The sequence below is a fragment of the Hermetia illucens genome, chromosome 4 (genome assembly GCF_905115235.1).
Source record: "Hermetia illucens chromosome 4, iHerIll2.2.curated.20191125, whole genome shotgun sequence".
NCBI classification, from domain to species: domain Eukaryota; kingdom Metazoa; phylum Arthropoda; class Insecta; order Diptera; family Stratiomyidae; genus Hermetia; species Hermetia illucens.
This window is the reverse complement of record NC_051852.1, coordinates 82,938,453-83,001,235: the sequence shown is the minus strand read 5'-3', so window position 1 is coordinate 83,001,235 and position 62,783 is coordinate 82,938,453. Positions and strand designations below refer to the sequence as shown.

Sequence of the window (62,783 nt, the reverse complement as noted above, 5' to 3'; positions counted from 1 at the left end):
GACAAGGCATCAATCTTAGAAGGACCTCCAGGAATGCCATTGCGCATGTTCCTAACGCCTCAGTGTTGCACACACTTGTCAGTCGTTGAAGTTCTTATAAGTCCCTGACTGTTACGCCAAATTTAATTCTGTCCGCCCAGATTACTGCTCCATAGGTAGTCAGTGGCTTTACTATCGCAGTATACATTCAGCATTATATGTGTGCATTGCATCCTTCTTTCTTCCCTGCTATGGACTTGCAATTCTTTCTTTAACTTCTCTCCATATTTCACATATTTCCAACGTTACCTATTTCAAAATAGCTTTTGGTCTACTGTAATTCTGTAATACTTGACTTCTGTTTCGTGTTTAACTTCTATGCCGTGCAGTCTAGCCGTTCTTAAGTGATCAAGCTTAGGCTTCCTAGTGAGCAGTAATATGGTGCACTTGGCTGGATTGGTGCTCAGCCCTGCTGCACCAGTTCGTGCAACCAATTGGAATTGGCACATCCAGGAAGCAAGGGTGTTTGTGATTCCTTTGTGCTAAGGAAAGTCTATATTATATTCCTGAATGCGGTGCGCATGTCATAAGCACCTTCGATCTCCAAAGAAAACAAACGGAGCTATTTTTGTGGTATCTGCTACGTCACGTCATAAATCCGTGTTGGAAAGCCCGAATATCTAGTGTAGTTGTCCAGGACCTTCGCCACTTTTCTCAGTACGAATAATGTCAGTGAATGGGGTAGGTAAGTAGGTAGGTATTAGTGGCCGCTCCGAGGAGCCCAATTAGCGCTTTGGTGCGCCGTTTTGATGCCACAAACTCCTAAGACCGTGACTGTTGTTATGGGCAGAGGGAGGCAGAGTCCAGCCGGCTCAGATCTTCAGAGCCAGCCCATAGCCTTCACGAAGGAAAGCAGCTCTTCTACCCTGCAGCTAGAACTCTCTCTGAGGTCCCCAAAGAATGGTTTACCCAATGTCCGCAGCCTGACTCTAGCCAGAGCTGGGCAATCGCAGAGAAAGTGCATGAGGGTTTCCCTCCGTTCTCCGCAGCTTCGGCAATGCGAGTTGTAGGGTATACCGACCCTAGGGGCATGGTCCCCTATGGGCCAGTACCCCATGCAGACTGCCGTAATCTTGAATGCATTTGCATGCATCTGACACGGGAGCTCTCGTAATCGGGCTATGTTATAAGCGGACCAAATTCTTCTTGACTTGGCACAACTTGTAAGCCTTCGCCATCTCAGGCCCGCGCCTGCAAGGTAGGGCGAGTAGGCTCGCCCCGGACAGCCGCCAGCGGAACCGGAATTCCAATATCGCCAGTACTTCCGCCTGGAATACACTGGCGAAACCTGGGAGACCATACGACTTGGATACACCGTGTGTATTCGAGAAAACCCCCGCGCCAACTCCACAGGCCATCTTTGATCCGTCCGTAAAGAATACTGTATCATAGTCTTGCAACACGCCGCCGGTCTTCCACTTTGCCCTGTTTGGAAGGTCCACAGCAAAGTTTCTCGTAAAGTTCAGCTTGTGTGTGGCATAGTCCGTGGGGAATGCCCAGATTTCCCGAAGTATTTCATCTAGGATGTTGCTGTGGCCGTAGGACTTCGCTGCCCAGCATCCGGACTCACGTAGTCTGACGGCACTGCACGCTGCAATATATATAATGTGGAGGTCTAGGGGGAGGAAATGCAGGAGTACATTGAGAGCATCTGCCGGGCAGAACTGCAGAGCCCCAGTAGCACCTGCACACGCGATTCTTTGAATCCTATTAAGCTTCGTTCTATTGTATTTTTCCTTCAAAGCCCGCCACCATACAATAGAGTCGTACGTTAGGATCGGACGCACTACAGCGGTGTACATCCAGATAACCATCCTCGGCAGAATACCCCATTTCTTTGCAAAGGTTCTCTTACAGGCATAGAAGGCTATACAGGCCTTAACCCTCAGTTCTGTGTTCAATCTCCAATTTAGCTTAGGATCCAGGATTACACCCAGATACTTTACATTAGAGGAAAGAACCAATCTTTGTTCATTCAGCCGTGGTAGATGGAATTCCGGTATCCTTGTCTTGGTGGTGAATAGCATCAGTTGCGTTTTGGTTGGGTTTATGCTGAGTCCGCATCTTGCGGCCCACAGGCACATCTTTCGCAATGCTCCTTCCATGATGTCGCTCATAATGGACAGAAACATCCCTGATACTAATATCACCAAGTCGTCGGCATACGCCACCACCTTCACCCCGCTGCTGTCCAATGTAAGTAAAATTTTGTCCATTACTATTAGCCAGAGCACCGGTGGCGCCATCCTGGGGCGTGCCTCTGTTTACAGCTCTGGTCAAGTGGTGGCCTCCCAGATCCGACTGGTTTATCCTGGTACTTAGCATGGATATAATCCAATGCGTGAGATATCCCCCCAATCCAATACCGGTCAAGGCTTCCTTGATGGTGTTGGTACTGACGTTGTTAAAAGCTCCTTTTGTATCCAAGAAGGCAGCAAGGGTATACTGCTTGTACTGCAGCGACCGCTCAACCGTGCCAATTACCTCGTGGAGGGCGGTTTCTGTGGATTTTCCTTTGAGGTAGGCATGCTGGGACTTAGAGAAAGGCGTTCTCTTCATAATCGTCCTTCAAGCGCATTCTTAATTTTCATTTGCTGCCTTGAATGACTAGGGACTACTATTCGCAATAGGTCAAATTTACCTCAATTATTTACTGAGACGCCTAGATGTTATACGGCAATTCAGACTATATCAACTCTTCCTTCCTGTTTTCTCAAATCGACTTGAAATCGCTTTGAGCGGGGTGCAGTATTTCTAACCCTAGTTCTGTTGAATAGGTTCCTTCCAGTTATCAATGTCGAACAGAAACATTGTAACTTCTTTCGATCAAATGATCGGTAGGTCGTTGCGGCATGCTTCGATAAAGCGCATATATTTGTGGCTATCCAAGTCTTGTCAAACCCCTGAAGTTTCACTTTCAACGTTCGATGGAAAGATCAAAACCTCCCAAGGAATCATATTCACAAACCTTCGTAATACAATACCAGACCATACATTCGACTCCCATATTTTTAAAGCCCGCTCATGAGCCAGTGAGTTTTTACAACGATGGAGACTCATAGCCGAATAAACTTATTGTGTTACACGCTGACAGTTCCCATAACCTTGTACCGGACTGCTGTTAGCCGATGTGTAAGGCTTCAGTGCATTCGCCTACTGCATCTGAAACCTGGAAGGTGTCCATAACTGTTATTCGGAAGCTCGAAGCGTTCATAAATTCATGTCTGCCTCTTCATCGGCTTACGGGGCGGATACCCTTGTACATGTAGATGTGGGTTAACCTGGGGCCGGCAGCGTGGGAGTGGCTAACGCGCTATGCCCTATAGAGGTTTATGGCAACCATTATAGGGTCTATGAAAAATATACAGTGAACGGCATGATTGTGTGTTTGTGTTCCCGTATATGTATGCGAAAAAGAATTTCAATATAGTGTTAAGAATAAGGGGCAAACGGGATCGAACGGAAGTATATTTTTCGCTGTTTGTATGTCTCCTTATCCCTCTTTTTCATTCACTGTTAACACACCATTAGGAGGTTTTCAGAACCGACTTTTTTATTACGTAGATCTTTAGCTTATCTATCCTAGAATACGCTGCAGAAATTTCAAGTCGAAATTCGTATTGCTTTACGTCGAGTCCACATGTTTCCCAAGCCTTCAGAAAAAATCGTAAGCGCAAACGTGTGGATAATGTGTTTGGCTTGGTAGCTAGTGCTTGCGGGAATTCTAACTCATAAAGTAATAAACCGATCATTATGAAATTGAGAAGTATAATTCCTTGCAAAATTATAGAGAATATCAACCAACATTTGGGATATCATATTTTTATGAGTACCTTTTTTGAGGTTTTGTATGAAACAAGATATTACTAAAATTGGTTCAATGGCTGTCTGTCCGTCTGTCCGATTTTTTTTGTTCTTTTTATACGTTGAAAGGTGGAACGATTCAAAACCTATCGCTGGCTCCTGCCATACGGTTATGTGAGACTTTTACTCACTAAAACCACCTCCTTCTCGCTTCGCTTACCCCGCGGGAATGCCATTTCGGTGTTACGTCACGGGGCAGAAGCAATTATGAATTGCGGCTCCTGTTGTTATTTGTAACTCTCCTCCGAAGTTCCTCCCTCCTCAGCAGATTGTGGATCGCCTTCATTAATTTTTCCACCGCCCTCCAAGATGTTTCAGAGGCTAACAACACGATATTCTCGGGTGTGAACCGTGTCCCAGCGTCAATTTCCGCCTCCGCTTTGTGTGCGGCGAACCGCGGCCAGTTAAAAACAACATGTTCCGCATTCTCCGAAATCATCACGCATGTCGGGCAGTCGGGGAGTCATCACGCCCGAAGCGATAAAGGTATACACGGCACCCTCCGTGACGGCTTAGGAATTGAGTTAGGTGTTAACTAACCTCACCGTGCCTTCGTTTGATCCATTTAAAGACATCTAGAATAATCCTGTGTATCCAGTGTCCTTTAGGTGAATCATCCCATCTTTTTTGCCATTCCAAAGTAGATTCACTTCGTGGCAATTGCCGACGATAGGTATAGGACTCGCCGATTGCATATGATGGGTCATAGAGAGATCATGCCTGCTATCACACAAGCTGCTTCGTCTGATGTTGTATGGTAAGAGCACGACGTTCGCAATGCACTCAATCGGTATGGGGCTGCGATTTTTCTTCTATTTGCTTCCAACCTCAAAGACGGTTCCCAGACTAGAGCTGCATAAACCAAGATCGAGCTGATAACTCTCGAGATCAGGAGCCGACGGCTTTGACTAGGACCACCTATATTTGGTAACATTCTTGCCAACAATCTAGACAAATTTGTTTGGTCACCCATGACTCCTAGGTATTTAAGCGTTGGCTACGACTGTATGATGTGTTCACCAATCCTGATCTTTATCGACGTTTGCTTCCTTCGCTTGGTGACGAAAAGTACCTCGGTTTTATGCTCCTCGAGCGCCAGACCAGCGTCCTCTAACCAAGACCTGATTTCAAAAATTGCCCCGTTTGCGAGTATTTCGATCTCATCAATATATTGTGCCACAATAGTCACTCCGATATCATCTGCGAAGGCAATGATTTTCAATTCTTTGGGCAGTTGCAACTTTAAAATTCCGTCATACATTATTATCCACAGGAGAGGACCGAGGACTGATCCTTGTGGAACCACGCAGGTTGTTGTATACGTCTTAGGTCCATCGTCCGAAAAATCCTGAAAAATTCCATGATTATGTGCACCAGGTATTTAGGACCGCCCAATTTGGCTAAAGCCGTAATTATTTTGCTCCATTTTGCGGTATTAAAGAGTAACTACCGCGCAAGATTTATTGGCCTCCATTGCTTTTTCCGCAATTTCCGTCACCGTCCTGATGGAATCGACAGTGGATCTTGCCTTTCGGAATCCGATCTGCCTGTCTGGAAGACCACCCTACTTCTATCTGCACAGTGTTTAGGGTTCGATTCACTTGAAACTTGTGGGAAAAGAGTTCTAGTCATATCCCGCAGCACATTAGGGTTGGTAATCGGCGGTGAGCGCTTTCCCTTGATTGACGTCATAAAAGTCCGTTTCCTTGCATAACCTCTTGAAGTGTTCAGTTATACTTCTAGAGATGGCTGCTTGCAATTCTTTCTTCGCCTTCTTATATCGGTTGTGCAACTTTTCAGACTGAAGCCGATTTCTGCTACGTTGCCTGTGTCTTCCAAACTTTACGAAGTTCTTCGATTTCGACATTCCACCAGAAGTTGGGCGTTAAAATCGCCAGCTGTTATTATGGTGGCTTGCTTTGGAAGCTAATTTTTCTACCATCAGTACGAATTCCAAGACACCACTGTGGAAGTTCTTGAAATATTCACATATAATGGCAACGCCAATTTCATTTTCCAGCACGCTTTGAGGGAGCAGCTCCTGAGCTGCCTGGCAATGGTTTAAATTCAGCTGTAGATACTTCATTTACAAAAAGCTGAAGTCGCCTTTTTAAACGCCGGACATCTGTAACTGCTATCATATGATCGACGTTACCTTCCTGTGTTTCTCTATTTTGCCAACAGTAATATCCTTTTTTGCTGCTTCGAATGGTAAAACTATTGTGGCCGTCTGAGTTCGACCACATGCTTCACGGAGCCTTATCACATTGGACTCAAGGATCGAATCTAGCCCGAGTTGAGTCTTTAAGGTCTGGCAGATTTCCGCTCTTGTGGTGATCTCATCTAGGTGCTTGCATTCAATCAGTATTGAGTCTTGGCTCATCTTTACTTTCGCTACTTTGCCCAGTGACGACTCGATCTTCTTATGTAGATCGTGGGACTTACTCTCCGCCGGCTTAAGCTTAAGGAGCAAATCGCCTTTCTGTATGCGTCTTATACAGTTCACGTGTTCTCCCAGGTCCAAGAAGGAATTGTCTGTTTTGACTTTCCGCAAGATTTCCCCATATGTCAGGTCGCTTGTTGATTTTATAATCAGCGCATCGGGCCGTCACCTCTTTTATGGCCTACCTTTTCGCTCTACTTTAGTCCAAGTAAAATCACTGACACCTATCTCCTGATAGTAGACTTTCACCGGGAAAGTTTGTTGATTGCACATGTTGTGTTTTACGCTTCTTGCGCTTTGGTGTCCGCTCTGGAGATTCGCCGTCCGTGTGTCCATCTCTCCGTCTGTCACACCCGATTTACTCGGAAACTACTCAACCGATTGTCACGAAATTTGGTGGGAACATGTGGTCTGTGTGTCCCTTTACATGTAGCGATTGGCGCCTTTTTATGTTGAGTTTGAAGGGGGGCTCCCCATACTTGCAAAAAGGGGGTGTACACTTTTTTTTCACAGAATGTGGGGAATCAAACGAAAGGGCTCGGTTGGTACTTTTGAAACTGATCTTATTTCTGATATTGGGTGAAATATAAGGGAGATAGAGCTCAAAATATGTGCCCCAAAAGTGAAACAGGTCTCGTTCTCAGAACCTACCCAACCGAAAAATCTGAAAAAAAAATCACAGAGTTGCAACTATACGGAATCTAGGCCCCAAAATACATCCCATTCGGATGTCTACAAATGTGTCGGAATATTTTGTATTCTTAGCTATGCATGAATGGAAAGTCGTGCATAGAGAGTTGCTCACATAAGATGAACACAAAACCTTTATATCCGAAGCGCCCAGCTTCCGGCATCCCCACTTGTTTTAACTTAAACAACGAAAAACGAACTTAATGTCAACGAAGCTCGGAAATTCCGGTTCCTCAAAAAAACGAAGAGAAATTTTGAAAATCGTGTTTTCGAAATGCAAATCTTGTTAAGTTTAAAGGCAACTCTAAAGAATAAAACAAAAAACTAAACAAGCAAAACGAATAATAAATGGCCCAGCAATATTAAAAATTATCTGGAAAAACGTGATTTCACAAATACAATTTATATGAAAAATGTGTTGTTTTGTATCTTCTTGTTAATGGTGACTTTTAGGAAATTTGAAAGAAAAATATTGGGAGTTTCGACTTGTAATTTTGAGAGATGGTTGTGATTTTAGCAACATGAACTTTCTTAAAGTGTGGGCTCTGACTAACACTTTTGCAAACACATCATTTGATCCAATACAATTTTATTTGAACGAATTATTGCTTATCTCCAGCTGGTGGTCCGTAAGCTAATCAATGCGACCTTCCTTATCAATAAAGGCCTCGCTTGCGAAAAGCAACCTTTACAGACAATATTTTCAATTTCCCGGATCAGAGAGTAATTGATCAAGTTAATTCAGTAGAACAGAATATTGTAAGAAGTTCTATTCAACGTAACATTGTGCATCCATCGTTCAGGGTAGTGTTTGAAATGGAAAGTGTTTGCTAATATGTTTTGCTGTGAGTTCTGTGAATGAATTGGAAAAAAGTGTTTGGAATCTCTCTATCTCTCAAAATACGCATTCGGAGATATTCTTCATTTGTTATTTGCAATTTTTCATTAGTTGCTTTGTTGTGATCTTAGAAATGTTTTTTTGCTGCGACTCTTAAGATTCCTCACTGAAATGGAATAATCTTTGAAGCTTTGAATCTGGTTTTTCATCCTATGTGCTGTGGTTATCTCCATACTCCAACTTACAATAGACACGCTTTGTACAAAAATTGCTTTTTAAAGCCTTAGCGCTTACTGTTTACGCTTATGACCACAATTAAAAAAAAAGTCTTCCTTTATATTTTCTGCCTCTAACCTTTCGGAAGGGCTTCAATTTCTTTCCTGTAAAACTGCTCGTTTTTACCCATGAAAAACTTTCCAAGTCCGCTTCAAAACTCGCCTTTAGTATTACAACATCGTATTTGGTCCGCAGTGAATTATACACATCTATGGTTTCCTTGATTTTCCCTAATAATTTTGCTGCATTTTCGTATTTCCCCGATGAACTTTACATTATGAAGTTTATATCTTTGCTTAAATTCATCAAACCAACCGTAACTTGCATCAAAAGTATCGCTGCTGTACTTTCTTTCATTCATTTACTTCACTTTTGTCGTAATAGTTATCATCATCATCAGCGGCGCAACAACCAGTATCCGGTCTAGGCCTCCCTTAATAAGGAACTCCAGACATCCCGGTTTTCCGCCAATTCGATATCCCTAAAAGCTGTCTGGCGTCCTGGCCTAGGCCATCGCTCCATCTTAGGCAGGGTCTGCTTCGTCTTCTTTTTCTACCATAGATATTGCCCTTATAGACTTTCCGGGCTGGATCATCCTCATCCATACGGATTAAGTGACCCGCCCACCGTAACCTATTGAGCCGGATTTTATCCACAATCGGACGGTCATGATATCTCATAGATTTCGTCGTTATGTAGGCTACGTAATCGTCCGTCCTCATGTAGGGGGCCAAGAATTCTTCGGAGGATTCTTCTCTCGAACGCGGCCAAGAGTTCGCAATCTTTCTTGCTAAGAACCCAAATTTTCGAGGAATACATGAGATCATAGTCTTGTACATTAAGAGCTTCGACTCTATGGTGAGACGTTTCGAGCGGAACAGTTTTTGTAAGCTGAAATAAGTTCTGTTGGCTGCCAACAACCGTGCGTGGATTTTATCATCGTAGCTGTTATCGGTTCTGATTTTCAACCCTAGATAGGAGAAATTATCAACGGTCTCAAAGTTGCATTCTCCTATCCTTATTCTTCGTGTTTGACCAGTGCGGTTTGATGTTGTTGATGGTGTTGACGTTGCCACCATATATTTTGTCTTGCCTTCATTGATGTGCAGTCCAAGATCTCGCGCCGCCTGCTTGATCTGGATGAAGGCAGTTTGTACGTCTCGGGTGGTTCCTCCCATGATGTCGATATCGTCAGCATAGGCCAGTAGTTGGGTGGACTTAAAGAGGATCGTACCTCTTGCATTTACCTCAGCATCACGGAGCACTGTTTCGACAGCCAGGTTAAAGAGGACTCATGACAGGGCATCCCTTTGTCTTAGACCGTTGTTGATGTCGAATAGTCTTGAGAGTGATTCTGCTGCTTTTATCTGGCCTCGCATTGGTCAGGGTCAGCCTAGTCAGTCTTATCAATTTCTTCGGGATACCGAATTCTCTCATGGCCGTGTGCAGTTTTACCCTGGCTATGCTATCATAAGCGGCTTTAAAGTTGATGAAAAGATCATGCAACTGATGTTCATATTCCAACAGTTTTCCATCGCTTTCCGAAGAGAGAAAATCGAATCTGTTGTTGATTTGCCTGGAGTGAAGCCTCTTTGGTATGGGCCGATGATGTTCTCGGCGTATGGGGCTATACGATCTAGCAAGAAAGCGGAGAATATCTTATAGATGGTACTCAGCAACGTGATACCTCTATAATTGTTGCACTGTGTGATATCTCCCTTTTTATATATGAGACAGATAATGCCTCGTTGTCAATCGTCAGGCATTGATTCGCTGTCCCACACCTTGAGCACAAGTTGATGAACCACTTGGTGTAACTGGTCGCCTCCATATTTAATCAATTCGGCTGTAATTCCAGCGGCTCCTGGCGACTTATAATTTTTTAACCGATAAATTGTACGGACTGTTTCTCCTATACTTGGTGATGGCAGTATTTGTCCGTCGTCTTCAGTTGGCGGGACCTCCAACCCGCCAATGTTCTGGCTTTTCAGTAGCTCATCAAAGTACTCAATGCATCGCTCCAATATGCCAATTCTATCGAAATTAGATTTCCCTCTTTGTCTCGACAGGATGAACTTCGTGGTGTATAAGGTTTCATCCTGCTGACTTATTTGTAAACTTCCGCGCCTGGTGCGGTTGCTCCCTGTTCTTTTCTAGCTCACAGACTTGTTGGTTCTCGCAGGCTTTCTTTTTCCGTCTGTAAAGTCGCTTCTCCGCTCGACGGAATTCGTGATAAGTCTCTGCGCGTGCCCCCGTTCTTTAAGAACGCGACATTACTCGGTATGCAGCATTCTTCCGTTCCGTAGCTAGCTTACATTCATCGTCAAACCAGCTGTTCTGGCTCCTTTTGCGGCTGTATGTTTATGACCGTATCAATGATAACGTTCTTCAGGTGGTTGTGAAGATCATTTGTTGATGCTTCATCTCCAGGTCCTACAGGTCTCTTATAGGTGTCGCGTAGGGCTGTGTTGTGGATGGCTTTAGTGTTAACTCTCACCTGATTGTCAGAGGGGATTCTGGGTGGAGTTGTTATTCGAGCTCGGAGCACCATGCCAACGAGATAGTGATCCGAATCTATATTGGCCCCCTATATGTTCTGACATCCATTAAGGCTGAGAGGTGGCGGCGTTCGATCAACACGCGGTCAATTTGGTTGAAAGTGGTCCCGTCTGGAGAGGTCCACATATGTTTGTGGACCGCTTTCCGCGCAAACCAGGTACTTCCAACAACCATTTCGTGTGACCCTGCTAATTGAATGCTCCGCAGTCCGTTATCATTTGTATTTTCGTGTAAGCTATGGGAGCCAACGTATCGCCTGAATACGGGCTCCGTCCCTACTTGGCTGTTAAAATCCCCAAGTATGATTTTGATATTATATCTGGGACAGGCTTCGAGGGTTCGTTCTACTGCCTCGTAGAAGGTATCCTTCTCCGACTCTGCAGTTTCCTCTGTAGGGGCGTGAACGTTAATGAGGCTTATATTTCCAAACTTGCCTCGCAAGCGCAGAGTGCATAGCCGTTCGCTTATGTTTTCAAAGCCGATAACAGCAGGTTTCATTTTTTGGCTGACTAAGAAACCTACTCCGAACACATGGTTTACTGGATGGCCACTATAATATATGGTGTAACGGCTCTTCTCCAGGAAACCGGTCCCTGTCCAACGCATCTCCTGTAACGCTGTTACATCACCCCTATATTGGGACAGGGTATCGACTAGCTGCTCAGCAACTTTATCTTTGTACAGAGAGCGCACGTTCCATGAGAAAATGCACAAATCGTTATTCCTTTGTCGTTGCCGCGTTCGTCATTGTATAATCCGTCCAATCCGAGGCTCCTGTTGTGGCTTCGTAACAAGCTGTTTTCCGTGAAGCCCTACCCAACTGCCAACCTGGAGGAGCAGTTGGTACAATTTGTCCCGTTTTTAGGCGCGGGAGACTCGCCTTCATCCTTCTCCGTGTGATCTGGAGCTTCTTTTTGACGAGATTTAAACAATTTTCCGTGATTTTTTCAATTTTGGATTCGTATCTCACCATGAGCACCCTGGACTGTTCCGTTCCCGGTAAGTTCTCTCGATCGTTCCTTTTCGTTTTTTAGCGTAGAAGCCATGGAACCATTTCCGACTCCACAGAATGGCTCTGGCCCGTATAGCAGGGTCGCTGCTCCTTTCTGGGCCAGCTCGTCCGCCACCCCATTGCCTTCGAACACAATGTGGCCTGGAATCCAGGTTCAGATCTTATTGAGCGAGTCGAGCGTGTTTAGTCTGTTAAGAAATTCCCATACCAGTTTGAAGTTTACCTGGTATGAGCTAAGTGCTTTGGTAGCCGCTCGGCTCTAACCGATAGCAATGTTCGGCCCTCTATAATTCTTTTTGAGTTTGAAGTAGACACATATATCTCTGGCGTATATTTCCGCCTGCAATATGCTGGTATGCTTACCCATTGGTTCAAGGTTCAAGGGCACTAATGATCCTAGTGCCTGCTCCCTCTGCCGTAAAGAATCCGTCAGTATACCAGATAATCAGTTGCTGGTTCAAGTCGTATGTGAATGCTCGAACGTGTTTCAAACTTCTTATCGAAGTGAAACCTCATTGTCAGGTTGTCCCTTCGTATCAGTAATTCGAGATACCGCTGTTGCGTCGAGTTGCGATCTGTCTGCCCAGAATACCGCCCCATAAATAATCATTGGCCCTACTATTGCATTTTTCATTTTTCCCTGCTATGAAACTGCAGGTTATCAGAGCCCCTGTGGCTTTTCGTACTATGTTTTCGCTCTAGTGTAATTCCCAAATATTTGACCTCTTTTACTCGTTTCATGTCCATGTCATCTAATGGCTCTCAGATTATTAAACTTGCGCTTGCTACTAATGGTGCTATTATACATGGGCCTTAGCTGGATTTATGCGCAGCCCCGCCCCACCCCATCTTGTGTACAACCTTGAGTAGTGTTTGTGATAATAGAATTTGAACCTGTCGCTACTTTTATTTGTCTACTCTCTAACATTCTGCCCATCCAGGAGGCCAGAACATTTCCCACTCCCTTGCGGATTAGGGTGATGTGCCCTCCTGCGATGTTCAAAACGCCTGCGACGTTCAAAACGCGGTAAGGGTGTTAGCACATTAGAATGTTAGCTCTAATATGGTTTTCTACAGTGGCGTGGTGTGGGTTGAGAACAAGAGAAACAACCGTAAAATCTAGATACGAATAAATATATCGTAAATAAATAAATAAAATAGTTTGAGTATGGTAGTTAGTCTGTATTTTTAAATGTTTTATAAGTGATAATCTGCAATGAGTACCCCATCCCACCAGTAGTTTGGTCTCCTACTGGGAAATGAGCACCTCCTAGGCATGGACGCGTCTCATGCTTTGGCGATACATTGGGCCACATAGACGGCTCTTTCCGTAGTGGCGCCTGCTTTATCAAGTTGATCTAACCACACCTCTATGAAGGTCTGCTACTCCAAAGCTTTTGCAGATCAGCCTGAAATCTTTCTCGGTTTCGGGCATGATGGGTCTTTGCCCTGTGGGTCGAGACTTGTCTCAAAGAAGATTGCCTGTTAATCCCTGTGGGTGTAGCGTTCGCTGACGCACCAGGATATAATCCGCGCCAGCGTAGGGTTGAAAAAGGTCAAGTTTACAGCCGAACCTGACTCCCTTTTCTGAAAAGTGTTGTAGCACCTTCGTTAGCCAAAACTATGTCCATCCGCGCAAAAGCTTCAAATAAACATTATATGCCCAGGTGGCCAAGTTTTCCACCACCGAGGCATTGTGGTTGAGGGATATCAACGACCAGGAGCCCCCTTGCTCACTCCCAAAAGCCGCCGGTATTGAGGTTCCGAGTCCCTGCACCGTAAGTTTCCTCCTTCTCTCGTCTTCCGTGGTGTTTTTATATTCTGGGTATCCTTCCCATAGCCATTTTCGTCTACGCAGCAGAGATAAGCAAACACTAGGCCATGCACAGTTAGAAAAGAAAGTGCATGAACACATATTTACACATCAATAAGTATACCGTATCCGCCAACTGGGGTCGCGCCTGATGGGAGATTTGGCAACTCCTCACAGGTCCGTTTGGCTGAGGCAGCCGATTAACTCGGAAACGGCTGAACCGATGGTCATGAAATTTGAGAACATGTGTTTTGTGTTAAGTTTGAAAGGGGGGGTTGCCTATACATGCGAAAGGGACCAAGGGACATTTGTCTAATCCAAATTCCATCCCAATATGGCTGAACATGTCTACTAATCGCAATAGACTTCTAAGGTGGTCATAAGTACCAGCATACAGCTTGATGTCTCATCTAAATACATCAAGTGTTAGTCAGCTTACACTTAGCATGTAGGCCATATTTGATTGCAAAACCATGTCCTCAAGCATCATTCAGTAGCCATGAAAGGGGTTCAGTGCCATGCAAAACCAGACGGGACTCAACGAATTCCCCCGGAAGATACCTGGGGGTGCCAATACCTCCCTCAGATGAACGCACTGACAAGGTGGTCCATGACTGTCGCCAAAAACTTTATTAGTTTCGGATCAATGCGGTACAGAGGTAGGACATCGATTAGCCAGATATGGGGGACACTTCTACTCTTGGACAGAATGTTGTTGGTCTCAAGGTGCGCGTACTCAACGAATTCCCCCGGAAGATACCTGGGGGTGCCAATACCTCCCTCAGATGAACGCACTGAAAAGGTGATCCATGACTGTCGCCAAAAACTTTATTAGTTTCGGATCAATGCGGTACAGAGGTAGGACATCGATTAGCCAGGTATGCGGGACACTTCTACTCCTTGGACAGAATGTTGTTGGTTTCGAGGTGCGCGTATTGGTATGGTGGGTGCCTTCGGCGGTGATCCACTCAGCATGCTGGGCGGGTAGCCCTCAAAGTCCACTCCAATATTCTTCCTCTTCCGTCATCGAAAACTGTACTGTCTGGACGCTCTCTTGGGATTCGTTGAGTGATCTGAAAAAAATTCTGCTGGTTCGTCGCGTACGTTGCCTTGTCAGCGCTCAGCGCACTATGGAGCTCAGAAAAGAGTATGTCATCAAAATGTCGAGAAAATGCCAGGTAATACGAAAGCAGATGATCTTAATTGACGAGTGTCGTTGTAACGACTTAATAGTCTTAAAGTCAGGCTCGGTAGTGTGGGGGGTGGGGTCCTTTAAGCACTTAAATCGCTCACGTGTCATTATACCGAAAATCTACGTATCTTTTCCGATGCATGGGTTTGCACTGGATCCTGAAATTTCTATAAAAAAAGGAATCCGCGCGAGCCTACCGAAATAACATCACGCGAGCTAAACCTGAAATGAAAATAAGAAGAAAATAACGGTTCGACTGCGCGCGTAGAACTGTAAAAGGTTGGACCTAAATGCCGAGAAAAGGAAGATCCACGACGGTTCACATCCTCGATCACTGTTCATCCTGTCTCAGATGTATTGTGAGGCGCGGCTTTAGAGGTTCTCACCTTACTTTGGAATCCTTAGGCTTTTCTATTGAAGGATTCACCAATGTAAGGAGAGTTTCGTGGGGTTCAAAGAGAGAGACCCTTTAATTAAAAAAAAAGAATTAAAAAATAAAGGACCAAGGAAGATGAAAATTATATAATATAAAATAAAAATAATATCAAATGAAATGAAATTAAAATGAAAGAACAGAAATAATATGAAATAAGAACAAATCGGGAAACTGGGAGCTGGATGCTTCAGGTATGGAAGGTTTTATGAATTTCTTTTATAAAAACATTTCAGTGAGCATTTGTCCCATTAGTACCTAGCACGTAATATATGCATATATACTGTATACTACTGTGATACTGACATTCAAAGCCTTGAATTTGCACAGAAGCGACGAATTTGACCTATTATAATTTTGTTAGTAATAGTGCGATTTCCACCAAACCTGGTAGGATAGTCAATATGTAGCAATGTAGACTGCTGCAAAATTTCGTGATTTTAGGATGAAAAAAATGCATGTACGGGGACCTCCCCTTAAATTCGAAGTAGAATGATATAGCTCACCGAATGCGTGAGCGTTCCCATTTCCCATCTTTTCACAAAATTTGGTGTCAATCGTTATAACTGTTTGCGAGAAGAATGCGTGCGACCGACAAACAGACGGACAGACGAACGGATAGCCCAACAAACAATGAACCGATTTTCATAAGGTTTAATTTTACACAAAAAAAAATTGACCGACAGGGAAATGGTAAATGAAGAAGTTAGGACCACAATGAAGATAGTAACATATTTTGTCGATGCATTTTATTGGAAAGAGCAAATATACAATATTTTTTTTAGGAGCTCAACTGAATCTATCGACAGCGAATCAGCTGAGAACCAAATTTTCTAAGTCGCATATAAATGAATGATTTAAATATTTACGTTTAACATCCTTTTCTAATTATTACGAAATTAAATGATCTGGCTCTTAAATTTGGACTAAATGACTAAGTTTCCCGGTGCCTTGAGCGTCGCTTCTTTCGGTTTCGACTGTAGTATTAATATATAAAATCTTCATATCTTAAAAAAGTAACCCCTTTCTTTAAATACAAATAACATTTTTGTTCACTTTATCGTAGATCTTTTATGCATATTTAGTTATTACTTACAGTCTTCGATTTTAAGTACCTTTTTTAAGTGTGTACTTCAGATATTTGAAAATATGAAAAAATAACAAAAAAGCAAACGCAAATACCTTTTTAGATTTAATCAGGCTCTGAACTTAACAAAACTGAATCTTCCGCTGAGAGCAATGAAATATAAAACAAATCGAAATACGGAAGCTCGACGTTTCGAGTATAAAAGTTTTCTGTAGAAAATTTATATATTCCTCGATATGTCTCCAAACTCTACCTCCGCCGTTCATATGAGTTTACTTTATACGATAATCGAGTGCGATAAATTCACATGAAATACATAACTTTGACCTTCTATAACTTTGTTATAGAATATAGTTGGATAGTGTATATTGTATAGTTAGTAGTATAGTTGTAGTAGTAGTAGTATAGTTGGATTTCTTCCAAAGTTGTGTATTATATTATCGCTTATAACGATACTAAATTTCATACTTCTTGAATGAACTTAAGGGAGACTTCATGGTAAATTTCTAAAATATGGTAATATGCTATTATTAACTTTATTTAAGCATAGGAATGGAATGTATTTTGAGGCCTAGGTTACATATGGGTGCACCATTGTGATTTTTGTCAGACTTTTCGGTTAAATTGGTTCTGAGAACGTGATCTTTTACACATTTTGAGCCCTCACTCCCCTATATTTCACCCAAAATCAAAAGTAGAATCAGCCTTAAAAAGTACTAATCGAGCCCTTTCATTTAATACCATATTCTATGAAAAAAATGTACACCCCTGTTCGTATGTTCGGGGAGCCCCCTTAAAAACAGGTTCAAAATGATGCACCCATTTTACGTAAAGAGATTTATATGATTTCATTAAGGGGGTCATACCGGGTGAGGGCCGTTTTTTTGGTTAGTACGTAAACGGCATTTTAACGTACAGACTTAACTACATTCCGCAAACTAGGATTATTAAAAAATATTAAAAGCTAAATTTTTGGTGCCCTCTTAAACTTTATATATGTTCTGAATAAGTCGTGAATATTTCAAAGAATTTCGTTTAGTAGATTTTGGGCTATAGTGGCAGCTGGCATTTAAAAAGTAGAATGTAATTTTTAGCCATAAAACCCTAACTGACCATTTATCTGTTATACCTAATCCATAAACCTTAGGTTTCTTGAAGAAACACATATAAAGCCTTGGCTTCAATTCTTGCCCTTTTAGCGAAGTCATTCGAACGTCATTCGGACCGATAAACACGAGCTTTATTACGGTGATCGACATAAATCTGGCTTGTGACTTATCACGTGTTTAACACTATAATTTCCGAACGACTCCGAATATCAATAAATCACTTTGCCCATATATTCTACACTATATCTAGATACAATTGATGCAACAAATTCGATTCCGCGAATCCGACACACGGGATGACCCCCTTAAATTTCGTGACAATTGGTTCACAACATAATAACATTTCGAACACATTACCCTCTTTACTAAATGACTTTTACAAATATATTTGCAATATTTTGCACATTGTTGAGACCGTTTTTGGTCCTCTTTTCAGTCGCATAGATAGTAATGCCCTCTTTTGTGTTCTGATTTTTCCATACCGCCCACACTTGGATTTTCACTTCTGTAGAGGCTTCGACATGTTTCGTGTGCTCCAAAAAGTTTTCTATTCTTTTTTTGAAGTCAGTAAAAAATTACAGTGGATCAAATCTATTTTTCATAAACAAACAGTGTCAGTAAATCTATTTATATTAATATTAATGTATTGATTTTTGTCAATTACAAACTTTTTACGAAACTAACCACTTGCATCGATTCTTGCTTCAAAAATACCCTGTTGTGTGTTGTGTTGTGTCGCTTTTCCCCAGAGCTAATTGTAAAAGCTATTCACGTAGATAATTACGCCGTCTTCCGGGCAACTAGCATTCTCCATTTCTTCTCTATCACTAATAACTTCATTGTCACATAATCTCCTTCTACCGAGGACTTTACCGCTCTCGAAATTAAATTTATCAAACAATAACACCGTCTGCGTGGCCATTTAAATTTTGAGGAGGTGGAAATCTTCAAAAGACACTGGTCTGGACACACCAGCGTGTGGGATTTTTACCCACTAAAACCACCCCCGACTCCCTCCCTGCCCCGCGGAACCACCATAAGGTATTACATCACGGGGCGGAGTCAGCTCACTCTAGCTTAATCCCATTTCTTCTAAACGCGGCGCACGTGACCGCGCTTTTCTCCATTCCTCTGCCTTTCGCAATTTATCTTGAATAGATGCGATCATGGAGTTGACCGCATCGCAATTCTCTTGATGTGCTACCATTTTCGGCACCAGATTTTTTGCTACCAGCACCTCTCCTAGAGTCTCCTCTAGATTCCTCCTTTCTTCCACAAATCTCGGACAGTGGAAGAATACATGTTCCGGGTCCTCTGGGACTCCCTCACAATTTGGACAGTCGGGTGAGGTCTCCAATTTAAACCTGTAGAGCGTTATAATTAATCTCACCGTGTCGTCTCTCCAACCACTCCTTGATGGCAGGAATGAGCCTGTGAGTCCACCGACCCTTTCCCGAGCGTTCCCACCGCTCTTGCCATCTATTTATGGATCTCTCCCTCTCAGCGTTCTTCGTCTGCGATAAGGGAGAGATTGGCTTCGCATGGTATATATATCAGTCTGTCTGTCTGTCTGTCTGTCGGTCTGTCTGTCTGTCTGTCACACCCGATTTATTCGAAAACGGCTGGAACGATTGTCACGAAAATTGGTGAGAGTTTGTAATCTGGTGTTCCCTTTACATGTAGTAAGTGACGCCACCTTGTGTTAAGTTTAAGGGGGGGCTCTCCATACATGTGAATAATAATAATAATCGTTGGCGCAACAATCCATATTGGATCAGGGCCTTGAAGTGTGTTAGAGCACTTCATTCAAGACCGTAACGGTACACTAGGAGGCAATGTGGTCAGCATTGCGCTCGCCCGAGATTATTACCCTGATTTGACTCAGGTACTCATTCACAGCTGAGTCGACTGGTATCCGACGTCAAATCACGATGCAAATTCCACTGTCACCAGTGAGATTTGAACCGCGACCTTCCGTATGACAGCCTAGTGCTCTAACCACTGAGCTATCCGGCCACGTGGGGTATCAAATGAAAGGTCTCAATTAGAACTTGTCGAAACTGGTTCAATATTTGATATTGGGCGAAACATAGGGGCGTGAGGGCTCAAAATATGACCCCCAAAAAGTGTAACAGGTCTCGTTCGCAGAACCTATCCAACCGAAAAATCTGAAAAGAATCACAGTGGTGCATCTCTACGAAATCTAGGCCTCAAAATATATCCGGTTCCGATATCTGCACAAATAAAGTTAATAATAGTATATTTCCACATTTTAGAAATTTACCCCAGAAATATAAAATTTTGCACGCGTGTAATGAAGAACATAATGCACAGTTTGATCAAGTTTTTTTTTAGTTTTAGACATGTGTGTATGTAGGTATATAATATATGCGTGCTAATGAACTTTGCGGGTAGTGTCTAATTCAAATGGATATAAGAAGTAAATGGGAAATATGGGTACGATCAATTTATATACGTGCATATATGTGTACAGTATTTGGAAATAGGCAGTTTGTTTGTTTAGGGTGAGCCTAATATCTATGGCTGTAATATGTACGTATGTCTCGTAGTTTGAAAAAATATGAAGGATTATGTTGGATCTTACATAAGGTGAACACAAAACCTTTATACCCGAAGCGCGAGCTACCGGTATTCCGACTTGTTTTATATGGATATGATAAGCTTCATTAACATTTGTTTAACATTTCTTAAAAATACAAGGAAGGAATAACATTTTTGAATTCGGAATTTTATTTTCATTTGTTAAAGAGGTAATCTCATTCGTTAAATAGTTAGTTTCTTTTATTAAAGTGTTAATTTTATTTGCAAGAGAGTTAATCTTATATATTTAAACTTTAATTTAATTTGGAGAAAATAAATTTGTCTTGTATATTCATCACCATATGCATGGAAATGATAGTGATTAGCATTAACAACACATAACATTTTTTCACCTACTATTCTACCCGATACGCTTAGGTATTTCTCAACTATTCAGATTATAGTAGTATTATAGTATTATATTATATTAGAGTAGCCTTTTTTTTGATCGGGCTTGAGACAAAACCCCCCTTACTCATAAAGTTATAATAGGTCAAAGTTGTCCCTTCCGTACAAATTCTAAAATTTTGAATGATAATAGGACACAAAAACGGATATTCTGACACAATGTATTCATATACATTAAGTGCTAAGTACTAATGGGATAAATGTACACTCAAATGACTTTAGAAAAGAAATGTACAAAACCTTTCGTACTTGAAGCGTCCAGCTTCTTGAATGAAGTGCCCTAACTCACTTCAAGGCCCTGATCTAATATGGATTGTTGCGCCAACGATTTTTATTATTAATTCATGAGTTTAATTTGATAATGTAGGGTTGTAGGAAGAAAATTCCGGCACGAAGCGGAAATTAAGCGCTCTCCCCAGGGAATTACACAATCAATCCAGGATCCGGAGGAGTCACCCTGTTTCCTTCGCCCTTTCCACAGGCCAGAGGGCATCCTTTAACAAAAGTCAAGTAACCTAGTCCGAGTAAATCGTAATTTAACATATTACCTGACGCAACTATGTATATATATTCATGATTTTTTTCCAGATATTCAAGCAACAAAAAAAGTCATAGTTATTCAACGTTTTTGATCTTGCAACCTTTTGAAATGCACTTCGAAATCTATTCCATTACATTATATAATATTTTTGAAAATTTTATCATCATATTCATTTCGTTTTTGATTTACACAATATTTATGTACCCCAACATGTGTTTATTCCTGCATGTTATACTAAATATTTACTGGAGCAAAGTAAAATATTCTATTTGAAGAATTGTTTTATGGCAGTTGTAGTGCTTTCGTGATTAGATAAGAAGAGAAACCTCGAAAATATAATACATTTTTGAAGGAGATTTAACTGTTTTCTGTTATTGTGACGATATCATTTTGCGGATTAATTCTTGTCAATATACGAGTACTTACCAATTCCCATTAAGAGAGCCAACTATATTTATGTAGAATAAGTAAAACACTACAAATCCTTGCTTAACTTTAAGTTAAAAATATTCTTCTGTTTGCTTGTTGAATGTGTAAATTGTAAAACTTGTGATGAAAGTGGTAAAACAACTACGGCAACGGCTGTTGATATAGAAGCAACTGGAATGTCACTGTGAAGTTTCCAATGGTTTAATTTAAAAATTCAGCTGTGTTTGTGTAACATTTCAAAAATGTGCAAATATTCTGGGAACTTATACCTATGCCAATGACGTATTCTAATAATACTCAATATTATAACGAAATAAAAAAAATAATAAAATAATAATATTAATGTAGTAGTGCAGTGTATCGCCTGAAATTTCAACGTTATAATACACCAATAATAGGATTTTAATGGAATCTTAAACTATACAACAAAAAAATAATTAATTTTGAATTAATTTATTATGTTATCTATGGCCAAAGTAAACGCCTTGAAAAAACATGACGTCGCTCGCGGAAACACGCAGCCTTCTGTGATGATCTGAATTAAAAAAAAACGAATATGTAAATGATTTTCAAAGATATCAAAATGATGAATTATTGAATTTTTTCAAAATCGTTGTTTTTAAGATTTTGTTTGCTGGGGAAATTTGTCTGCTACGGCCGATAAAGTCCACGAGGTGTACACACGCCTCGCGGAAGTCTCTAGAAACACAAATCGGGAAATTGAAGACCTGAAAGCAATTGTAACGTCACTTGCGGACACAGTCTTGAAGCTTGCGGCGACCGTAGGTACTTTGCGTTTGGGAGGTAGATCTTGATGGCAGTCACGATCGAAAAGGGCGTTCGGGTAGTCGCACGCGAGGATTTTCATCAACTTCGACGATCTGCTGGTACCACCGTAAATTCGGAGCTAAGACAACTAAATGTACCACCGGATGTCCGTTTAACGCAACAAAAAACTAGGCTCGCTCGGCGACGGCTAGCCAAAGCGCAGTGCCACGTCGCCTTACAATATTCGACCCTCTGAGTAGGCGTTGCTTTCTGGTCGACACGCGCGTGTTCTTTCCGTACCCCGTCCAAACACGTTGATACCAGAAAACTTGCGACTGGCGGCCCCGAACTCCTCTCCCATCCGCATTTACGGTTACAGGCAGATGGACGTTTGTCTCGGACTGCGCCGAACATTTTCGTGGCGATTCGTTTTGGCGGACATTAGCACCCCCTTTTTAGGCGCAGACTTCCTGTGTCACTATGGGCTGTTGGTGGAATTGCAGAACAAAGCAAGCAAAGTCGTCAGGAACAGTTCTACCTGTGCAAATAACACTCTATCCATTGTTCTCGAGGATGTTACCGGCCATCGTATCCACGTACTCCCCCGAAAATACCGCAACTTCACTACTGAAAGTAAGTAGTTTCTCCCAGCCGGTTAAGCACGATGTGCAACACAACAACAAAATCTTCTCAAAGGTACATCCTCTATCACCCCGGAAGCTAGCTGTTGCAAGGAAAGAATTTGATGATCTAATGAAACAAGGTATTTGCAGACCTTCCAATAGCTGTTGGTCATCTCCACTTCATTTGGTCCCTAAGCCAAACGCGAATGTAGGCCTTGCGGAATTACAGGCTCCCGACCGGTATCCTATTTCACTCATCCATGATTTCGTGCATTCGCTGACAAACTGCCGTATTTTCACACCAAGGCGTATCACAAAATCCCTGCTGCTCCCTGCTGCACACCTTTCGGACTCTTCGAGTTCAGCAGGATGACAGGTTGAAGCGATTAAAAACTTTTCCCTGGCATTTCTTTGCTAAGGCTGCTCATCACCAAGCGATCCTCAATGCTTACTTATCTGGGCCCAAAACAAAAGACTCCCCAGGGGTTGCAAGGTTTAGTGAGGCCGTCCAGGTATTTTAAAACGCTCAAATAAGAGTTTGTTGATGCTACTGCTGGCATTTTCTCGGTCAGATGCACCTCTAGCTGTGTTCGTCGATGTCTCAGACACAGGGTAGAATCTGCGACTCTTCGCCAACCCTGTACTGGATATCAGAGCCGGTTTAAGCAACTCCAGCATGTTCCGCCTACTCAGGGATGTAGTTTCGAAACTCCGGCCGACTCCACACCCCCAGGGATATCGAGACATGTTCGCAGCTCCTCATTAGGGTGGACGCTCCTCGAGGGCCGCTGCACTCACCATACGAGGCACCCTTTAAAGTCCTAGAGGGACGGGAACACTCTTTCAAGCTTGACGTTCAAGGCGAACCCAAGTGAGCCTCCTTGTCGATGCTGCTGGCTTGCACCGAACCGGGGATACTTTAAAAAAGTACCCACGAATGTCAGGTTCGCCCAGTAACTCCATTGGCGAGATCATGTCCCGGGTTCCTCCACTGAACCCGTGCGGTTTTAACTGAGGGCGGAGTGATGTGGCGCGCAAACTTTCCTTCCTCTAGATCGGACTGCCGGCGCGCGTGGATGGCTGTTTAAATTAAGTTTACAATATAGTGGATTATACAATTATATACAAGGTTATTATACAATACAATTCAATACAATAAAGTGTATTAGGCTTTGATGAACGAAGACGCTGTTTCTGCACTTTATTCGAAGAGTTATCCAAAAGGTCATCCTAACTTCCAAGATATAACTGTTCAAACTTTAAAAAAATTTCAAAATCGATTTTTCATCTAAATTACAATATGCATGTTGTAATGGTACTTTAAACTTAAAAATCTGCAAAGTTGATAAAAGTTACCACATTATGTTAGCTTAGCATTACAATTTTCCTCAAACAAGTAAAATTTCTACCGTCGTGAACAGGACACCCTGTATAGAAGGGACGATTGAAACAGCTGCTCCCACAATATAGAAAAAAATAATTTTTTCGAACCGTCATACTGTACTTCTACCTTAATGAAGCGCCGCGAAACCCTAGGGGACGCTAATGTGAAAAAGTATCTAATTGAAATTATCTTTGAAGTTACGTAGATTGTTGGCGTGTGAGTGCGATAAGGCATTAAGAGGGTTTTCCTATATGTCATTTTCCAGAAATGCATTTTGCCTTTTATATATAATTTGAAAGCAGAATATATTGGGAGTGTACTGCACACATTTTAGGCCGAAATTCTGAATATTTACTTTGTTACCGCAAATAGAAGACTCAAACTATGTTTACGTGCATACAAAACGAAAACTTCAGACCACATTTTTAAACTGGTGGGAAGCGTAATTGATTCTGGTGATCCTATCGGGCTGACATTTTTGAACATTATTGCACACATTAGTAGTTCTGACCCGAACCGCGATTATACATTTTCATCAAAAATTTCTTATTTTTATTGTGGATATTCAGTGGAATGCAGACGCAAACGCAAACGGTTATCATTGTCGATTAAAAATTTTATACTATTACTCAAGACCCCAATAATAATATACAGAATGATTGAACAGATTACACTTTTTTTATTGCCCAAAAAGAAATCTAAAATAAAATATCGAGCTCCACTTAGAAAAACCCCCTTCAACTTAAGGGGGTCATCCCGTGTATCGGATCCGAGGAATCGAATTATTTTTTGGCATCAATTGTATCTAGATACAGTGTAGAATATGTGAGCAAAGTGATTTTTTGATATTCGGAATCGTTCGGAAATTATTGTATTAAACACGTCATAAGTCACATGTCAGATTTATGTCGATCGCCGTAATAAAGCTCGTATTTACCGGTCCGAATGACGTTCGAATGACTTCGTTAAAAGGACAGGAATTGAAGCCAAGGCCGTACATGTGTTTCTTGCAGAAACCTAAGGTTTATGGACTAGGTATAACAGATTAATGGTTAGTTAAGGTTTTATGGCTAAAAATCACATTCTACTCTTTAAATGCGTTTTTCTCGAAACTGCATGTTGAAAATTGGCTGTCACCATAGCGCAAAATCTATCCAACGAAATTCTTTGAAATATTCACGACTTATTCAGAACATATTTCTACGTTCCGCAAACTAGGATAATTGCGATGCATTCAGTAGTTTTTTTTTATTCATTGAAGAAGGCGTAAAAAAATACCAAAATTCAAAAAAAAAGTTTGACACGGCACCGAAAATTTGGTTTTTAATATTTTTTAATAATCCTAGTTTACGGACTGTAGTTAAGTCTGTACGTTAAAATGCCGTTCACTTTTTTTCTTTAAGATGCCATCTAGCGTGGCAGCAGAAAAACACCTTTTTTTGGAGATGGGTGTATAAATTGCTCTATATTTCAATAGCAAGCTTTCCGATCGGGCTGGAAAAATTATTATGCACGCTCAAGATATTAATAAATTCATGGTGAAAAATTCGTATTTGTATCTTTCTCCAGTTCTTCAGAAAAAATTTTTAAAAAAAACCAAAAAAAAACGGCCTTCACACGGGATGCCCCCCTTAATGTGTTCATTTTGCAGGTATCGTTTTAAATGTGACAATATTTGCTGGCGGTCGTTCGGAAGGTCGCGGTTCAAATTTCGCTGATGGCAGAGGGATTTGTATCGTGATTTGACGTCGGATACCAGTCGACCCAGCTGTGAATGAGTATCTGAGTCAAATCAGGGTAATAATCTCGGGCGAGCGCAATGCTGACCACATTGTCTCCTACAGTCTACTGTAGTGTACCGTTGCGGTCTTGAATGAAGTGCTCCAACACACTTCAAGGCCCTGATCCAATATGGATTGTTGTGCCAACGATTATTATTATTATTATTAATATTTGCTAATATTTTGAGATTCCGTCAGAACCATTCCTTTTATAGTAGAATTGATGATTGATTACAATCTCTTGCGAAATTTGAAGCTCAAATTCTCCTTAAATGTTATGTAATGACTTATGAAATTGAGCGATAGCCACAAAAACTATATTTAATCTGCCAGATTAAATCAGAAAGAAATCGTGGTTTTCAAGCTGAGTATTTCCTGAAGTGCACTTCATGCATGCTCTTCTCAAAGAGACTTAAGAGTGCTTCTCCAAATTTTCCCAATCCTAGACTAAGTAGCCAAAAAGTAGAGAAGTTGCCTCTGTATTCAGTCCACGACGTAATAACTCTTCCAATATTTCACCCAGTATGAAAGTTTCTAATTGATAGACTATCAAGTCTATCATGGTACTCGCGTTTCTAAATTGCTGGCCTAGAGCCTCACGAAAAGAGGTCCGCTCGATTCGTCCGACAAACTGGTGGTAATCCCAATACCAATTTACTTGTCTACCTCTGCAGAGAGTTTTTGCATCTGTTCATCTACAAATTTGAGTTGGTCAAAGCTTTCGCGCAAAAGGAACTGGTTGATGGGCAAATATGTTGATTTTCCATCATAAACTAGGCCCCACGACGCAATGATAGTGTAGGCATGATCGACAAAGATGGAATTAAACGATCGCCAGTTGAGTCCTAGCGGGAAGTAATTATCGTTCAGTTCGTCATATAAGTGCATGAATCCGTACATACGTACGTACGTCGAGTCAGTAAAAGTTAATGGTACCTGGACTTTTCGTCCGTAGAAGTAATAGGCGTTGCTTATTTACATATTCAAAAGGTCAAGCACAGTCCAAATAATGTGACAGAAACCGAAAAGAAATGAAGAAATAGGCAAAATGCCATCTCAATATAATTCGCCTCCATGGGGTCTTTGCGAATAAATATTAGTAAGCAAACAACACCCTCGAACCACTTTGGCTAGGCTGTTCCAAAGGAATAGGTGAGGCAGCGTCTGTTGAGTCGCATATGCCCTAGATGAAATCGTAGTCGTCTGTGTTTTTAACGAGGTTTTTAAGAATATGAACCTCAATCATCATCATCATCAACGGCACAACAATCCGGTCTATGCCTGCCTTAATAAGGAACTCTAGACATCCCGGGTTTGCGTCGAGGTCCACAAATTCCATATCCCTAAAAGCTGTCTGGCGTCCTGACCTTCGCCGTCGCTCCATCTCAGGCAGGGTCTGCCTCGTCTCCTTTTTCTACCATAGTTATTGCCCTTATAGACTTTCCGGGTGGGAGCATCCTAATCCATACGAATTAAGTGACCCGGCCACCGTAACCTATTGAGCCGGGTTTTATCCACAACCGGACGGTCATGGTATCGCTCATAGATTTCGTCATTGTGTAGGCTACGGAATCGTCCATCCTCATGTAGGGGGCCGAACATTTTTCGGAGGATTCTTCTCTCGAACGCGGCCAAGAGTTCGCAATTTGCCCTGCTAAGAACCCAGGTTTCCGAGGAATACATAAGGACTGGCAAAATCATGTGCAGTAAGAGCTTTAACCCTATGGTGAGACGTTTCGAGCGAAACAGTTTTTGTAAGCTGAAATAGGCTCTTTTGACTGCCAACAACCGTTCGCGGAGTTGTAGCTATTATCGGTTGTGATTTTCGACCCTAGATAGGAGAAATTATCAACGGTCTCAAAGTTGTAGTTTCCTATCTTTATTTTTGAACCCCAATGCAGGTGAAAATGATCGGAATGAAAAATTTCGCAAACGCCTTCGTTACCTTTCAGGTAGTAAAAACGTAAAATGTGACGAATTTCTTGCTTGGTGGACTCCATCTTTGACGCGCTATAACTTGAGACTGAAACGTACGATCACAACACTGTCAAAGAGACACAGACTGTCGCCTTCAAGTACAACACAAAATATGTTTAAGTGTCGTCATCTATTGACAAAAAATAACATTTCTTTTTCCCCAACCCTATATATATAATCCAGATGGATGGACTACTTTATTTGGGAATCGAATGTTCATTCTTCGGAACTCTAACCGCCGTAATTACGCAGTTGGACAACGGCCAGTAAATTTAACCGCGTATCGCGGCTATCCACGGCACTCAACCCCGTCAGGCGGTTAGCTGCGGCGGTCAACCACCTAGGCGCTCTCGAAGTAGACATCACTTCAGGAATTATAATAGAATGTGTACACTTAAATAAAAGATCCATTCTCTAAAACATCCCAGAATGCAGAAAAGCTGAAAAAAATCAAGATAATGCCTCTTCATGGCATCCAGACCTAAAAGAAACACGTCTCTACTACACCTTAAAATTTCAATTATAATATTTTGCGAGTGCTCATTCCATACGAATCCGTACTCTAAATCTCTAAACCTTTTCTTACGTTATTTTACTAAAGATTCAGCACTTATTTTATAATTCCCGCAGATCCCACGATGGAAGACTTGGACAATAAACCGCCGGAATCATATAAATTGATTGAAGTACCAACGACCACAAAGCGGGTAATATGGGTTCAGATACATAAGGTCAAATGCGTTAATTATAAAAATTGTCTGTCTTCGCAGCACAAGCAGGCTCCAGCTCGTGATAAGTGGGGAAAGGGTATTGAGTTCTTATTATCCTGTATATCATTATCCGTCGGTTTGGGAAACGTCTGGCGTTTCCCATTTGTTGCATTAGAAAATGGAGGTGGAGCTTTTCTCATACCTTACGTGGTTGTACTGGTCTTAGTTGGGGGACCAGTATACTATCTGGAAGTATTAATTGGACAATTTTGTAGTCGTGGGTGCGTTCAAGCCTATGAATTCTCTCCTATAATGCGAGGTAAAGTTACCTATTTAAAACAATATACATCCTGCTTTAGTTTACTACTTTTTATTGAAATTTAGATTAACGAAAGAAAATGCGTTTGAATGCATACTATTTTATGGGTTTATGAAAATTCTAATTTATCAGCATTTTCTCCAAATATTATATAGGTATTTAGGATATATATAAAATATGATTTAGTTTAAGCAATGGCTAATCTAAAGTTTATGAAAAAAGTCTCACTCAACCTACGCCTGTTTCAGGGGTTGGATACGGACAGGCTTTCGCTACGATCCTAGGAATTTCATACTACGCATCGATTTTGGGGTTAACTATTCGCTACCTGTTGCTATCCTTTAGTACTGAACTTCCATGGGCATTTTGCGAGAAAGAATGGGGATCGACTTGTATTAATTCATCAGGAGTTCATCAACATCCTAACATATCGGGAATCTCAACTCGAAGCTCAGCAGAGCTGTTTTATTTGTAAGTATCTTAATATTATATTATTATTATGTTTTTATCAAAATCCCAGGCTCAATATTGTATAGACAATAAAACTAAATTTAAGAATGGAAGAAGGGAATGGTTTTAAAAATCGCGAAGATGGAATCTGTATTGAGTGAGGAATGGTAGTTAGTATCTGCCTTCGTAAAAATAATAATAATAATCGATGGCGCCACAATCCAATTTAAATCAAGTCCATGTGTTGTGTCCACTTCATTTGAAGATCATAACTTTCGGGATTATTACACTGATTTGTTTCAGGTGCTGATGCACGGCTGATTCAGGTTAATCTAGGTCAATGAGCATCACAATTGTACAATGCACCAGCGGAGATTTCCGATATAGTGGACAATGATGCTTTCTACGAACCATTACACGCCGTTCAGGGAGACTTCCTGAAGGTGACATTGTGTCGTAATGGATGATCTGAATCACGAGATCTGACAACACCTTGCTCCGACATGTGATGGGAACACACGGCGTGACCGTAACGACAATGGTACCAAGTTTGTGGATTTTTGCAGCTTCCATCGTCTCTTCATTGGTGGCACATTGTTCGAGCGCAGAGCCTGCCATAAGTTCAGTTGGGTTTCAGGCAAGGCTCAGTAATTAAAGGGATGAGCTATCGTAGCGGGCGGTTGCAGAGGGATTTGCATCATTACTGGATGTCAAATGCCAGTTGACTCAGCTGCAAATGAGTCCCAGAGTCATATCGGAGTAGTGATATAGGGCGAGCGCAATAGCGACCAGGTTGCATCTTACAGTGTATAGTAGTGTACCCTTACCGTCTTGAATGAAGTGCCCTAATATGCCTCAAGTCGCTGATCCAATTGAATTTTGTCGATAACGATTATTTATGGAACAAACCTGATCTAAAAATGTGCGATACAGAGCTCTCCTTTGATCCTCTATGGCCAAAGAAATTCTTAACCACCTAGGGACCTGAGCTTTGTTGCCTAGAAATTTATTGGGACTCCGTTTAATTCATTTTCATAGGCTTCTGTCTTTGTTCCACAGTCTGTTTGACTGCGGTAGTCAGACTCAATTCTACGTAACATGGTGATCTCTAACAACTTAGAAACGCAGATTGTTAGGTCAATTACTTCACTTCTTCTTGACCAATGTCGCGGTCATGAGACCAGCTAAACTGATGAAACCAAATAGCTTCCCTTCCTAGAATAGCCTCTTTACCAACAAATATGTTGAGCGTTCGCATAAAAACCTAGTAAGAATTCAAGACCACTTGATTCTCCATACGAAATCCCTTAGTTCTTTTGTCGCCGAATTACACAAAGAATCATAGGGTAAGCAGATTTTTCACCTCTTGCCATAAATCTGGTATTCTGAGATTACCGCAACTAGGTCCTGGGAACTGAATTGTCTTAGCATGGTTGCCTCTAACAACTTTAACATCAGGACAGGTTCTCGGTGTCGAGAATCTCTGAATTCCTAGCCCCCTCGTCGATCCTGTGCTACAAATTTGGTTAAACCAAACCCATAGCTCTTGTACCAGAAATATTACATATAAGGGCAGTCCTGCACCTTTTCTAACCTTACTACCAGCAGGTACGAGAGGGCTTTGACATATTTTCAGACATAAGTGTAGTGTAACTATGCTGGTAACCTTATTAACCACTACTGCTGAAATCCAATAATGGTTGGTAGAACGATGAGCATATTCTGGATTCTTTGGTTTATGTACGCTGATTACAATGATTCAAAGGAAAGCGATTTCGACGTAAGCAGCAAAGACGGAGAAAAGAAAATGAAGAATTCGTAATCACCGAGTTGTGAACTTCGCTGGTACAACACAATGAATAAAGAAAAAATGAAGGCACACCAATTGAAGGATTGAGACCTGGAAAAACGAAAAGTTACGTGCAACATCTTTTTAGAAACACAAAGGAAGTGCTTTTTCTATCGAATTGTACTCAAATGCGCCAGGTTTTCCTAGGACGACCCATTCATCCACCATTTTAGGATTTCATTGCATTGTGTGTTGGCTCTTCTTAATATATAACTATCCACTGACATTCTTGTATCCTGAACTACAAACTGAAAACTTGTGTTGCAATTATTGCAAGTAGGGAGAGCTGAGAATCTTGGTTTTATTAGTATTTATCTTCAGTCCTACACTCCTTGCCTCCTTCTGCAGAGTCAGAGCCATTTGGGCAAAGTCCATAACTCGCTAAGAGCACGAGTGCTTGACTTTTACCTGCTAAAAACATTGCCAACCCCACAACACGTGCGTATTGATTAGATTTAAATTTCTTATTTTGATGAAAGGGAACATGACAATATTCAATTCCAACCAATTCTGTTTCCAGCAACAATGTTTTGCACGAGGTAGACAGCATTGAGGATGGTGTTGGTCTCCCAGACAAATATCTCGTCGGGTGTTTAGGATTAGCTTGGATTGGAATTGGTGGTGCTTTAATAAAAGGAATTAAAAGCTCCGGTAAGGCACTCTACTTTTTGGCAGTATTTCCATATGTCGTGTTGATAACACTCCTTGTTCGAGCTGTTTCATTGGAAGGTGCGTTAGATGGGGTATTGTATTTCTTGGCGCCGCAATGGAATGAAATTTTGAATGTTAAGGTACATAGGTATACAATTTCTTTTTCTCTGAAATTTTTCGGTTTGAGGAAATTAAACATCTTTTTTCATTGAATATTTTTTATTTCAGGTGTGGTACGCAGCTATAAGCCAAGCTTTCTTTTCGATGGCAATTTGTTTCGGGACTCTTATGATGTTTGGTTCATACAACGAATTTACCCGAAATGTGCAAAGGTATTATTACGTAGAGTAACTGATGATTATGATAGTAAACAGCGTTTCGCATCAATTTGTTTAAGGGGTTAGGCTACTGTAGGAATTTCAAAAGTCGATCTTTTGTTTCATCCCCAAATGGCCTAACACCTTAAGAATGACATACTTGAAAGATTAAGGTGGAGAACTAATTTCAAAATTTGCTTCTACTTTGAATTTTGGTGCAGCCCCTCTCTGATAGTCCCATGCGAACATACCGAAAATTTGAAACATGTTTTTTTTTAAACTAGATTTTTCAAGTTGGCTGAGTTATAACTCGAACAAATCTTGATTGATTGACTTGAAACTTTAACTGGGTATGCATTATTACATTAGTAGTACATACGATTTTTTTGATACATTACACAGTTGTTTTTTTACTTTAATTAATTAAATTAATTATTTTAGGACGATTATTCTCAAATATTTTGACCCTTTTTGTAAATAACAAACTGTTAGATTGACATTAAAAAAAAAATTTGACGTATTTCTTTAGCTTTATGCATAGATGTATAATCAAAAAAAATTCTTTGTATACAATAAATAAACAAATCGGGAAACCGGAAACTAGGCAATTCAGGTATGACAGAGAATCAACAAACCCTTGTCATCTAAGGATATTTGGCTGGACGATGGTTTCACTTCCCATATTCAATTCGATGTGATACTTCGTGAGGAGTAGCAATTTGGCGCGAAAAGGGAAAATTTGACCTATTATAACTTTGTTAATAATAGTTGGATTTCCACCAAATTACTTGTGGATCTAAGATGAATTTAAGGGGATTGGCGGTAAATTTTCAGATATCGTAACGGGGCCTAGATGCTATAAGCGTGTACATAACTAGATACTATAAGCGTGTATATAACCCCATATCGATCGCGGATATCTTCTTTTCGGATGGGATCAAGGGGTATTATGCCATTGGCCCAACGCAATACCTTCGTCTCCACTACCGCCAGGCGCCGTGCATTGTCTTTTATAGTAGGCCAACACTCAGAATCATAGTGGACAACAAAGTGGGCAACGCTAAATTTGAGACGTTCGTTGATAAGTCGATCACAAAGAACGTCAGTTGTTGAACGCCACTTTATCCAAGTTCCGCTAATGGGTGAAGCAATTTCATACCGCAGGTCACCAATGGCTGATAGAATTGATCCGATATATTTAAATCACTTAGTTCTGAGCAGGTACTGTTTCATGGGGATTTGTTGTCAACAATTCTGTTTTATTTAAATTCAGTCTGAGTCCTTATTGCATGAGGCAATCATTCCATTTTTGAACAAGTTGTTTGAAATCGGCTTGGATATAAGACACTAGCAAAATATCATTTCCATAAGGAAGGTATATGGGTCGTTAAACGTTGAATGTGAGCGCTGTGTGACAGTGTCCACAACAAGAACGAAGAGGAGTGGTGAGAGGGTGTTTCCTTGATGAACACCAACAGAGAAACGAAGTAGTGATTAACTCGCCACACTTTGAACTTTAGTTTTCGGATCGTGGTAGAGCATTTTAAGCCAGTGTATGAGTTTTTCTGACACTAGGTATTGCCGTAGAGCATACCAGGTGAGTTGACATACGGTGAAATGCTTTATCTTTATCCAGAAATGCAATTGTAGAGAGGACGATACTTCTCACGGTGTTTCTCCATGAGTAGCCGCGTACGGTATATGGCGAATACGGTTGTCGAGAATGCAATAAAAAACTTCATGGTATGAGGCAACAATCATATTGGACGGTAATTACTTTTGCTGGAGTACCTTTCTTTTTCCATATTGGAACGGTTTGCCAGTCAGATGGTGTGCTGCATTAATCAATAACGCGATTAAAGAACTCACTGAGCCAATGTGTTGGATACCAGCTCGTCGTTTTTCAGAGCTACGATGCAATGTCGTCAAGTCCTCTTGATTTCATTCGTCTTAGTGCTTTCTCGACTTACGTGAGTACCTATCGCCTAAACTTAGCAATACGATCTTCCTAAGACACTGTTTGATTTTCCAGTATTTGGGTCGACTTAAAGAGGATCGTACCCCTCGCATTTACCAGGTAAAAGAGGACGCATGATAGGCCATCTCCTTGTCGTAGACCGTTGTTGATGTTGAATGATCTGTAGAGTGATCCTGCTGTTTTTATCTGGCCTCGCACATTGGTCAGGGTCAGCCTAGTCCGTCTTATCAATTCGTCGGGATGCAGAATTCTCTCATGGCCGTGTACAGTTTTACCCTGGCTATGCTATCATAGGCGGCTTTAAAGTCGATGAAAAGATCGTGCAACTAATGTTCATATTCAAACAGATTTTCCATCGCTTTCCGAAGAGAGATAATCTGATCTGTTGCTGATTTGCCTGGAGTGATGATGTTCTGGGCGTATGGGGCTATACGATCTAGCAAGAAAGCGAAGAATACCTTGAGCATAAGCTGATGAACCGCTTGGTGTAATTGGTCACCTCCATATTTAAAAGTCGGCTGTAACCAATCGGCTCCTGGCGACTTATTATTTTTTAAGTCGATGACTAGACTGTTTCTTCTATACTTGGCGGTAGCAGTATTTGTCTATCGTCTTCAGTTTAGATCAGATCAAATTTCCCTCTTTGTCTCGGCAGGATGAGCATCGAGGTGTATAAAACTTCATCCTGCTGATTTGTTGGTAAAACTTGTGCGCCTGGTGCGGTTGTTCACTGTACTTTTCGAGTTCGCAGACCTGTTGGTTCTCCCAGGCTTCCTTTTTCCTTCTGTGAAGTCATTTCTCCGCTCGACCGAGTTCGTGATAGATCTCTGAGCGTGCTCGTGTTCTTTGAGAATGCATCATTACGCGATATGCGGCATTCTTCTATTTCATTGCTAGTTTACAGTCATCGACAAACCAGCCGTTCCGACTTCTTTTGCGGCTCTGGCCAAGTATGTTTGTGGCCGTATTTATGATAACGTTCTTCAGATGTTTGTGAAAATCATTTGTTGATGCGTGATCTCCAGGTTATTGCGGCACCCATTTCCCTCTTATAGGTGTCGCGGAGAGTTGCGTTGTGGACGGCTTCAGTGTTAACTCTCACCTGATTGTCAGAGGGGATTCTAGGTGGTATTGTTATTCGAGCTCGAAGCACCATGCCAACGAGATAGTGATCCGAGTCTATATTGGCCCCCCTATATGTTCTGACTTTCATCAAGGCTGAGAGGTGGCGGCGTTTCATCAACACGTGGTCAATTTCGTTAAAAGTGGTCCCGTCTGGAGAGGCCCATGAATGTTTGTGGACCGCTTTCCGCGTAAACCAGGTACTTCCAACAACCATATCGTGTGACACTGCTAATTGAATAATCCGCAGTCCGTTATCATTTGTATTTTGGTGTAAGCTATGGGAACCAACGTATTGCCTGAATACTGGCTCCGCCTCTACTTGACTGTTAAAACCCCCAGATATGATTTTGATATCATACCTGTTGCAGGCTTCGAGGGTTTGTTCTACTGCCACGTAGAAGATATCTTTCTCCGACTCTGCAGTCTCCTTTGTAGGGGCGTGAACGTTAATGAGGCTTCTTTTTGTAAATTTTCCTCGCAAGCGCAGAGTGCATAACCGTTCGCTTATCTTTTCAAAGCCGATAACAGCACGTTTCATTTTTTGACTGGCTAAGAAACCTACTCCGAGCACATGGTTTACTGGAAGGCCACTGTAATACATGGTGTAGTGACTGTGGTCCAGGAAACCGATCCCTGTCCAACGCATGTTTTACTGATTTCACAAAAAGAAAAAAAAATTTTAGAGGACACGAAATCTTAACACAAAGGAGGACCTTATTATTTATCTGACCGAAATAGAACCAAAAACAAATCACGACGAAGGAAACTGTGCAACGACCCTGGTAAAAAAGCTATGCCGCAGGTAATAAAAATAAAAAGATGTGGGAAATATGGGTAGGATTAGTAAATTAATCATAACTTAATTAGTAGAGCTAAAAAGTTTCGATATAAATAGGGGTAGCTTAAGATAGGTTAACTAATTAGGTACTAGCACTGAGGAAGGAGGCACGTGGTATCCGAAACGATTGTATGCGGGAAAAAATAAAACAAAAAAATATTTATGGGATAAGGAAAAAAACTTAGTTTTTTTTTCAACTTATATACCAACTGAGAAAAGAAAACATAGACATTAATTTCAACTCAATAATTTGACTTACTTTAAACTTCCCGAAGTTATGCCTCATGTTTATGTCACAACTTTATATTTCTAGTATGAACCTAGGGGGGTTTCCGACTAAATTTCTAAAATATTTTAATATACTATGAACTTAAGGGGGTTTTCGGGGAAAATTTTTAAAATATGTTTATATATTATTATTAACTTTATTGGTGTAGATTTCGGAAAAGAATATATTTTGATCCCTAGATTTCGTTTACCACTACGATTTTTTTCGGTTGAATAGGGTCTGAGAACGAAACCTGTTACATTTTTTGGTGGTCATATTGTGTGCCTTCACTCCCCTATATTTCACCCGATATCAAATATGGGCCAAGTTTCGAAAAGTACTAATTGGACCCTTTCATATGATACCCTACATGACCATATTCTGTGAAAAAAAATGTTTTTCTATAATATACTTATAAAATATAATATTTCCACTTACCCAACGAAGTTTATATTTAAAACAATGGACAGTTGCAATTAAAACTTTTATTCGTTTTACTGCGCTTGAAGCTCATGCGCGAAAATAGAAACAAAAGAATGACAAGTCGGGAAACCGGAAGCCAGACGCTTAAGTTATGAAAGGTTTTGTGAGTTTCTTTTATAAAATAATTTGAGTGTAGGTTTTTACCAGTAGTACCTAGCACGTAATGTGTATGCATATATTACGTTAGAATATCCACTTTTGAGTGCTACAAACATTCAAAATCTTAGAAGTTATTAGTGAAATACGATTTCTAGGAAACTTGGTAGGATCATACTCTACATTATATTGCTTCAAAATTTTAGGTCAATTACTAAAAATTACAGTAATATACTATTATTAACTTTATTTGAATAGACATCGGCATGGGGAGTAGTTTGGAACCTAGACAGCATATAATGGTAGCTTCCTGATTTTTTTCAGATTTTTGGGTTGGGTAAGTTTTGAGAATGGGTCCATAGTTCCCATATGTCCTCCAAATTTTGCTTGGATCGGTTCAAAAGTTATAGAGAAAAGTGCGTGTAACAGATAGACAGGCAGACAGATGGATTTTAATAAGGTTTTGTTTTACATAAAACCTTAAAAATGTATATGCGCATGTTCAGTCGTATGGAAACCTTCATCCGCAGTTCCTAGGAGAGCAAACATGGATCAATTGCCGGGAATATTGCACGTGGTTGTTTCCACCAAGCTTCCTACAGATGAATTTTGAAACATCATGCACTCACTGATTTCATTAATATCAATTGCCATTAATCCTAAATGAATCTTTAAGGAAACCGTTCCTTTGGTTCCTGTTGGCTGTTGGTTAAATCGAGATTGCACGTCTGTAGAATGACTGCGGTTGGACGATCAGGTTGCGGCAACCGCAACTTGCCCATAGGCGTGCAATCTCGCGCCAACCAACAACTTGGTTGTATGTCAGTGGCTAGTGTAACGCACTTGCACTTGATGATGATGTTGATACGCAAAATCAAGGTAAATATTTGTGAAGGTTTGGAGTTTGGGGCCGTGACAAAAGCGAGTTTAGCATCGTGCTGATCAGGAAAGCCAAAATAATAATGAAGAGGTGGAAGGAGCATTTTACCCCGATTCTTAGTCGTGTAACATCAGGTGAAGTCCCACCCAAGTCTGGGAAGCCAAGTGGCAGCAGGCGTGAATACGGTGAGGGGATGTTTCTGACTTAAACTGCAAGAACTTGGAAGCCAGTTTGTGATAGGATTCTGACTGCAAGATTAAAGTCCAGGTTAAGGAGCATCACACTTGTACAGTACTACACCAACCGATACTTCTAATATAGTGGAGAAGGATACTCTCTACGAGTAATTATACACAGATAAGCAGAGGCTTCCTAAAGGTGACGTTATGATTGTGATAGGTGACCTGAATGCCAAGATGAGTTCTGCCGACAGCTTGCCCAGACATGTGATGGAGAAGCACAGTATTGACGGCGGTAACGATGATGTTGGGAGGTTTGCGAATTTCTCCAACATCCACCGCCTCGTCATTGGTGGCACATTGTATGAGCACACAACTTGCCAGAAGATCGATTGGGTTTCAAGTGAGCACCACACCGTAAGAGCAATCCAATTGACCACTTTTCGATCAGCAGTAGATTTAGGAGTGGACTTGGAGTTAGGAGTGAACATGCGGATAGAGGCCATTCCTACAAGCTGAAGAGAAATCATTTTGGCCATCAATGCACTTGTGGCGCGGCAGGATCTGCAGCATTCGAAATTTATTTCGAATGTTGCGGATGCGGACGGGTAGATGGCGCGGAACTCTCCACTCACTCATTTTCTGAACGCACCAGGGGAGTGGAGAATTAGCGGTGGAAAAATGCCGTTGTTTGGGACAGTAAGGACCGCATGGAAATAAGTCGGTCTCTTCTGTTTCCAACCGCGGCGGCGTAAACACCTAAATGAAAAAGTGATTTTTGCGATTGTTTATAATACTTTGCCTACTTAGTGATAGATTTTAATCAATCATTTTAGCTGATATAAGTGTTACTATCAATTCGATTATAACAATTGACTTTTGTGACATTTGAATCTCGACCTTTTGCTTTAACCATTGAGCCATCCGCCCTTCAACTTGAGACAGTTACTCTCCTAAGCAAAACGTTTTTGTGTGGCATAGTAAACATAAATGTATGTCAAGATATCGTAACGAGAAGTAATTTTGGAGTCGAGATACAACAGTGGTGACCCCGACACTAGAGTCCGCATAAGCGCCGCCGCCACAGACATCGACAACGCAGCAACGGCGGAAAATTTTGTGAATACGGAAGCATACAAAATCCCATCGAGGTGCTACAATATCAGCCTCAAGCTCAACAACATCATAATCCACCGCCAGCACAACAACAACAATATCAACAGCAGCAACAACAGCAGCAATCAACTCGCAGGTTTAGTTTGAGTTTGGTGCCATCGTATCGTTCCCTGCAATTGAGTGCTCGTGCCAAATGAACTAGACGCCGCATCGCAACCCATCAGCGCTACGATCCGACGACGTTATCATTAGTTATCACAGTCTCAGAGAATGCATTTTACAAACATTTCGCATAATTTAGTTTTTAAGGTTTTGTGTAAACACAAAACCTTATTAAAATCGGTTTACTGTCTGTCTGTCTGTCTGCCTGTCTGTCTGTCTGTCTGTCCGTCTGTCTGTCTGTCTGTCTGTCTGTCTGTCTGTCCGTCACACGCAGTTTTCTCGGAGACGGTTACAGTGATTGACACCAAATTTGGTGGAAAGCTGGGAACTGTGAACGCTCACGCATACAGTGAGTTACGTCCTTTAATGATGAATTTAAGGGGGGGTCCCCATACATGCAAAGGGGGGGTGTAAATTTTTTTTTCATCAAATATAGTCATGTGGGGTATCAAATAAAAGGTCTCGGTTAGTACTTTTCGAAGATGGTCTTAGTTTTGACATTTGTTGAAAAGGTGGAGAGAGCGGGGGGTTGAAAGTGACCATTCCTTTACGGGGGCCATTCTCAGAAACTACCAAACCGAAAAATCTGAAAAAAATCAAGAGGCTGCCACTATATGGTGCCTGGGCTCCGAAATACCTTCCACACTGATATCTGCACAAATAAAGTTAATAATAGTATATTACTATAATTTTTAGTAATTCGCTGCAAGACCCCCCTTAAGTTCATGCTAGGACTACGAAATTTCGCAACAATATAGGATATAATATAGAACATGATCTTACCAAGTTTGGTGGAAATCGCATTATTACTAACAAAGTTATAATACGTCAAAGTTGTCGCTTCTTTGCAAATTCAAGACTATGAATGTCAATATCATCCGAAAGTGGATATTCTCACATAATATATGCATATATTACGTACTACATACTAAGAAATACACAAAACCTTTCGTACCTGAAGCGTCCAGCTTCCGGTTTCCCGACTTGTTATTTTCTAGCTTCGATCTACTGTTTGCTGAAATATTATTATCATTATAATTAGTTTTGAAATATTATTTAAAAAGTGATAATAAAAATTGAAAATCGCTGCAAGAGACGGCGTTAGGTGTTTCGCATCGTGGGTTCTCCATTTCCTTGGTGGTGTTTTTGGTCTGCGCTGGAGAGCGTCCGCTTCGGTCGTAATTTTCTCTGTCCGTGCGTGCGTTTGTGGGTGCGGCCTGCCGTGTCGGAGTAAAATTCACTGCGTTTAGTTATAAATTCACCGCGTCTGCATTACAACTCGTACTTTTCGTGAAACAAGATGTCGTTTGATAGCAAAGACGCGGCAGACCCATCGGACCCGCAAGTGACCGCCCTCGCTGTACGCGTTCCTCCGTTTTGGAGGCGGAACCCGGAGCTGTGGTTCGTGCATTTGGAAGCGCAGTTCCAAATGTCCGGCATCACATCGGACGCGACCCGCTTCAACTACGCGGTGGTCGGCCTGGACGAAGAGTCCATTCTTATGGTGTCGGACGTAGTGAAGTCCGCATCATACACTCAGCTCAAGAGTGAGTTGATCAGGCGCCTTTTGGCAAGCGAGTCGGCAAAATTAGATCACTTGCTGGCGGGTTTAACATTGGGTGATCGAACTCCCAGCCAATTGCTTCGCGAAATGAGGCAATTGGGTGGGAGTAAGATTGGCGATGACCTGATCAGGTCGCTCTGGCTGCGTCGGCTTCCGGAGGGCACCCAGGCGATTCTTGCTTGCGTTTCCGGTTCCTTGGAGGAACTGGCAGCGACGGCCGACCAGGTACAGGAGGTATACGTTCGCCCAACCATAGCGGCCGTTCAACCACAGTCGGATGAGGTGAGCGACTTAAGGCGCGAGATAGCGGCTTTAACAACCAGCGTGGCCGAGATGCGGGCGACATTGGACGCTCAGCGTCCGAGTGCCAGATCGCGAGCTCGCTCACGGTCTGCCACACGAAAAGGGCGTTCGGGTAGCAGGTCGTCAAGACAGCCTGCGGACACAAGTATTTGCTGGTACCATCGTAACTTCGGAGATAAAGCGACAAGATGTACGCTGCCTTGTAAATTCGCGCCTACCGCAAAAAACTAGGTCCGCGGGGGGTCTTGGCGACGGCCACCCAGAGCGCAGCGCCACGTCGCCTAACTATTTTCGACCCCCTCAGCAGGCGCAACTACCTTGTCGACACGGGTGCGGAGGTTTCGGTTCTTCCCGTACCCCGGCATCATCGACTTTATCCACAACCCCTCAAACTGGCGGCAGCAAATTCCTCCCGCATCAATACTTACGGGTACAGGCAAGTGGATGTGAGTCTTGGCTTGCGTAGGACGTTTTCGTGGCATTTCATCCTGGCGGATGTCAGCTTCCCCATATTAGGCGCAGACTTCTTGTGTCACTATGGGTTGCTGGTGGACTTGCAAAATAAGTCCCTTATAGACCCCACAACCAACCTTAATTCGTCGGGCCAAATGGTATCTCACGCTGACAATAACCTTTCCGTTCTTTTGGAAGACATCACCGACTCTCGTGTTCGGACACTCCTCCAAAAGTTCAGCCAGATTACTACCGAGTGTAGTCTCTCCAAACCAGTGAAGCACAATGTGCAGCACCACATAAATACTACTGGTTCCCCGATTTTCTCGAAGGTGCGTCCTCTACCACCCCAGAAACTGGCTATTGCGCGGAAAGAATTCGAACAACTTGTTCAACAGGGTATCTGCAGGCCCTCAAACAGCTGTTGGTCTTCCCCATTGCATATGGTCCCTAAGCCAAATGGCGAATGGCGTCCCTGTGGGGATTACAGAAGGCTAAACGCACAGACTGTTCCTGACCGATATCCGATTCCACTCATCCACGACTTTGCGCATCACCTCGCGAATTGCCGCATCTTTTCGACCTTGGACTTAGCCAAGGCATACCACCAAATCCCAGTAGCTCCTGAAGACATTCCAAAGACGGCAATATGCACACCCTTTGGACTCTTCGAGTTCACCCGAATGACTTTCGGATTGTGCAATGCGGCGCAAACCTTTCAAAGGTTCATTCACTCAGTCCTGCGAAACCTCGATTTCTGTTTCGTATATTTGGATGATGTTTTGGTCGCTTCTTCCACTGAGTCTGAGCACTTAGCCCATCTCGAGTGCATTTTTCAACGTCTCCTTGAGGCCGGTTTAGTCCTAAACGTTGAGAAATGCAAATTCCTTCAACAACAGGTGAGATTCCTCGGCCACTCCATTTCTCTGAAGGAATACAGCCCGACCCAGACAAGGTGCAAGCAATCACAAGCTTCCCGCGTCCAAAAACAGTGAGGGAGTTGAGGAGGTTCTTGGGCATGCTAAACTTTTACCGTCGTTTCCTGCCCAAGGCCGCCCATCACCAGTCCGTTTGGAACGCGTACTTGTCTGGCCCCAAAACAAAAGACACACGAGAGATTCTGTGGTCTGAAGAGGCTGTCCGCGCGTTCAACAAATCCCGACAGCAACTGGCCGATGCTACACTTTTGGCATTTCCTCAGCAAGATGCACCCCTAGACGTTTTTGTTGATGCCTCTGACATCGCAGTAGGTGCCCTTCACCAAAAGGTGGATCAAGTTTGGCAGCCGTTGAGCTTCTTCTCGAAACAGTTGAATCCCGCTCAACGGAACTACAGTACCTACGATCGCGAACTGCTCGCCACGTACTTGTCCATCAAATACTTCCGTTTCTCCCTAGAAGGCAGGCCGTTCACAGTGTTCACGGACCATAAGCCTCTCACTTATGCTTTGAAACAAAAGCCCGACAAAGCGTCCCCTCGTCAGCTTCGACACCTGAGCTTCATCAGCCAGTTTACGTCAGACATCCAGCACGTGTCCAGCAAGGACAACATAGTTGCTGACGCTTTGTCTCGTGTCTCCGAGGTTAACATCCCCGCCTCACTCGATTTCTCGGCTATTGCCAAGGCGCAGGAGGATGACGCAGCACTTCAGAGCCTCAGGTCCAACCCCAAATACAAATTTCGGGAGTTGCCCATCTTCGGCTCAAACCTCTCGCTCTGCTGCGAAGACTCGGAAAAGGGACCTCGGCCATACATTCCGGCCACATTTCGCAAGGAAGTGTTCCAAGCAGTTCACGACTTGGCGCACCCCGGCATCAGGACAACAAACCGGTTAGTCACCGGAAAATACTTCTGGCCCTCCATGAACAAGGATATCAATTCCTGGGCCAGAGAGTGCATCGCATGCCAAAAGTGTAAAGTCTCCAGGCATGTAAGGAAAGAAGTGGGCTCATTCCCCCGCACTACCAAGCGTTTCCACACCATACACCTCGACATAATAGGGCCTTTGCGAGACTCGCACGGTTACAAGTATTGCCTCACAATCATCGACAGGTTCACGCGGTGGCCTGAGGCAATACCTCTGAAAGACATTACGGCGCAATCTTGTGCCGAAGCCCTCTGCCGAGAGTGGATACCTCGTTTTGGCGTCCCTGCAGTGGTCATCACTGACCAGGGAATGCAATTTCAGTCCACCCTTTTCTCGGAGTTAGGCAAACTCCTGGGTTTTAAACGCCAGCGGACTACGGCATACCACCCGCAATCCAATGGGATGCTGGAACGTTGGCACCGGACGCTGAAAGCCGCCATTATGGCACGCGACGACCCGTCCTGGACTCAAGTCTTGCCTCTCGTCCTACTCGGCCTTCGTACAACCCGCCGAGAGGAATTTGCTGCCAGCCCCGCGGAGCTGGTATACGGGGAGAACCCAAGACTCCCAAGCGATCCGGTCTTCGACAAGAGATCGGGTCTCACGGAGTCGGGGTTGGTGCATCAAAGCGCCACCACCCACTCGACACGCGTCCATACCTGCTTGTTCGCCCAAGGAACTGGACACATGCACGCACGTGCTTATCAGGACGGATGCCGTCCGGAGGCCGCTGCAGCCTCCATATGAGGGCCCGTACCGCGTTCTCGAGAGGGGAGAACATTTCTTCCAGCTCGAGATCGGTGGTCACAAAAAGGTGGTCTCTTTGTCCAGGCTGAAACCCGTGTGCGCCCCGAAGCAGCGTCGTGTCCGCTTTGTGGATTAACGGCGAACGAAGTTCCGGGATCCGTCGCCGAAACCCGCTAGGTTTCGTCTGGGGGCGGAGTGATGTGGCGCGGCAGGATCTGCAGCATTCGAAATTTATTTCGAATGTTGCGGATGCGGACGGGTAGATGGCGCGGAACTCTCCACTCACTCATTTTCTGAACGCACCAGGGGAGTGGAGAATTAGCGGTGGAAAAATGCCGTTGGTTGGGACAGTAAGGACCGCATGGAAATAAGTCGGTCTCTTCTGTTTCCAACCGCGGCGGCGTAAACACCTAAATGAAAAAGTGATTTTTGCGATTGTTTATAATACTTTGCCTACTTAGTGATAGATTTTAATCAATCATTTTAGCTGATATAAGTGTTACTATCAATTCGATTATAACAATTGACTTTTGTGACATTTGAATCTCGACCTTTTGCTTTAACCATTGAGCCATCCGCCCTTCAACTTGAGACAGTTACTCTCCTAAGCAAAACGTTTTTGTGTGGCATAGTAAACATAAATGTATGTCAAGATATCGTAACGAGAAGTGATTTTGGAGTCGAGATCCAACACACTCAAATAGAATAAAGCTGTAGGATTTTACGGTGTCCCCGAAGAGTTGTTTGTCGCTGCATCTGCAGCTACTCCAGATCTGCTGCACCTGTTTTGATTGGTTTTGAATGTGGCCATTGGTGTGATATTTACGTGCTCCTTACCGCCGCAAAGATAATAGCAGAAAGTAGTTTGGTTTCCGATCTAGATTCCCCTGCACTGATTACATCAGCACCCTCTGCATAATTTTGGAACAGTGCGCGGAGCATAGACCTTCGCTTCATCTGCTCTTCATTAATTTCAAGAAAGCTTTTGGTAGCGTGATCAGGGAATGTATCTGGCGTGCTCTAAGCAGGAAAGCAGGAAAAAACTAATAGCGACATATGATGGTACAGGATTAATTTGAAGTCCAAAGCGGTTGCATCTTGTTACCAATATTATTTTGTCTTGTTACCGGAAGCGTTTTTGATGTTGGCTTATCCGGAGGACATGGAGAAGTTTAATGGACTATGAAACCTTTCTCAAACCCCTCGACTACGCTCTGGATTTGGAAAGAGACGCAGGTAGAGTTGCATTAAAGATAAACACCAACAAAACTAAGATTCTCACTCTGATGGGTTATCACACTCTGCCTATCATCGATCAATTTATATATCTAGCCATTAACTAGATCCGCTTTCACTGCCTTAACGAAAATCTATAAATGCAGCTATCTCAAAGCCAATCTGAGACTGTTCTGTGCTATTGATCTTTTCGTGTTAATATATAGAAGTAGCATATTGAAAAGCGACCACTATTGTCCCACGAAGGCCTTAAGCATTCATTAACACATGTCTGCGACGTATCATCGGAGTACGATAGCCTGAAAATATAAAGAACAGGCAACCGCAAAAGATGGCGGGCGAGTGTAGTTGACTCACTGTACCCCACAAGAGGTGAATAGCAACCATGTATATGTGGTATTTCCTGAAAAACTTCCAAAACGTTAATGACATCTGCTTGATATTTCACTGCGCCATGGATCTTGTACAAATAACTTCAAGCACCAACCAAACTATGGTTCTCCGTCCGAATACTAAACAGAATATCGAAGTCTTCAAATATTATAGTTTAGATAGCTGAAGCGTTGTTTCTACCAACAGATCTATTGCAATTTTCTCTTCATTAGTAAGTACGTCCTCCGCGTTATTAAGACATAAAAACCACCAAAAGAAATTTTAGTCGACGTGACACAAATGTCACTAACGGGAGAACAAACATAACAAGTCGGGAAACCGGAAGCTGGACGCTTCAGGTACGAAAGGTTTTGTGTATTTCTTAGTACGTAGCACGTAATATACGCATATGTCCATTTTCGGGTGATATTGACATTGATAGTCTTCAATTTTCAAAGAAGCAACAACTTCGACGTATTATAAATTTGTTAGTAATAGTGCGATTTCCATGAAACTTGTTATGATCATGCTCTACATTATAGCCTACATCACTGCAGAATTTCGTGCCGCTAGGATGAATTTAAGGGGGGTTTCCAGCCAACTACAAAAAATTATAGTAATATACTATTATTAACTTTCTTTGAACAGATATCGGTATGAAAGGTATTTCGGAGCCAAGGCACCATATAGTGGCAGCCTCCTGATTTTTTTCAGATTTTTCGGTTTGGTAGTTTCTGAGAATGGCCCCCTTAAATAAATGATCACTTTCAACCCCCCGCACTCCCCACGTTTCCAAGAAATGTCAAAACTAAGACCGGCTTCGAAAAGTACTAATCGAGACCTTTAATTTGATACCCCACATGACTATATTTGATGAAAAAAAATTTTACACCCCCCTTTTGCATGTATGGGGACCCCCCCTTAAATTCAACGTAAAAGGATGTAACTCACTGTATGTGCGAGCGTTCACAGTTCCCATCTTTCTACCAAATTTGGTGTCAATCGCTATAACCGTCTCCGAGAAAAATGCGTGTGACGGACAGACAGACAGACAGACAGACGGTAAACCGATTTTAATAAGGTTTTGTGTTTACACAAAACCTTAAAAATTAAACAAGTTGGGAAACTGGGCGCTTCAAGTATAAAAGGTTTTGTGTTTCCCTACGTGAGGAGCGATGAGTGCATGACAGTTGCATGTGAACATTGTTAAAAATTTCATTGTCCTCTATTTTTTAAAAAGTCACTTACATAAATACTTTGATGGGAAACACTGTATTGATAATAATCAACCTCATACGCTTCACACTCGGAGTTCAATATTATTAGCAAATGTGAAAGAGTTAACCTACAACAGAGACAAACAATTCGGGAAACCGGACGCGGGATGCTTCCGGTATGAATAGTTTTGTGTATTTTTTTATAAAAACATTTGAGTGGACGTTACGACAACTTTGACTTATTATAACTTTCTTTGTAACAGCGCGATTTCTACCAAATATAGTAGGATTGTGTTGTTGCTTATATTGCTGCATGATGTTAGTATGAACATAAGGCGGGTTTTGCAGTAAATTACTAGAAATTATCGAGATTGACGGTATTTCGGAGCCTAGACACCACATAGTGGCAGTTTTTAAGGTTTTGTGTAAACACAAAACCTTATTAAAATCGGTTTACCGTCTGTCTGTCTGTCTGTCTGTCTGTCCGTCTGTCTGTCTGTCTGTCTGTCTGTCTGTCTGTCTGTCCGTCACACGCATTTTTCTCGGAGACGGTTATAGCGATTGACACCAAATTTGGTGGGAAGGTGGGAACTATGAACGCTCACACATACAGTGAGTTACATCCTTTTACGTTGAATTTAAGGGGGGGTCCCCATACATGCAAAAGGGGGGTGTGAAATTTTTTTTCATCAAATATAGTCATGTGGGGTATCAAATTAAAGGTCTCGATTAGTACTTTTCGAAGCCGGTCTTAGTTTTGACATTTCTTGGAAACGTGGGGAGTGCGGGGGGTTGAAAGTGATCATTTATTTAAGGGGGCCATTCTCAGAAAATACCAAACCGACAAATCTGAAAAAAATCAGGAGGCTGCCACTATATGGTGCCTTGGCTCCGAAATACCTTTCATACCGATGTCTGTTCAAAGAAAGTTAATAATAGTATATTACTATAATTTTTTGTAATTGACTGGAAACCCCCCTTAAGTTCATCCTAGCAGCACGAAATTCGGCAGTGATATAGGCTATAATATAGAGCATAATCTACCAAATTTCATGGAAATCGCACTATTATTAACAAATTTATAATACGTCGAAGTTGTAGCTTCTTTGAAAATTGAAGACTATCAATGTCAATATCACCCGAAAGTGGACATATGCATGTATTACGTGTTACGTACTAAGAAATACACAAAACCTTTCGTACCTGAAGCGTCCAGCTTCCGGTTTCCCGACTTGTTTTATATTTTTCAGAGTTTTTGGTTGGACAGTTTCTGAGACTGAGTCTATGAAAGAAAGATCACTTTCGACTCCCCGCACTCCCCACCTTTCCAACAAATGTCCGGATTCGGAAAGTACTGACCGGAACCTTTCCTACTTCGCACGACTATATTTGGTGAAACAAATTTTAAATTATCTTTTTGCATGTATGGCATCCTCCATAAATTTACACAAAACCTTCACAAGGGCTGGGGAGAAATGGATCCTTCATGAATGGAATTTCAATATTTCATTCGAATGTCAATTATTCTCGTTAATTATGACATCAGCATCATGTTTGTATGGCTTAAGATGCAGTAAATTCGCGTGAAATTGATAAGTTTGAATCGCCATAACTTTGATAGTATAAGTCGGATTTCCACGAAACTTGGTGGTATTATGTAGCATCGTACATAATACTGCCAAGTTTCATCCTCTATGTTGTTGCAAAATTTGGTACCGCTTAAAATGGACTTAAGAGGAGTTTTCAGGCAATTTCAAAAAGTTGTTAATTTATTATTACTAAGTTTATTTGAGCAGATATCGGAATGGGACATATTTCGAGGCCCAGATTTCATATAACCGCATCACCCTGACTTCTTCGAATTTTCGGGTTGGGTATCCGAAAATCCGTTGGGTAGTTTCTTACTGGCGTCCTTTGCCAAAACTAATATCAGTTTCGGAAAGTACTCATCGGATCCTTTCATTTGATACCCCATATGACTATATAGGGTAAAAAAATTTTACATCCCCCCGTTTCATGTATGGGGAGCCCCACTTTAAACTGTGCGTAAGTTTATTTCACTCACTGTATGCGTGGAATTTCATAGTTCTCATATGTCCACTAAATTTCGTTTGAATTGGTTTAGCCGTTTTGGAGGAAAGGGCGTGTGTCCTATAGACAGACGGACAGTGAATCAATTTTAATAAGGTTTCGTTTCACACAAAAACTTTAAAAAAGTTCACCATACGTTTTGAACACAGTAGTGAATTTCCCCGTACCTAAAGTATCTTTTTTACAGTCATCGATTTGTTGTTATGTGAAACGTGAAACCTTTTTAAAATCGGCTGTCAGTCAGAGGGAACTGTGAGTTTCATGCGAAAGAAGGTTGCACGTTTTTTTATAAAATATGATAATGTGGGGTATCAAATGAAAGGACTCAATTAGTGTTTTTCGAAACTATTCTTCCTAGCTTCCGGTATTTCAACTTATTCAAATCGGTTTACTGTCTGTCTGTCTAGCTGTCCGTCCGTCTATTTGTCTATCACACGCGCTTTTCTCAGAAATGGGGTTCCGATTAACACCAACTTTGGTGGGAAGGTGGGAACTGTGAGCCCCCATGCATGCAGTGACTTAAATCGTTCTATGTGGGTCTTAAAGGGGGTCTGTATCTATACATGCAAAAAGAACGTGTACATGTTTTTTTTATCAAATATTGTCATGCGGGATATCAAATGAAAGGTCTCGATTAGTACTTTTCAACTCTCGCCTCAGTTCTGCACAAGAGGGAGGCTGGGAAGTAGTCATTTCTTTCACGGACCCATTTCAGAACCTACCCAAACGAAAAATTTGAACAAATTATTATACAAAGCTACCACTATACGGTACCCAAGCTCCGAAAGACCCTCCATACCGTTATCTGTTCAAATGAAATAAATAATAGTATATTACAATAATGTTTAGTAATTGACTGTAATCCCCCCCCCCCCCTTAAATTCATCCTAGAATCATGAAATTTTGTAGTAGTATATGTTATAGTGCAAAGCATGATCCCGCCGAGTGAATATTCCGACATAATATGTATAAGGAATACACAACACCTTTTATACCTGAAACGCTGAGCTTCCTATTCTGGATTTATTTAATTCACGATTGACATGTTCGCATACTTGCAACTAACCACTTAATTTATTTAACATATTTCTTGGTACACTTCATTGATTGCTATATATATTCCCGTTAATAAATTCGTATTACTTGACAGGGATGTGCTGATTGTGACCATTATGAATTTAATTGTGTCGGTAGTAGCAGGTTGTATCATATTTGCCATACTTGGAAACTTGGCGTTGGAAACTGGAACGACCGATATTAAACATGTCGTCAAAGGTGGAACTGGCTTAGCATTTATTTCATACCCCGATGCAATAGCTAAATTTGATTTCGCACCACAGGTAAGTAGGTCGTCTCTTCTTTCACAAATAGTCACACATTGCACAGCAGATTAAAATTAATTTTTACCAGCTGTTTGCAGTTCTTTTCTTTTCAATGCTCTTATGCCTGGCCTTTGGCAGCAATATTGGTATGACCACAGGAGTTATTGCTGTCATTAAGGATCGTTTCGACTACATACCTAATTGGATACTGACAATTACCGTATCAATAATTGGATTTGCACTAGGAATCGTTTACACCACACCAGGTGGCCAGTACATTCTCAATTTGGTCGACTTTTTTGGCGTTTCTTTTATAGCCTTAGTTCTGGCTATTGCGGAATTAGCTGCAATTAGTTGGATTTATGGTACTATAAATCCAGATTTGAAAAGAGTAAGATTTCTTGATCATCACTTCTACTTATAGGTGTAAGACGTTTCTGTAACGATATCGAGTTCATGTTAGGAATAAAGACAGGTTACTTTGTGAGGGCTTGCTGGGGGATCATCGCACCAGGTTTAATGCAGATCGTCCTGGTTTATACATTGATACAATTTTCACCTCTACGATATAATGGAACTGAATATCCGAAAGTGGCTTATTGTAAGAATGCGAGCATCCCCATTTTTCCTAATTAACTAAAATTTTCCTTTTCAGATGCGTCATGGGCATTGTGGGCTACAGGAGTGGGACAGTTACCAATTTGGGGTATATATTCAATATACAAGCAACCGCAAGATACATGGTTTCAGGTAAATTAAATCTACGAAATATCTTAACTTTTACTGGGCTATACTTTAGATTAAATTAAATTTCACTTTAGCGTAATAATTTTGTTGTGTAGAATTCGGATCAGGAAACTCTAGATCAATAGCTGCAGTAGAAGTAGAGCTTCTAGATGGAATGAATTCCCAATGGTATTACGGAAAGCACCCTTTGAGTTAAGACTAGAAGTAAGGAGTAAGGAGAAAGGAAAACACAATTGACTTTATGACAAGTTTATAGTCTTACACTATCTTACTTTCTCAACTTAATGATAACATGCATTTATAAAAACTGTGTTGGCTAGAATTGCAAAAATTTACTTGAATTGATGATTAATACGTAATATGCGTATATTTGTGATCATGCGGTGCCCTGTAAAATATAATATTACAATTGGGTGATATCAAGAAAGTTCAATGATTGAAATTTGCATATTGTGGAGCTATCCATGACGAACATTTTATTACAATTGCTCACAAAGTTCAATGAATTATGGAATATTATAAATCATATGTGGTTAAGTAAATAATAAGAGGAATAATAAGATATTGGATGGAATTTGGATTAGACAAATCTCGAATCCAAACAATTCGCAGAGGCCATCATGCGCCAAGCTAAGATCCAGACAAACTTCTACAAATACATAGAAATTTTGAAAGGAATTCTCTCGGGGAAGAATAAAATAAGTGCATTGAATATATTCGCTATCCCTTCACTGGCGCATGCATTCCGAATATTGCCATGGACGAAACCCTATCTGGAAAACGTCCAGCGGTGGGACGGGCGTGTTTTACGTGGCGGCACAACATCACCGTCAAGTCAACTCGTTACGCGCTTATTTCTACAGCAACAAGCGAGTCCCTTGCATGCGAGTTGACTGCACTTAACTTGAAGGATCGACCTTTCAGTCCTCTGAAGTCAGACCAAGAGCGGATCGATCAATAGAATTCGAAGGCAATGTACGATAAAGACGTGAATTGCCTTTGGCAGCCGATCTGCATTAATCGAAGAGATGGCTGTGTGCTGGGGAGCTCTTTGCTGAGACGGAGGGATTTATACGTACCATTTAGCGTAATCGCTACCAGACCTTATAACATGGAAACAAAGAAAGAACGAATGTCCGGGTTACCGGAATGAGCCGAAAGCAACTGATCCCGGTTTTGCGCCGAGGTCCACCAATTCGATATCCCTAAAAGCTGTCTGGCATCCTGACCTACGCCATCGCTCCATCTCAGGCAGGGTCCGCCTCGTCTTTTTTTTCTACCATAGATATTGGCCTTATAGACTTTCCGGGTGGGATCATCTTCATAAATACGGATTAAGTGACCCGACCACCGTAACCTATTGGGCCGGATTTTATTCACAGCCTGACGGTCATGGTATCACTCATAGATTTAGTCATTGTGTGGGCTGAGGAATCGTCCATCCTCATGTAGGGGGCCAAAAATTCTTCGAAGGATTCTTCTCTTGAACGCGGCCAAGGGTTCGGAATTTTCCTTGCTAAGAACCCAAATCTCCGAGGAATACATGTGGACTGACAAGATCATTGGCTTGTACAGTAAGAGCTTTGACCCTATGGTTCGTTTCGAGCGGAACAGTTTTTGTAAGTTGAAATAGGTTTTGTTGGCTGACAACAACCGTGCGCGGATTTTATCGTCCTAGCTGTTATCGATTGTGATTTTCGGCCCTGATAGAAAAAAATATCAACAGTTCAAAGTTAAAGTCTCCTATCTTTATTCTTCCCGTTTGACCAGTACGGTTTGATATTGTTGGTTAGTTGGTTCTCGATGCTGACGTTGCCACCATATATTTTGTCTTGCCTTCATTGATGTGCAGCCCAAAATCTCGCGCCGCCTGCTCGATCTGGATGAAGGCAGTTTATACGTCTCGGGTGGTTCTTCCCATGATGTCGATATTTCAGCATAGGCCAGTAGTTGGGTGGACTTAAAGAGGATCGTACCCCTCGCATTTACCTCAGCATCACGGATAACTTTTTTCCACAATGCGTTCGGGAAATTATTCATGATATGCAAATGATACAGACGTTCAACCAGACTAAAGTTTACCGGCTGGGAAGACATGTAGAGTTCACTTGGACATTACAAAATAACCATTCACGTAGCGAAAAAAAAGTGTATTTGGTGTCGTTGTCCTGTTGGAAGGCTAACAGCTGTTGTATGCCTAAGGTGACGTTTCGTAACAAATTAAAAATTAAAGCATAACACATTCAAGTATATTTCTTTTTTATATTCTATGCTACTCATTCTGGTCGGCTTGAAACCCCAAGTTAACTGATTCCTCCTACCATGCTTGACAGTTGCATATATATCTCTAGTTTTAAACTCCGTGTTCGCTTACCTAAAGACATACTGTTTTCTATTAAACCCAAGTAAGTTGTAATTGATTTTGCCAAACCACAAAACTGAATATCGAAATTCTAAGATTTTTATAGCCTCTTCAACAAAAACAAGCTCTTTGTACGGTTTTGTTCTGGCCAGTCCACATTGCGTTGCGCTAAAGTGAAACTGTCTGCCCGTGGACATCTTCCTCTAAAGCCATAGCAAGCTTCGTGGTGGATTGCATTCACCGAAAACACGATTTGGTTTTTGATGTTTTTGCGATTTTACAGAAATTTTGGACTATTTCACGAAATGACGACAGGAAATATAAAGTTACCAGTTCAACTTTTCGACCCCTTTGTCATTCACAAAACGAGATATTGCCAAATATTAACTTTGTTTCGATTACTGTGGAAAAGTATCCAAAAACGTGACTGTTTGTTTTTACCCTTAACATTCGGCTTACATTTTTAAACTTGGCTAGTCACAACATTTCCAAATGCCAAATGATGCTAGTCATGCAAAGAACTTTTATTTTCAAATAAGTGGTGGCGTCGAGTATCGATAAACCGGGACATTGCATCGATAAAAAACGCGCCCTATGAGTTCGGATTTAAAAATTCACTCAGTTTTCCCTGATTGTCGTAATGGGAACTAAAAGGTCTAAGCGAAGTAAAATGGTGGGACTCTAAAGAGTATTCAGTGCTATACACAAACGGTGACTTCCATTAAAGCGGAGAAACGTGCTTTCTACGATGCGATCGGAAACACGGTCTTGTCGCTATGGTCGATAATAGTGGCAGGTTTGTGAGGGGACACTAATAGCTATTATCTGCGCGACATATGATGCCGCCAAATGTCACGTGCTGCACCGAGGTAAAATCTCATCTTGTGACCGATATTATTTCTTCTTGTTATTGGTGACGTTCTTTATGCTGCCTTGTCCGGAGGACGTGGAGGAGTTCATCGGACGATAGTATCTTTCCTCAAACAGCCCGATTACGCTGATGAAATCTGTTTGCTCTGCCCTCGGATTATGAACCGCACCCAAGTGGCTCTGGATTTGGAAAGAAAGGCAAGTAGAATTGGTCTGAAGATAAACCACAAGAAAACCAAGGTTCTCCGACTGACGACAATTGCATTGCTGAATATGCCATCCACTGGAATCCGTTTTCTTAAGATGTGGGTGCGTCACCACAAGGGCTGACGCCTGAGAAGATTGGTGGGAGGAGCTGAAACGCTTTTCAGGTAACCAGGCACAATGGCGCGTAGGTGTAATTGACGTGGTATAACCCACCAAGTTGTAATTGGCAACCATATATATTCTTATATTTGGTTAGAATGAAACAAAAAATATATTTCAAAAACAAATAGAAGTATCTACACTAGTTTTGCAAAAGGCATTATTACATAAAAACAAAGGCCTAACTAAATATTGAAAAACGATTGTCAGACTAACAAAATTGGGAGGAAACTATCGTCTAATTTGAAATTCATTCCATTTCTGAATCAAACAGATTAATTTTTTTAGTTTTTTTTATCAAATATGTACATAAATTTATTTAAGTTCTATTTACATGAATTCATCAATTTGAAAGCCACTTGATTTAATGTTAATTTGCTCTGTTTGTTAATGATATATCAATAATGCATATTCCATTATTTATTTTACAGAAATTTAAAGCAGCCTGCAGACCTAGCCAACGTTGGGGCCCTCTCAACGACGATTTACATGAGAGTTATGTAAAATATCGAACCAATGTTTTCACAAAGAGAAAACATAAGGACAACATTTTTGCTAGAATGATAGACAATATTTTCGGACAATGATTTCATTTTATTGTAGGCATAAAAAAATATAATATTCCATCAAAATCATTTTGTTTCGAAACAGATGAATTGCAAAGTGCAGAAGTGAGGAGTGAAAATGTGCACACTTATGTGCACACGAATTCCGAATTCTGCTCAAATAAACTTCCTAATAGTATATTACCAACTTTTGAAAATTGACTAAAAAACCCCCTTAAGTTCATCCAAGTAATACTAAATTGCAAAAGCATAGAGGACGAAACCGCGCATAATACTGCTTCATGGAAATCCACCAATTAGTATTAACGTTATAACAGTTCGTGGGAATTTACTGCATTTTAAGACACGCAAATAAAATACATGTCATAATTAACGAGAATAATTGACATTTCAGTGTAATATTAACATTCCATTTAGGAAGAATCTTCTTCTCTCCAGTCGTTTTTCAAGTTTTGTGTGAAATAAAACCCTTGTTAAAATCGATTCAATGTCTGTCTGTCTGTCCGTCTATTCGTCTGTCTGTCACACGAGATTTACCCCATGCAACGAGTGGCATCATTTTGTGTTGGGCTTAAAGCGGTACTCCCCATATATGCCAAAGAGTGAGCAAATTTTTTTCGCAGAATATGGCCATGTGAACGACGACCAAAGGGCTCAATTAGTACTTTTCGAAAATTATCTTTCTTCTTTCATATATTGGGTAAAACACAGGGGTATGAGGACTCATAATCTGTGCCCCAAAAACTGAAGTATGTCTCGTTCTCAGAAACTATCCAAACGAAACATCGAAAAAATCATAGCAATGCATCCATACAAAATCTAGGCTTCAAAATACATCCCATTACGATATCTTCTCAAATAAAGGTTATAATAGCAAATAATTATATTTTCGAAATTTACTCGAAAACTCCACTTAAATTCATTTTAGACGTCCGAAAGTTTAGAGGCAATCCAACTAGTACCAACGAAGTTGTAAAAGACCAAACTTGTGTACCCCAAGTAAATTCATTGAATTCTAATAATTTGAGTAGCAATTCTTTCCGCTTCGCGCATCAGTAAAATACGGGCTCGCTAGTCTAGGTGTACACCTGGCGTATCCGAATAATTATTCATAACCTTGTCGGGGTTTTAATTATAAAAAAATAGAGCAAAACGCCAACTGCAGTAGGTTTCGGTCACGTTGTTCTGAAGTTGTCTGTCCCTGTGAACGAAACCGACCAGCCACAAACATTTTTTGCAGGTAGAGTTCCATCCAGATGAATATATATCCATGTTCGTATCGGGCAGCGGTATTCAACTTTTGTCCTTTTTGGCGCATCCAGTAAAGTGGAAATATTCACGTTCGGGCCATCAATTCAGATAGGTATGTGCGTATATATATATATATGCACCCGACCTGAGTGGCAAACGCAGAGCTGCATGCGACCAGGCGCGTGTCGGGCTGCGAATAATGACATGGCCTACCGGGTCAGCTACGAATATCGCAAGTTTATCTTGTAAATAAGTAGCTGCGGACAAGCAAAACATTTCCGTTTGTTTTCGTCTTCCCTTTCCGATTCTTCCCTTTCAGGGGGAGTAAACCTCCTTAACAAATCCGTAATCCCGGGTGAAGGAATCGACGCGCCTATCGGATGAATTGCAGTGACGTTACACTGTATTTTAGCGGCTCCCCTCCAAATACCTTGCCTACCTTTGGAGGTAACCATGGGGCATTGCAAAATTGGGACCCTGTTGCAGGGTTGACTGATTCGCCATTACTCGTGGGAATAAAATTGGGGACTTTTTTTAAAAAATTCTTTAAATGGGACCCCAGGAACACGAAGACAGTACCCAACACGGTTAAAGGTCGTTCAACAACACCAGAGGGGCTTTTTGGCGGTTATGCCGTCAACCACCAGGGACGGGACACCTAGGCGTCGTATGGTTTGGACGACCCAACTTAACAAATTTATCATCCGCGCTTATTATCGTGTCACGGATTTGGAACGGAATCCACCAGGGTACAGACACCGACCAAGTTATGTTCCGGAGCAGAACGTCGTCAATCAATATCGACTGATAGTAAAAAATAATCGAGTTGCCCTACCAACCAGGCAACAAATTTTCCACGAAGTTTTACTTGAGCTCGGTCTGCAGTCACCAACTTACTGGATTGAACAAAGGATCAACACGAATACTCCACCTATAAGGCACTCCATGAACCCAGTAGTTAGGAGAAGTTTAGACTGGGAGTGTCGATCCAATTTATAATGAGGCTTCTAGGTCGCATTCACAGAGTATGCTGAGATTCTCCCAGATGCTAGACCAAAGATCCCAAAACTAAAGTTTACTTCGGCAACTACTAACATCTTTGCTGCCGTTGACAGAATTTTGGTTGATCGTTTGGCTAGCGAGATTACTGCTACAGGGGTTCACAGCCTGATCTACGTTGCAGCTGCCACGGTTATTCGCCTCTATAATCAATATCTTAGAACGAATAATAGAGGTATCCGTAGGAGGACTTTACCGTTCTAGGTATTTCGGCTCAACAAAAGAGTCGAAGAGTTGAGAAAGGAGATTAGCCGTGTCACGCAAGTACTTCTTGGAAATCCATCATCAAGAATGCACAGGGAATGCGTAGCGAACATCATTGGAAACTACCATCTGTCCAATGATATGCCAATCGAAGAAATCCAATCGCATCCATAGGTATCAAAAAAGCTTTTATCGAAGGACAGACAACACCTTGTTCTTCCATAACCAACGGGGATTCTATAAAAATCTCAGCAACTCAGGTAGGAAAAGTAACCTCGATCTGGCTCAGGCAAAGGACTTCTGGAAAAGTATTTGGAGTGAATCCAGTCGTTGCAATTTAGAAGCAGCGTGGTTCCCACACTTTATGCGTTCATGCGAGGCCCTCCCCGAAATGACCATGCCTGACGTAACTGAAGCAGCCTTTGAAAAGGCAGGAAATTGGAAGACGCCAGGCGTTAACAAGATTCACAATTTCTGGCTGAAGCGGTTCAAGACCACAGGGTATTGACAAATCATTTTAATCAGATGATTGCCGATCCTGATTTAGTTCCACAATTTTTCAGCAAGGGGGTAACTTTCCTCATCCAGAAAGAACAAAGTGCCTCTTGCCCTTCAAAATGTCCACCAATTACTTGTCTTCTACCATCTACAAGGTCTTTACTTCAGTTTTGTACGCGAACATCTCAAAACATCTTGATGTTCATAAATTGATAGCTGAGGAGCAAAAAGGACGCGCAAAAGGCTTCCGAGGCTGTCAAGAACAACTTATAATCAATACGGTAGCTGTAAAGCAGGCTGTCCACCAGAGACGAAATATCTCGACAGCCTACATCGATTATGAATCAGGCTTGGACTCCATATCACATTCGTGGTTACTGCAAGTGTTACGCTCAACCCAAATGTCGTTCTTCTCCTGAGAACAGTGATGAAGAATTGGAGCAGGAAGCTATCGGCATCCTCACAAACATCAGGAGAGATACCAATCAGGTGTGGCATTTTCCAAGGCGACTCTCTAAGCCCACTGCGGTTTTGTTTGGCTTTGAATCCACTATCCCATCTTTTGCATGAAAGCAAGTCAAAAATGGCATATTGTTGAAATGTACCTTAAGTTATTTAATGTACATTGACGACATCAAATTGTATACCAAAGACAAAAACCAACTTCGCTCCTTGATGGACATCACCATCCAGTTCAGCAGGGATATCCACATGCGGTTGGAATTGGAGAAATGTCACATAAAAACAGTTGTTCGGGGAAAACACACCGACAATGAAGGATACAGCCAAAATAACAATTGAGGGTGTGGATTCGGTCGACGTCTACCTCGGCATATTGCAAGCAACAACATCCACTGTGTCAATAATTAAATCAAAGTTGTTGGGAGAATTTGAACGCTGTCTGAATCTTGTCCTGAAAACTGAGCTGTACGGGAAAAATAAAATCATGGCGATCAACACCTTCACCATTCCCATCCTTCTTTATACTTTCGGTGTGATATAGTGGAGTAATATGGATTTAAAATCTGTCAATAGACGGGTAAGGGTAGTTCTTGCAAACAACAAGATGCACAATAGAACTTCCGAAACATTGAGGATCACAATCCCACGTCACCAGGGAGGAAGAGGGGTACTTGATTTGAAAACATTGCACTATAATCAAATGCATTCTCTTCGAGAGTTTTTCTTTGAGAAACAATCCTCTAGCCAATTATACCAGGCTACCGTCATGGCAGATAATCAATTATCTCCTTTGAACTTGAGAAGCAGAGAATGGGATCCCATGTCGAATGTTACTTCAGTCCAACAGAAGATCGACATGTGGAAAGAGAAACCTATTCATGGAGGTCATATCAAAAATTTGACATCGAAGCCTCCAACAAATGGTTGACAAATGGTGTACTTTTCTATGAGACCGAAGCATTCCTAACTTCAATTCAGGATGCTTCGCTCTCAACAAAAAATTATAAACGGTACATTCTTCACGACTCCTCAATCACCAACTCCTGTTGTAGGTTATGCAACTGTGAAGAGGACACCATCCAGCACATAACATCTGCGTGCAGGATGTTGAGCGGTACCGAGTACACCAATCGTCATAACTCCGTCTGCAAGATTCTCCATCAAAACCTTGCGTTGAAGTATAACTTAGTGGTAATCTACCATCCTTACTATAAGTATACTCCGCAGAGAATCTTGGAAAATGATCGGGTCAAACTACTGTGGGATCACACTATTGCCACCGACCACAGTGTTAATCATAACAGACCCGATCTAATCTTTATAATCGATGTAGTCGTACCATTGGACCGGAACACTGTTGAAAAACAGCACGAAAAAATCCGGAACCACGGCGCCTTGGCAGACGATATGAAGCAGATCTGGAGACTACAAAAGATCGAAGTAGTCCCAGTAGTAATTTCAGCGACGGGATTAGTCCCGCAGAACTTACATAAAGCGCTGAAAACGCTCGATCTTAGGGCTGGACTATGCATGGTGATGCAAAAAGCGGTTATCCTTGCAACCTGTGCTATAGTCCGAAGAGTCCTGTTCGGTAACAATCTGACCTAATGGGTTTCAGTCTTGATCCGCACTGTCTTCGATATAAGATCCATGTCTCTGTAGTGTAGAACCTCCGCGTCATTGGCTGAAGTGTTTGCGACAATCGGGATGTAGTAATACATTTTCGCATGGTCGCACACAATTTGCGTTAAAACGCATCATCGCTGTGATGCGGGCCTTTGGATGTTGCCTTCAGCCCATCCTTAGGTTGGCCGCCTCTCGGTCCGGTTGGGCGGGAAGAAGGTCCGTGGGCTTTTTTGACTATGTATATATATATATATTTTCTGCTGCAGATGCAATCTGGGACAATGGAACATAACGTGCTCCGGGTCCTCGGGTGTAGCACCGCATTCAGGACAGTTGGGAGACTCGTCCAACTCGATACGATGCAAGTACTTCCTATAGCTACCGTGTCCTGTAAGGAACTGTATCGGGTGGTAATTCATTTATCCGTGCTTTCGGTCGACCCATTTCTCGATACACGGGATCAATGTATGGGTTCACTGGCCCTTTTCGGAGTTATCCCACCGTTGTTGCCACTTGCCACACAATTCTCTCCTGATGGCTTTTCGGAAATCCGCATTCACCTCGGCTGGATTTGTCTTCCGTTTTTCGTAGAGCCAGTGTGCCTCGCTCGCTAGAAGATCTATAGGGATAATTCCCGCGATGACACACACTGCTTCCGTCGACGCCGTCCTAAATGCGCTGCACACCCTTAGCGCAATTGGCCGGTATGACGAACTTATCCTCCTCCGGTTTACAGCGTGGTTCAACGTTCCTGCCCAGACAGGGGCTGCGTATAACAGGATCGACTTCACCACTCCCAGGATGAGTAGCCTGCGACTATACTTCGGGCCTCCCACGTTAGGCACCATCCTTGCAAGGGATGAGCTAGCATTTTCTGCCTTCTCCCGCGCATAATCAAAGTGTCCCTTGAAACTCAGTTTTGCATCGATCATCCCCCCCAGGTATTTTACAATTGATTTTGAGGCGACCTCACGATTACCAACCCGGATATTAACCGTGTTGTTCTTCCTGCGGTTGGCAATGGGGACCGTCTTTTCGTCCGCAAGGTCTAAGGTATTCGTAGCCATGACTTGTATGGCTTCATTTGCATAAAGCTCCACATCCTCGGGATGCTTTGCAATTGCAACTACCGCCAGGTCGTCTGCAAAACCAGTCAGCGTTGCCTCCTCCGGCACGCGAAGGCCAAGCACTCCGTCGTACATTATGTTCCACAGCAGTAGTCCCAATACAGAACCTTGAGATACACCTCCTGTCACAATGTACTCCTTCGGCCCGTCGTCCGTCTCGTACCAGAGTCTGTCCGAATGGTAACTCCCGATTAGTCGAGCCAAGTAACTAGGAACACCCAGTTTGGCCAAAGTGCCTTTAATCCAGCCCCAGTTGGCTGAGTTGAAAGCATTTTCGACGTCCAGTGTCACTAGAGCACAGCATTTGCCCATAGCCATTGCATTTCGAGCCAATTCCACGACTTTTGCTACTGCATCGACCGTAAAACGGGCTCGCCGAAACCCATATTGCCGCTCTGAAAGACCACCCGCAAGTTCGATGAACGGGAGCAGCCTGTTGTATATTACCTTCCCCCCTCTATATATATATATATATATATATATATATATATATTTATAAAAGGTCGTAGGGGGGAAAACCGGCCCCGGGGTAAACATTTTGCGGATCCTTTTATATTCCGAGCCTCCGAAAGAACTCTCACTGTCTCCTCCTTTGCATCCAGTGTCGTTTGAGCAAGTTCCTTGATTCGTTAAAAGAGCAAGCGGATGTCATTAAGATAGACCTAATGTTTCAGAAAGGATAGCATGGTTCATTCAATCCCTCCATTGGCAGAGGCATCGTCGAGGAATTGAATTTCACCAGATGTTATACGGTTAAGATGTCAAGTGTCCCTTTCACATAAGCTGTCCATCATCATGGATAAAGTGCCTTTCATTACACATTCTTCACGGAATACGAACACTTACGAGTTCTTTCATCATCATTGTTATTCGCTGCAGCTTTTGCTTTCTTGGTCAATGCCATGGTGAAAGTTTTTCCGTCATGAGGCACATTACATTCTCATGCTTTGTTACAGTATCCAAGCTTCAACGCATCGTGCTCGCTGTTACTCCCAGTTACTCCCCTCCTTTATCGATTTGAGTACATGGGCGCAAACCGATCCATACTCCGATCCTGCAAAGCAGCATCTAATGCACTTAGTTTAAAGGAGGCTTCCCATACATACGAATATATTTCACAGAATATGATCGTGTGAAGCATCAAATGAAAGGGATCAAGTACTATTTTTTGAAACTGATGATGTT

General features: G+C 41.9%; 1 protein-coding gene across 3 annotated transcripts; it reads left to right on the top strand.

Moving 5' to 3' along the window:
- Positions 1–7,728: 7,728 nt before the first annotated feature.
- On the top strand, positions 7,729–55,426 carry LOC119655595 (sodium-dependent nutrient amino acid transporter 1-like). 3 transcript variants are annotated; one of them, XM_038061550.1, is made up of 11 exons: positions 7,729–7,881; positions 28,498–28,574; positions 28,638–28,896; positions 29,145–29,367; positions 31,716–31,986; positions 32,075–32,178; positions 50,289–50,478; positions 50,549–50,825; positions 50,885–51,061; positions 51,116–51,210; positions 55,237–55,426. In XM_038061550.1, exons 1-11 carry the CDS (start codon positions 7,872–7,874, stop codon positions 55,390–55,392), a joined length of 1,839 nt encoding a protein of 612 aa, XP_037917478.1. In that variant the 5' UTR covers positions 7,729–7,871; the 3' UTR covers positions 55,393–55,426. The 3 variants fall into 3 exon arrangements, with proteins under 3 accessions (XP_037917478.1, XP_037917480.1, XP_037917479.1); XM_038061552.1 differs by having other exon boundaries at positions 7,774–7,855; XM_038061551.1 differs by lacking the exon at positions 7,729–7,881 and adding an exon at positions 21,289–21,616.
- Positions 55,427–62,783: the final 7,357 nt, after the last annotated feature.

Coding starts and splice junctions, on each gene's coding strand:
- LOC119655595 (XM_038061550.1), top strand. Junction 51,062..51,115: donor ATATCCGAAAGTGGCTTATT/GTAAGAATGCGA, acceptor TTTCCTTTTCAG/ATGCGTCATGGGCATTGTGG. Junction 51,211..55,236: donor CGCAAGATACATGGTTTCAG/GTAAATTAAATC, acceptor TTTATTTTACAG/AAATTTAAAGCAGCCTGCAG.